Source organism: Oncorhynchus gorbuscha, unplaced genomic scaffold (genome assembly GCF_021184085.1).
Source record: "Oncorhynchus gorbuscha isolate QuinsamMale2020 ecotype Even-year unplaced genomic scaffold, OgorEven_v1.0 Un_scaffold_536, whole genome shotgun sequence".
NCBI lineage: Eukaryota > Metazoa > Chordata > Actinopteri > Salmoniformes > Salmonidae > Oncorhynchus > Oncorhynchus gorbuscha.
This window is the reverse complement of record NW_025745360.1, coordinates 418-72506: the sequence shown is the minus strand read 5'-3', so window position 1 is coordinate 72506 and position 72089 is coordinate 418. Positions and strand designations below refer to the sequence as shown.

General features: G+C 44.6%; 3 protein-coding genes across 3 annotated transcripts; 2 read left to right on the top strand and 1 right to left on the bottom strand.

Annotated features, from left to right (window-relative positions):
• Positions 1-6333: 6333 nt before the first annotated feature.
• On the bottom strand, positions 6334-9844 carry LOC124018509 (large neutral amino acids transporter small subunit 1-like). Its single transcript, XM_046333839.1, has 3 exons — positions 9717-9844; positions 9345-9450; positions 6334-6475 (listed from the first exon to the last, which is right to left on the bottom strand). Exons 1-3 carry the CDS (start codon positions 9781-9783, stop codon positions 6334-6336), a joined length of 315 nt encoding a protein of 104 aa, XP_046189795.1. The 5' UTR covers positions 9784-9844.
• A 6724-nt stretch (positions 9845-16568) lies between these two features.
• Positions 16569-23972, top strand: LOC124018493 (zinc finger protein 319-like). The gene is made up of 2 exons (XM_046333820.1): positions 16569-16861; positions 19246-23972. Exon 2 carries the CDS (start codon positions 19432-19434, stop codon positions 21229-21231), a length of 1800 nt encoding a protein of 599 aa, XP_046189776.1. The 5' UTR covers positions 16569-16861; positions 19246-19431; the 3' UTR covers positions 21232-23972.
• Positions 23973-26684: 2712 nt separating this feature from the next.
• On the top strand, positions 26685-67677 carry LOC124018494 (casein kinase II subunit alpha'-like). Its single transcript, XM_046333822.1, has 12 exons — positions 26685-27767; positions 28207-28318; positions 29386-29487; positions 31045-31095; positions 32884-32943; positions 33101-33184; positions 39963-40073; positions 57027-57128; positions 62865-62965; positions 64022-64170; positions 66800-66884; positions 67196-67677. Exons 1-11 carry the CDS (start codon positions 27664-27666, stop codon positions 66868-66870), a joined length of 1047 nt encoding a protein of 348 aa, XP_046189778.1. The 5' UTR covers positions 26685-27663; the 3' UTR covers positions 66871-66884; positions 67196-67677.
• The last annotated feature ends 4412 nt before the right edge of the window (positions 67678-72089 follow it).

Sequence of the window (72089 nt, the reverse complement as noted above, 5' to 3'; positions counted from 1 at the left end):
TGAGAGAGAGACAACATACAGCACCGTCACTATGTACTGAGAGAGAGAGAGAGAGAGAGACAACATACAGCACCATCACTATGTACTGAGAGAGAGAGAGACAACATACAGCACCATCACTATGTACTGAGAGAGACAACATACAGCACCATCACTATGTACTGAGAGAGAGACAACATACAGCACCGTCACTATGTACTGAGAGAGAGACAACATACAGCACCGTCACTATGTACTGAGAGAGAGAGACAACATACAGCACCGTCACTATGTACTGAGAGAGAGACAACATACAGCACCATCACTATGTACTGAGAGACAACATACAGAGACTATGTACTGAGAGAGACAACATACAGCACCGTCACTATGTACTGAGAGAGAGAGAACAACATACAGCACCGTCACTATGTACTGAGAGAGAGACAACATACAGCACCGTCACTATGTACTGAGAGAGAGACAACATACAGCACCGTCACTATGTACTGAGAGAGACAACATACAGCACCATCACTATGCACTGAGAGAGAGACAACATACAGCACCATCACTATGTACTGAGAGAGACAACATACAGCACCATCACTATGTACTGAGAGAGAGACAACATACAGCACCGTCACTATGTACTGAGAGAGAGACAACATACAGCACCGTCACTATGTACTGAGAGAGAGATCACTATGACACAACATACAGCACCGTCACTATGTACTGAGAGAGAGAGAGAGACAACATACAGCACCGTCACTATGTACTGAGAGAGAGACAACATACAGCACCGTCACTATGTACTGAGAGAGAGAGAGACAACATACAGCACCATCACTATGCACTGAGAGAGACAACATACAGCACCATCACTATGTACTGAGAGAGACAACATACAGCACCGTCACTATGTACTGAGAGAGAGACAACATACAGCACCGTCACTATGTACTGAGAGAGAGACAACATACAGCACCGTCACTATGCACTGAGAGAGACAACATACAGCACCATCACTATGTACTGAGAGAGACAACATACAGCACCATCACTATGTACTGAGAGAGAGACAACATACAGCACCATCACTATGTACTGAGAGAGAGAGACAACATACAGCACCGTCACTATGTACTGAGAGAGAGAGACAACATACAGCACCGTCACTATGTACTGAGAGAGAGAGCACCGTCACTATGTACTGAGAGAGAGACAACATACAGCACCATCACTATGTACTGAGAGAGACAACATACAGCACCATCACTATGTACTGAGAGAGAGAGACAACATACAGCACCATCACTATGTACTGAGAGAGAGACAACATACAGCACCATCACTATGTACTGAGAGAGACAACATACAGCACCGTCACTATGTACTGAGAGAGAGACAACATACAGCACCGTCACTATGTACTGAGAGAGACAACATACAGCACCATCACTATGTACTGAGAGAGAGACAACATACAGCACCATCACTATGTACTGAGAGAGAGACAACATACAGCACCATCACTATGTACTGAGAGAGAGACAACATACAGCACCATCACTATGCACTGAGAGAGACAACATACAGCACCATCACTATGTACTGAGAGAGAGACAACATACAGCACCATCACTATGTACTGAGAGAGACAACATACAGCACCATCACTATGTACTGAGAGAGACAACATACAGCACCGTCACTATGTACTGAGAGAGACAACATACAGCACCATCACTATGTACTGAGAGAGAGACAACATACAGCACCGTCACTATGTACTGAGAGAGAGAGACAACATACATCACAGCACAGCACCGTCACTATGTACTGAGAGAGAGAGACAACATACAGCACCATCACTATGTACTGAGAGAGAGAGACAACATACAGCACCATCACTATGTACTGAGAGAGAGACAACATACAGCACCGTCACTATGTACTGAGAGAGAGAGACAACATACAGCACCATCACTATGCACTGAGAGAGAGAACATACAGCACCATCACTATGTACTGAGAGAGAGAGACAACATACAGCACCATCACTATGTACTGAGAGAGAGAGACAACATGTACTGACAGCACCATCACACCATCACTATGTACTGAGAGAGAGAGACAACATACAGCACCATCACTATGTACTGAGAGAGAGAGACAACATACAGCACCGTCACTATGTACTGAGAGAGAGAGACAACATACAGCACCATCACTATGTACTGAGAGAGAGAGACAACATACAGCACCGTCACTATGTACTGAGAGAGAGAGACAACATACAGCACCGTCACTATGTACTGAGAGAGAGAGACAACATACAGCACCGTCACTATGTACTGAGAGAGAGACAACATACAGCACCATCACTATGCACTGAGAGAGAGAGACAACATACAGCACCGTCACTATGCACTGAGAGAGAGAACATACAGCACCATCACTATGTACTGAGAGAGAGAGACAACATACAGCACCATCACTATGTACTGAGAGAGAGAGACAACATACAGCACCGTCACTATGTACTGAGAGAGAGACAACATACAGCACCGTCACTATGTACTGAGAGAGACAACATACAGCACCATCACTATGTACTGAGAGAGAGACAACATACAGCACCATCACTATGTACTGAGAGAGAGACAACATACAGCACCGTCACTATGTACTGAGAGAGACAACATACAGCACCATCACTATGTACTGAGAGAGAGAGACAACATACAGCACCGTCACTATGTACTGAGAGAGAGACAACATACAGCACCATCACTATGTACTGAGAGAGAGAGACAACATACAGCACCGTCACTATGTACTGAGAGAGAGACAACATACAGCACCATCACTATGTACTGAGAGAGAGACTATGTACTGAGAGAGACAACATACAGCACCATCACTATGTACTGATAGAGACAACATACAGCACCGTCACTATGTACTGAGAGAGACGATATACAGCACCGTCACTATGTACTGAGAGAGAGACAACATACAGCACCATCACTATGCACTGAGAGAGAGAGACAACATACAGCACCATCACTATGCACTGAGAGAGAGAGACAAGGTGGGAGACAAAGCAGGATCAGGTGGGTCATGGACAACAGAATGGGCAGGTGACCTTCTCGTGAACCGACCAAAAACAACCTGACAGATAGAAAGATGGAGAGAAGTCTATTACAAACAGGTGCCCAGTAACTGCATGTAAGTTGACCTGTGTGTATTGACTCGAGAAGATTACATTGTGAGGTGAGTGGGCTGCGAGGTGTGTGTGTGCATATACAGTGTCTTGCGAAAGTATTCACCCCCCCCCTTGTGATTTTTCCTATTTTGTTGCCTCACAACCTGGAATTAAAATAGTTTTTTTTTGGGGGGGGGGGTTTGTATCATTTGATTTACACTGAGATTTTTGCCCATCCTTCAAGGCAAAACTGCTCCAGTTCCTTCAAGTCTGATGGGTTCCGCTGGTGTACAGCAATCTTTAAGTCATACCACAGATTATCAATTGGATTGAGGTCTGGGCTTTGACGAGCCCATTCCAATGCATTTAAATGTTTCCCCTTAAACCACTCGAGTGTTGCTTTAGCAGTACGCTTAGGGTCATTGTGCTGCTGGAAGGTGAACCTCCGTCCCAGTCTCAAATTTCTGGAAGACTGAAACAGGTTTCCCTCAAGAATTTCCCTGTATTTAGCTCCATCCATCATTCCTTCAATTCTGACCAGTTTCCCAGTCCCTGCCGATGAAAAACATTGTATTCTTGTATTGTATTGTATTATTGGGGTGATGAGAGGTGTTGGGTTTGTGCCAGACATAGAGTTTTCCTTGATGGCCAAAAAGCTCAATTTTAATCTCATCTGACGAGAGTAGCTTCTTCTATATGTTTGGGGAGTCTCCCACATGCCTTTTGGTGAACACCAAACGTGTTCGCTTATTGTTTCTTGAAGCAATGGCATTTTTCTGGACACTCTTCTGTAAAGCCCAGCTCTGTGGAGTGTACGGCTTAAAGTGGTCCTACGGACAGATACTCCCATCTCCGTTGTGGCGCTGTACAGCTCCTTCAGGGTTATCTTTGGTCTCTTTGTTGCCTGTCTGATTAATGCCCTCCTTGCCTGGTCCGTGAGTTTTGGTGGGCGGCCCTCTCTTGGTAGGTTTGTTGTGGTGCCATATTCTTTCTATTTTTTAATAATGGATTTAATGGTGCTCCGTAGGATGTTCAAAGTTTCAGATATTTTTTTTATAACTCAACCCTGATCTGTACTTCTCCACAACTTTGTCTCTGACCTGTTTGGAGAGATCCTTGGTCTTCATGGTGCCACTTGCTTGGTGGTGTCCCTTGCTTGGTGGTGTCCCTTGCTTGGTGGTGTCCCTTGCTTGGTGGTGTCCCTTGCTTGGTGGTGTCCCTTGCTTGGTGGTGCCCCTTGCTTAGTGGTGGTGCCCCTTGCTTAGTGGTGTTGCCCCTTGCTTGGTGGTGTCCCTTGCTTTGTGGTGCCCCTCTTAGTGGTGTTGCCCCTTGCTTAGTGGTGTTGCCCCTTGCTTAGTGGTGTTGCCCCTTGCTTGGTGGTGCCCCTTGCTTAGTGGTGGTGCCCCTTGCTTGGTGGTGCCCCTTGCTTAGTGGTGTTGCCCCTTGCTTGGTGGTGCCCCTTGCTTGGTGTTGCCCCTTGCTTGGTGGTGCCCCTTGCTTGGTGTTGCCCCTTGCTTGGTGGTGCCCCTTGCTTTGTGGTGCCCCTTGCTTGGTGGTGCATCTTGCTTGGTGGTGCCCCTTGCTTGGTGTTGTCCCTTGCTTGGTGGTGTTGCCCCTTGCTTGGTGGTGCCCCTTGCTTGGTGGTGTTGCCCCTTGCTTGGTGGTGTTGCCCCTTGCTTGGTGGTGCCCCTTGCTTGGTGGTGTTGCCCCTTGCTTGGTGGTGTCCCTTGCTTGGTGGTGTCCCTTGCTTGGTGGTGTCCCTTGCTTGGTGGTGCCCCTTGCTTAGTGGTGGTGCCCCTTGCTTAGTGGTGTTGCCCCTTGCTTGGTGGTGTCCCTTGCTTTGTGGTGCCCCTCTTAGTGGTGTTGCCCCTTGCTTAGTGGTGTTGCCCCTTGCTTAGTGGTGTTGCCCCTTGCTTGGTGGTGCCCCTTGCTTAGTGGTGGTGCCCCTTGCTTGGTGGTGCCCCTTGCTTAGTGGTGTTGCCCCTTGCTTGGTGGTGCCCCTTGCTTGGTGTTGCCCCTTGCTTGGTGGTGCCCCTTGCTTGGTGTTGCCCCTTGCTTGGTGGTGCCCCTTGCTTTGTGGTGCCCCTTGCTTGGTGGTGCATCTTGCTTGGTGGTGCCCCTTGCTTGGTGTTGTCCCTTGCTTGGTGGTGTTGCCCCTTGCTTGGTGGTGCCCCTTGCTTGGTGGTGTTGCCCCTTGCTTGGTGGTGTTGCCCCTTGCTTGGTGGTGCCCCTTGCTTGGTGGTGTTGCCCCTTGCTTGGTGGTGTTGCCCCTTGCTTGGTGGTGCCCCTTGCTTGGTGGTGTTGCCCCTTGCTTGGTGGTGTCCCTTGCTTGGTGGTGCCCCTTGATTGGTGGTGTTGCAGACTCTGGGGCCTTTCAGAACACGTGCAGATATACTGAGATCATGTGACAGATCATGTGACACTTAGATTGCAGACAGGTGGACTTTATTCAACTAATTATGTGACTTCTGAAGGTAATTGGTTAAACTAGATATTATGTAGGAGCTTCACAGCAGAGGGGGTGAAAACATACGCACCACTTTCCCATTTACATTTTTGTTTACATTTTTGTTTACATTTTTGAAAAAAAAAAAAATAAATCAATTCACCAATTTTGACTATTTTGTGTCGGTCCATTATATGAAATCCCAATAGAAATACATTTAAATTACAGGTTGTAATGAAACAAAATGGGAAAAACACCAAGGGGGTGAATACTTATGCAAGGCACTGTACCTGTCTGTGTCTGTGTCTGTGTCTGTGTCTGTGTCTGTGTCTGTGTCTGTGTCTGTGTCTGTGTCTGTGTCTGTGTCTGTGTCTGTGTCTGTGTCTGTGTCTGTGTCTGTGTCTGTGTGCTAGCGTGTGTGTGTGTGTGTGTGTGTGTGTGTGTGTGTGTGTGTGTGTGTGTGTGTGTGTGTGTGTGTGTGTGTGTGTGTGTGTGTGTGTGTGTGTGTGTGTGTGTGTGTGTGTGTGTGTGTGTGTGTGTGTGTGTGTGTGTGTGTGTGTGTGTGTGTGTGTGTGTGTGTGTGTGTGTGTGTGTGTGTGTGTGTGTGTGTGTGTGTGTGTGTGTGTGTGTGTGTGTGTGTGTGTGTGTGTGTGTGTGTGTGTGTGTGTGTGTGTGTGTGTGTGTGTGTGTAACGTCATGCTCGTAGTCTCACCACTGCCACGGCCTCTGAAGCCACCATCTCCTCAGGGCTGATGGTGGTGAAGTAGACCAGGTTAGTAAGGACATACGCCACCGTCACCATGGGCAGGGAGATCACGATGGCACGCGGCAGGTTCCTACACACACACACACACACACACACACACACACACACACACACACACACACACACACACACACACACACACACACACACACACACACACACACACACGCACACACACACACACACACACACACACACACACACACACACACACACACAGACACATACATATATACACACACACACACACACACACACGAAACAAGGGTCAAGGAAAGGTCAAATGTAAACTTCCTCCTTCCCCGTCGCCATGGTAACATGTGACGGGGAGGAGAAAATCTAAAATTGCACCCTAGTCTACCGTATAGAGGCGATGGCTGCCGTTTTATGGCCTGACTAACCAACCATTATGAACCACTGTAGTAGAGATGCCAGACAGACAGTAGGACCTATACCATTATGAACCACTGTAGTAGAGATGCCAGACAGACAGTAGGCCCTATACCATTATGAACCACTGTAGTAGAGATGCCAGACAGACAGTAGGACCTATACCATTATGAACCACTGTAGTAGAGATGCCAGACAGACAGTAGGACCTATACCATTATGAACCACTGTAGTAGAGATGCCAGACAGACAGTAGGACCTGTACCATTATGAACCACTGTAGTAGAGATGCCAGACAGACAGTAGGACCTATACCATTATGAACCACTGTAGTAGAGATGCCAGACAGACAGTAGGACCTATACCATTATGAACCACTGTAGTAGAGATGCCAGGCAGACAGTAGGACCTATATTATGAACCACTGTAGTAGAGATGCCAGACAGACAGTAAGACCTATACCATTATGAACCACTGTAGTAGAGATGCCAGACAGACAGTAGGACCTATACCATTATGAACCACTGTAGTAGAGATGCCAGACAGACAGTAGGACCTATACCATTATGAACCACTGTAGTAGAGATGCCAGACAGACAGTAGGACCTATACCATTATGAACCACTGTAGTAGAGATGCCAGACAGACAGTAGGACCTATACCATTATGAACCACTGTAGTAGAGATGCCAGACAGACAGTAGGACCTATACCATTATGAACCACTGTAGTAGAGATGCCAGACAGACAGTAGGATATACCATTATGAACCACTGTAGAGAGATGCCAGACAGTAGACCTATACCATTATGAACCACTGTAGTAGAGATGCCAGACAGACAGTAGGACCTATACCATTATGAACCACTGTAGTAGAGATGCCAGACAGACAGTAGGACCTATACCATTATGAACCACTGTAGTAGAGATGCCAGACAGACAGTAGGACCTATACCATTATGAACCACTGTAGTAGAGATGCCAGACAGACAGTAGGACCTATACCATTATGAACCACTGTAGTAGAGATGCCAGACAGACAGTAGGACCTATACCATTATGAACCACTGTAGTAGAGATGCCAGACAGACAGTAGGACCTATACATTATGAACCACTGTAGGAGATGCCCAGACAGTAGGACCTATACCATTATGAACCACTGTAGTAGAGATGCCAGACAGACAGTAGGACCTATACCATTATGAACCACTGTAGTAGAGATGCCAGACAGACAGTAGGACCTATACCATTATGAACCACTGTAGTAGAGATGCCAGACAGACAGTAGGACCTATACCATTATGAACCACTGAACCACTGTAGTAGAGATGCCAGACAGACAGTAGGACCTATACCATTATGAACCACTGTAGTAGAGATGCCAGACAGACAGTAGGACCTATACCATTATGAACCACTGTAGTAGAGATGCCAGACAGACAGTAGGCATACCATTATGAACCACTAGTAGAGATGCCAGACAGACAGTAGGACAGCTAGACCCTACCATTATGAACCACTGTAGTAGAGATGCCAGACAGTAGACAGAACCACTGTAGTAGAGATGCCAGACAGACAGTATACCATTATGAACCACTGTAGTAGAGATGCCAGACAGACAGTAGACCTATACCATTATGAACCACTGTAGTAGAGATGCCAGACAGACAGTAGAACCACTGTACCTATACCATTATGAACCACTGTAGTAGAGATGCCAGACAGACAGTAGGCCCTATACCATTATGAACCACTGTAGTAGAGATGCCAGACAGACAGTAGGACCTATACCATTATGAACCACTGTAGTAGAGATGCCAGACAGACAGTAGGACCTATACCATTATGAACCACTGTAGTAGAGATGCCAGACAGACAGTAGGACCTATACCATTATGAACCACTGTAGTAGAGATGCCAGACAGACAGTAGGACCTATACCATTATGAACCACTGTAGTAGAGATGCCAGACAGACAGTAGGACCTATACCATTATGAACAGTGCTGTATTCATCATGTCTACAGGTGACCTCTTCATCCACCTAGCTTACTTTGAAATGTTTGTTATTTATTCAAACTAGACAGATATTTTAGTGGTTTAAAATGCCAATGAATACATAGACACTGGACCAGACTAAGAGAAGTGTTCTGTAGTCCAGGACTAGGTTTAATCTGGGTCTGGGAGCCGGACACACAGATTTATCCCAAACACTAGTTATGTCCCCTCCTCCCTACTTACCAGCCTCCTCCCTCCCTCCCTCCCTCCTTCCCTCCCTCCCTCCCTCCCTCCCTCCCTCCCTCCCTCCCTCCCTCCCTCCCCCTCCCTCCCTCCCTACCTACCTACCAGCCTCCTCCTCCCTACTTACCAGCCTCCTCCTCCCTACTTACCAGCCTCCTCCCTCCCTCCCTCCCTCCCTCCCTCCCTCCCTCCCTCCCTCCCTCCTTCCTCCCTCCCTCCCTCCCTCCCTCCCTCCCTCCCTCCCTCCCTCCCTCCCTACCTACCTACCAGCCTCCTCCCTACTTACCAGCCTCCTCCTCCCTACTTACCAGCCTCCGTATGCAAACATGCCACTGTACAGGGCCAACCCAAAGCTGCCAACGTCTGTCCTTGTCCCTTCGAATGCGTTCTCTGGGCAAAGACTCTCCGTCCCTCCTGGAAAGAGATGAACGTTTGTGACTGACAGTAGGAGAAGATGTCACAGACAGATCGAAACAAAAACTCTTATTCAACACTTCTATGTGTGTGTGTGTGTGTGTGTGTGTGTGTGTGTGTGTGTGTGTGTGTGTGTGTGTGTGTGTGTGTGTGTGTGTGTGTGTGTGTGTGTGTGTGTGTGTGTGTGTGTGTGTGTGTGTGTGTGTGTGTGTGTGTGTGTGTGTGTGTATCTAGCACTTCAGTCTGTCTGTGTGTCTACTTCTCACCTCTGCCAATCTGCACAAAGCCGAGGATGATGATGAGCACCAGAGCGAGGAGCTGCAGTGAAGACATTCTGGACCCGTGTGGCAGCCTTCACACTACAGCAGTTTACTGCTGTCAAGAGCACTGGAATAGACAGACAGACAGACAGAGAGACAGACAGACAGACAGACAGACAGACAGACAGACAGGACGGACGGACGGACGGACGGACGGACGGACGGACGGACGGACGGACGGACGGACGGACGGACGGACGGGCGGGCGGGCGGGCGGGCGGGCGGGCGGGCGGACGGACGGACGGACGGACGGACGGACGGACGGACGGACGGACGGACGGAGACGGACGGACGGACAGACAGACAGACAGACAGACAGACAGACAGACAGACAGACAGACAGACAGACAGACAGACAGACAGTCGGGCAGGCGGGCAGGCGGGCAGGCAGGCAGGCAGGCAGGCAGGCAGGCAGACAGACAGGGGGTGACCAGACAGACAGACAGACAGACAGACAGACAGACAGACAGACAGACAGACAGACAGACAGACAGACAGACAGACAGACAGACAGACAGACAGACAGACAGACAGACAGACAGACAGATCAAATCAATCTCAGAACAACATCAAAGGACCTTGTGAAGATGCTGGAGGAAACAGGTACAAAAGTATATATATCCACAGTAAAACGAGTCCTATATCGACATAAACTGAAAGGCTGCTCACCAGGGAAGAAACCACTGCTCCAAAACCGTCAAAAAGAAGCCAGACTTCGGTTTGCAACTGCACATGGGGACAAAGATCGTACTTTTTGGAGAAATGTCCTCTGGTCTGATGAAACAAAAATAGAACTGTTTGGCCATAATGATCATCGTTATGTTTGGAGGAAAAAGGGGGAGGTTTGACAGCCGAAGAACACCTTCCCAATCGTGAAGCACGGGGGTGGCAGCATCATGTTGTGGGGGTGCTTTGCTGCAGGAGGGACTGGTGCACTTCATAAAATAGATGGCATCACGAGGCAGGAAAATGAAGTGGATATATTGAAGCAACATCTCAAGACATCAATCAGGAAGTTAAAGCTTGGTCGCAAATGGGTCTTCCAAATGGACAATGACCCCAAGCATACTTCCAAAGTTGTGACAAAATGGCTTAAGGACAACAAAGTCAAGGTATTGGAGTGGCCATCACAAAGCCCTGACCTCAAATCCTATAGATTTGTGGGCAGAACTGAAAAAGCGTGTGCGAGCAAGGAGGCCTACAAACCTGACTCTGTTACACCAGCTCTGTCAGGAGGAATGGGTCAAAATTCACCCAATTTATTGTGGCAAGCTTGTGGAAGGCTACCCAAAACGTTTGACCTAAATTAAACAATTTAAAGGCAATGCTACCAAATACTAATTGAGTGTATGTAAACTTCTGACCTACTGGGAATGTGACGAAAGAAATAAAAGCTTAAATATATAATTCTCCACTATTATTCTGACATTTCACATTCTTAAAATAAAGTGGTGATCTTAACTGACCTAAGAAAGGGAATTTTTACTAGGATTAAATGTCAGGAATTGTGAAAAACTGGGTTTAAGTGTATTTGGCTAAGGTGTATGTAAACTTCAGATTTCAACTGTGCCTCGATTACCTCGTACCCCTGCACATCGTGGTATCCCGTGTATAGAGCAGAGTTATCGTTACTCATCGTGGTATCCCGTATATAAAGCAGAGTTATCATTACTCATCGTGGTATCCCGTGTATAAAGCAGAGTTATCATTACTCATCCCGTTTTATCTCTCATAGTGGTATCCCGTGTATAGAGCAAGAGTTATCATTACTCATCGTGGTAAGCAGAGTTATCATTACTCATCGTGGTATCCCGTATATAAAGCAGAGTTATCGTTACTCATCGTGGTATCCCGTGTATAAAGCAGAGTTATCATTACTCATCGTGGTATCCCGTGTATAAAGCAGAGTTATCTTTACTCATCGTGGTATCCCGTGTATAAAGCAGAGTTATCGTTACTCATAGTGGTATCCCGTGTATAAAGCAGAGTTATCGTTACTCATCGTGGTATCCCGTGTATAAAGCAGAGTTATCATTACTCATCGTGGTATCCCGTATATAAAGCAGAGTTATCGTTACTCATAGTGGTATCCCGTGTATAAAGCAGAGTTATCGTTACTCATAGTGGTATCCCGTGTATAAAGCAGACTTATCGTTACTCATCGTGGTATCCCGTGTATAAAGCAGACTTATCGTTACTCATCGTGGTATCCCGTGTATAAAGCAGAGTTTGATAGTCTCTTCTTCCTGTTAATAAGACGCTGGTTGGACATTTTGATAAATAGCCCAATGTCAAAACAGAGTTTTAACTGTCCAAAACAATAATGAATATACACAAACAGTTTGTGATATATTGAAAATCTAAACATGTACATACATGTGTAACAATAGCAATCATATTCATTGTATATATATTTTTAACGAGCACCTTATAAAACCGCACACCCAAAAACCGTGGCAATAATTCACTGATATCGATTAGGGGAGAATTCAGGATGCGCGCTGTTGAAACTAACAACTAAAAACACACATAGAGAACAACCTGCAGAAGACAGACCGTAACAACCTGCAGAAGACAGACCGTAACAACCTGTAGAAGACAGACCGTAACAACCTGCAGAAGACGGACCGTAACAACCTGTAGAAGACGGACCGTAACAACCTGCAGAAGACAGACCGTAACAACCTGCAGAAGACAGACCGTTACAACCTGTAGAAGACAGACCGTAACAACCTGCAGAAGACGGACCGTAACAACCTGTAGAAGACGGACCGTAACAACCTGTAGAAGACAGACCGTAACAACCTGCAGAAGACGGACCGTAACAACCTGTAGAAGACAGACCGTAACAACCTGCAGAAGACAGACCGTAACAACCTGCAGAAGACGGACCGTAACAACCTGCAGAAGACAGACCGTAACAACCTGCAGAAGACGGACCGTAACAACCTGCAGAAGACAGACCGTTACATTTGCGGTCGCTAAAACGGAAATAGAGACGCAATACGCACTTATTTGTCACGTTGAAATCAAATGGGCGAGAAAGGAGGAAATGAGGCTGCGCATCCTGGTTAAACTAACACAGCTAAAAAAACGGAATATGGGAATAATGTGTACGTCATTGGTTAGAAGACAATTTGTAGAAGACATCTAGCTACATTTTTTAAGTGTTGCGTTTTGATGAAAGTGTTTGGCCAACGCGGCAAAAGTGTAACGCATTAAAAATAACTGTTAATAACGTTATCGATATCACCCTGAAATCAATAGAACAGGGGGTAAACGTTTGGGGGTGTATCGCTGTTTAAACTAACACCATTCAGAGGCCAAATGGAAACATGGTTGGTTGGATGAGAACTTATAGAAGGATTCAATCTATATTTTGGCATTTCGGATGTTGAGTTGTAACTTCGGGAGGCTGCCATTATGGGAAAGGGAACAGACCACGTTTTCTGTTAGTTCATTTAAACAGCATAAGATATCAACAGTGACAAGGATGGGTTGCGATTTAAGTGATAGTTTGAATGTCAGCTACTTTTATAGCGGGACTGCCTCGAATTATCCGTGTCATTTCGTTAAGTCCCGCGCATCACAAAGTGAACAGTACAAAACAACATATATTGATTGGTTTGTTTTAAGTAACCTATTTTATGTCATCGTGATGAATATAAACGTTCGTAACCCAAAGGTCGCTGGATTGAATCCCTGAGCTGACAAGGTTAATATCTGTTGTTCTGCCCCCTGAACAAGGCAGTTAACCCACTGTTCCCCGGGCGCCGAAGACGTGGATGTCGATTAAGGGTTAAATGTGGAAGAGGCATTTCAGTTGAATGCAGTAAGTTTTACAACTGACGGTATCCCCCTTTCCCCTTCGCCAGTACGGGGTAAAAAAGGATGTGTAGTTACACAAAAATGTTATGGGTTGAAAATACAAGGTTTCCTTCAGAACAACAGATCGATACCTGCTTTATTTCAAAGGGATATTGTATCCATTCCTTATGTCAGTTACTGGAATACATTGGTCACTAATATCTGTTGTAAAAAAAAAGTCTGGTTATTACCACACAAATACCTGCTTGTTAACAAGGTCAAATAGGTCTCTTTTAGAATGATCTAGAAGTATTACCCTGCGAATCATTACCTGAAGAAACTCAAAAAATACATTAACATTGATTGTACTTTTTGTGTTGAGCATCCAGTAACAGTTTTGCATTTATTTTGTCATTGTCTACATGTAAAAACATAATGGAAAGATATTCATCGTTTTATAATTATTCATATTCTTGATGACTTTCGTTTTTTTTATGGGAGAATGTGCTGCTCGGTTTCCTTAACCTTAATAAGGATAAAGAAAAACAATTTTACCTCGTAAATCTAATTGTGCTAATGGCAAAATGTAATATTCATAAATGTAAATTCACTAATAAAAAACCACTCTTCCGTGTTTTCTAGAAGGAAGTGGAGCAGTACATTAAGAACACAATGTTCTGGGACACTGCAAAGTCCATGGAGAATAAGAGCACCTCCTCCCAGCTGCCCACTGCACTGAAGATAGGAAACACTGTCTCCACTGATAAATCCACCATAATTGAGAATTTCAATAAGCATTTTTCTATGGCTAGCCATGCTTTCCACCTGGCTACCCCTACCCTGGTCAACTGCCCTGCACCCCCCACAACAACTCGCCCAGCCTCCCCCATTTCTCCTTCACCCAAATCCACATCAAATCAAATCAAATCAAATTGTATTTGTCACATACACATGGTTAGCAGATGTTAATGCGAGTGTTGCGAAATGCTTGTGCTTCTAGTTCCGACAATGAAGTAATAACCAACAAGTAATCTAACTAACAATTCCAAAACTACTGTCTTATACACAGTGTAAGGGGATAAAGAATATGTACATGAGGATATATGAATGAGTGATGGTACAGAGCGGCATAGGCAAGATACAGTAGATGGTATCGAGTACAGTATATACATATGAGATGAGTATGTAAACAAAGTGGCATAGTTAAAGTGGCTAGTGATACATGTATTACATAAGGATGCAGTCGATGATATAGAGTACAGTATATACGTATGCATATGAGATGAATAATGTAGGGTAAGTAACATTATATAAGGTAGCATTGTTTAAAGTGGCTAGTGATATATTTACATCATTTCCCATCAATTCCCATTATTAAAGTGGCTGGAGTTGAGTCAGTGTCAATGTGTTGCCAGCAGCCACTCAATGTTAGTGGTGGCTGTTTAACAGTCTGATGGCCTTGAGATAGAAGCTGTTTTTCAGTCTCTCGGTCCCAGCTTTGATGCACCTGTACTGACCTCGCCTTCTGGATGATAGATGATGTTCTGAAAAAGCTGCAAAATCTGGATCCCTACAAATCAGCCGGGCTAGACAATCTGGACCCTCTCTTTCTAAAATGATCTGCCGAAATTGTTGCAACCCCTATTACTAGCCTGTTCAACCTCTCTTTCGTATCGTCTGAGATTCCCAAAGATTGGAAAGCTGCCGCGATCATCCCCCTCTTCAAAGGGGGAGACCCTCTAGACCCAAACTGCTACAGACCTAATTCTATCCTACCCTGCCGTTGTAAGGTCTTCGAAAGCCAAGTTAACAAACAGGTCATTTGTTGTACCCCCTAGCATATGTTATCATTGTCTGTTTGTATACTTCTTGTATGTATACGGGTTTATCTGCAATACATTTATATATATACAGTATACATTTGAGAAAAAACAAGCTTGTGTGAGGTAGTAACACAAACTGGCCACATCAGGGACATTAGCGCAATATACAATCATTTAAATATGGATAAATAATTCAACATGTCATTTTAACATGATAGTATATGTTTCCCACTCAAACTATTGAAACAACGACATCTATGTCTCACTCATTTAAACCATTAAAGAGTTTAAACATGCTCACACGACGCAACCAGGCGCTCTAGACACAAGCCTCCATAGTCATAGTGTCTGTGCATTAGGCTGAATGTTTGCCGTCCCTACGTATTGCGCACGCCCCAGACTACTTTGTGTCAAAGTTTAACAAAGACTCTCGCCTCCTCACCAGTGTCATGATCAAAGATATTATCATGAGCCTCACGTACAATATATTGTTTTGGTCATTGTGCTGCCACAGAATGAATTGTGAGCAAGGCCTCAAAAAAGCTTTATATAACAGAGCTGCGAGAAAACTTCTATATATTTTTGAAATACTGTTGCGATTGTTTGTGAGAATGCGAACAGGTGTGGTTCCGTGGAGGAAAGATTATATTGGGGAAAGGTTCCCATGGGGGTTGCCATGGAAGCCAAGAAGGGGAGTGAGGTGTGTGTGTGTGTGTGTGTGTGTGTGTGTGTGTGTGTGTGTGTGTGTGTGTGTGTGTGTGTGTGTGTGTGTGTGTGTGTGTGTGTGTGTGTGTGTGTGTGTGTGTGTGTGTGTGTGTGTGTGTGTGTGTGTGTGTGTGTGTGTGTGTGTTCAAACACTCATGCATGTGGGTTTCTGGGAGAGGAAGTGTGTCCATCTGATTGAATGGACATGTGCCTGAACTCAGTTTTATACACTAATTATAGTCTCACCCATTAATTTCTAATGAACGGTCATTTTTGACCGGGAACACCGCAGGTTAAATAAAACAACCCAAAACCTAATGAAAATCATCGAAATGTATTTTATGTGTTCAGATGCCCTGTGTGGACAAAGTCATGAAACCTTATGACAATCAGAATAAATGAACTACATTTATCCGGAAGAAAACTTCGGACAAATCGGTCCAATTCGACCGGAACACAGCAGGAGGGTTACAATTATACACCAAAGTTATACCAAATTGAAGGTGGAACGATTGAAGGGACTGAAAAAATAAGAACAACCTAACATTACGATACAGAAGGGAGGGGAAATGTAGCTATAACATTTGAATCTACACCCCGGGGAGTGATGCAGGCTGTGGAGATTTCCGGTGTACATTACTAGTGGATGGCGTTCCGCTCTCATCTCGCCACCGTCCTCCGCCAGCCGAAATATTTATCGGAAGGTCGACTCCTGTCCTGGTACCAGAGGAAGATGACTGAGAGCCATACCGAAATGTAAGCTGTCAACCGTGTTGACTTATATATATATATAAATGATGTTGTATTTCTGATTGCATGAAGATGTATGACGCCGCTTTGGGTTGGATAAAAGGTGGAGTGTAATAGCTCCGGTAGGGCGGCCTAGGTCGGCGGCTGGCACAATCCGAGACCATCGATGGGGCCTCGACGTTTCCATTTTTATTTCCCCCCTTCTGAAATAGCTCAATTAGCTCGGTAGCTATAGCCATCTGGTTAGTCCTTTTCGCAGACAAGACAGTAACTTTAGGCGAACACCAGCTGCGTGTTTTTGCCGGCGACGTTATAGACATATTACTAACTAGGTAATACAAATGATACATTCATATTTAGAGATTAGTCATCTTTTGTTTGCAAACCGACTAGCCATTGCTAACCCACGTAACTTGCTTAGCTAACCGAGGTTAGCCACCTAATGCTATGTAATCTAATAAATAACTATTATTATCGAGCTAGTTAACGTTAGTTTATTATAATCATACACCCCGGGTTATAATTTCGGCATCGTTTTTAATAGGTCACTTGTATATAGCCGCATGATGTACTGTAGGTTTAAATGGGAGAACATGTAGTTGTAGTTCAGTGTCATTTTAGTGCCTGGACCTCGTCTCAGCCTCTCTAGTTAGCGAAGCACATAACTGTTGTAGTGATGTTGTTACTAGTTGAAGAAGGATGCTGTCGTTCATATATAAAGACGACTCAAAACAAAACAACAAACACACAATCTGCTGCAATCTCCTCTCATCTCGCCTTTATGTAGCACCAAATCGTTTGATTTAACTCTACAAATATAGATATGTTTTACCATTATACTGGTAGTTACAAATGTGGCTATACAAAACAAGTCAGATCTATCAACTAACCTGGCGATACTATCAAATGAAATTGTATTTGTCAGATGCGCCGAATACAACAGGTGTAAGATCTTACCGTGAAATGCTTACTTTACAAGCCCTTAAATCAACAATGCTGTTCAATAAATAGAATTAAGAAAATATTTACTAAATAAACGAAAGTAAAAAATAAAATAAAAAGTAACACTATAAGATTAGGTTTCAATAACGTGGCTATCTATATGCAGGGGGTACTGGTACCGAATCAATGTGGTACCGAGTCAATGTGCGGGGGCTGCTACTCGCTGTTTATTATCTATGCATAGTCACTTTACCCCTACCTACCTACATGTACAAATGATGGTTACAGGTTAGTCGAGGTCATTTGTACATGTAGGTAGGTAGGGGTAAAGTGACTATGCATAGATAATAAACAGCGAGTAGCAGCAGTATTACAACAATGTAAATAAACTATGTAAATAGTCCGGGGGACCGTTTGATGAATTGTTCAGCAGTCTTATGGCTCGGGGGTGAGAAGCGGCTAAGGAGCCTTTTGGAGCTGGTCTTAGCGCTGCGGTACCGCTTTCCGTGCGGCAGCAGAGAGAACGGTCTATGACTTGGGTGACTGTCGTCGTCGATTCGTGGAAACGGGAAGGACCATGTCCGTTTGAATCTAGAAAATGCTCCATTGTTAAAATATTATTTTTTTTGGCTCCATGAATTCATCCAACAATGACGGAGAATTATCTCAATTTAAACAGCTGGACACAAACATTTTACTATTAATCGAGGACGAAGATCGTATCGCCAATACCAGTTCAGTTAAAATCTCTGGTGACGTTTTGTATAGACACCTGTAATACCCGTGTAATGAAACCATTCTTTGGGTGTTGAATCACATGATCTGGTTTTAAAATCTGTAGCTAAACATTTAAGCTGTAGTCTATGTCCATCTGGAAATGTATACAATCCTAAAAAATAAAATCCAGTCGTTTTGAGACTATTAATACCATAGATTTGGTAATATCATTGCATTGCAGTTAAAAACAATGCACATGGGCTCCCGAGTGGCACGGCGGTCTGAGGCACTGCATCTCAGCGCTAGAGGTGTCACTACTGACACCCTGGTTCGATTCCAGGCTGTATCACAGTGGTCTAAGGCACTGCATCTCAGCGCTAGAGGCGTCACTACAGACACCCTGGTTCGATTCCAGGCTGTATCACAGCGGTCTAAGGCACTGCATCTGAGCGCTAGAGGCGTCACTACAGACACCCTGGTTCGATTCCAGGCTCTATCACAACCAGCCGTGATTGAGAGTCCCATAGGGCGGCGACCAATTGGCCCAGCGTCGTACGGGATTGGCCGGTGTAGGACGTCATTGTAAAATAAGGATTTGTTCTTAAACTGACTTTCCGTAGTTAAATAAAATGTTAAATAAATTAAAAAACATACATGGATCCATTGCATAAAATGTGTATCGGCTCCATTTACATCATGTTCATATACCCCCTCTGTCTTTCCCTCTGTAGGGTTTCTGCCCTTTTACTAGTGGACGACCAGAGGTGTATCACCTATTGATAAGAGCCGGTAGAAAACACACCTGTTGAACCTCACCAGCCCGACCAAAACCTGCCCCCATAGCCGGGCCTTATTGGATCCTCCTGGGCCTCCCCTTCACACAGTCCAAACTGAATCAATACGTGCGAAGCAGCAGGATGACTGAGGCGTGGCAGCAGCACGCAGTGGCCCCTCCACCCACCGTGGTGCACAACCTCCCCCCGGGCTCCGACAGCGCCCTGGGCTGTGCCGTGTACGGGATCGTCCTCCAGCCGGATGTGGCATCCCTCCAGCAGCAGGCCCAGCACGGCCAGCAGCATGCCGTACCCGCCCAGCAGCCTTCCCTACAGGTAGGAGGCGAGGGAGGGCACAAGTGCGGAGCATGCGGCCACGACATATCCCACCTAGCTAATCCACATGAGCACCAGTGTATGGGCACCGGGGATCGGTCGTTCCAGTGTACCCAATGTATGAAGATCTTCTGCCAGGCCACTGATCTGTTGGAGCATCAGTGTGTACAGGTGGAGCAGAAGCCGTTTGTGTGCGGTGTGTGTAAGATGGGTTTCTCTTTGCTCACCTCGCTGGCACAGCACCACAACGCCCACAACAACGGCAACAACCCCATGAAGTGTTCCATCTGTGAGAAGACCTACCGCCCAGGTTCTGGCAACAACACCCCCACCTCCTCCGCCGCCAACCCGTCCACCGGCGAGGCCTCCAGTGGCGGGGCGGCGTGCGGAGCGTCAGCCGCTACGGCGTTTGAGGCTTCGGGACCGGACAGGCCCTACAAGTGCTCGGTGTGCCACAAGGGCTTTCGGCATCTGTCTGAGCTGTCACGACACGAGCGGGTGCACACGGGAGAAAAGCCTTACAAGTGTGACACCTGTGACAAGAGCTTCAGCCAGTCCTCTCACCTGGCCCACCACCAGCGCACCCACAGCTCAGAGCGGCCCTACAAGTGTGCCGTGTGTGAAAAGTGCTTCAAGCACCGCTCACACCTGGTGCGCCACATGTACGCCCACTCCGGCGAGCACCTGTTCAAGTGCAATCTGTGCGAGATGCACTTCAAGGAGTCGTCGGAGCTGCTGCACCACCAGTGCCAGCCCACAGTGACGTTGGACAGGCCGTTCCGCTGCGGCTCGTGCGGGAAGGGCTTCAAGCGGCCTTCAGATCTGCGGCAGCACGAACGCACGCACTCCGAGGAACGCCCGTTCCAGTGCGAGGAGTGCCAGATGAGCTTCAAGCAGCAGTACGCCCTCGTTCGTCACCGCCGCACTCACAAGAACCCGGCCGACCGGCCTTTTAAGTGTAACCTATGCGACAAGGGTTTCCTGCAGCCCTCCCACCTGCTGTACCACCAGCACGTCCATGGCATGGAGAGCCTGTTCAAGTGTGCTTCCTGCCAGAAAGGCTTCAGCCAATCCGGTGAACTGCTCCGGCACAAATGCACCGGCTCAGGGTCGGCGTCTGGCTCCGTGACCGCGGCCACGCCGGCGGTGGAGAAGCCCTACAAGTGCGACGTGTGTGGCAAAGGCTACAAGAAGAAGTCGACGCTCCAGCGCCACCAGAACTCCAGCTGTCAGGAGAAGCCGCTGAAGTGCTCCCTGTGCAACCGGCGCTTCCTGTCGCCGTCTGAGTTCGTGACGCACCGCTGCGACCCGTCACGGGAGAAGCCCCTGAAGTGCCCCGACTGCGAGAAGCGCTTCAAGTATTCCTCGGAGCTGCAACGGCACCGTCGCGTCCACACCGGAGAGAAGCCTTACAAGTGCTCCAGCTGCGACAAGAGCTTCAAACAGAGGGAGCACCTGGTGAAGCACCAGGCGGTGCACTCGCGGGAAGCCCAGTTTAAGTGCGTGTGGTGCGGGGAGCGTTTTGTGAACCTGGGAGCCCTCCAGGAGCACACGGTCCAGCACACTGCGGAAGGAGGCGGTTATCCCACAGCCCCGTGTATACAGTGAGCAGGTCTGCTGCTGTTGAGCGCCTGTACAGTGGGAACACACGCGGTGACATGGAACGTTGCCCGCCAGGCACGCAGCAACACTCTTTCTGACACCTTATTTGTATATAACCACACATTCATTATTTACATTTAGTTACACACACACCCCCCTCCCCCACTCCTTTTGCATAAACATAATAATGGTATATACATAAACAATGGTAAAACTCTGCTTAATCCTAATCATGAAGTTATTATGGACACCTTCTTCCTCACACCAAGGTAATCGTGCCCATGTTCTGCCCTTCATTAGTGACTTCCAACTACCCATGATCCCAGATCAACTGAAAACAGTACATCAACTACCCATGATCCCAGATCAACTGAAAACAGTACATCAACTACCCATGGTCCCAGATCAACTGAAAACAGTACATCAACTACCCATGATCCCAGATCAACTACCCATGATCCCAGATCAACTGAAAACAGTACATTAACTAGCCATGACCCAGTTCAACTACCCATGACCCAGATTAACTGAAAACAGTACATCAACTACCCATGATCCCAGATCAACTGAAAACAGTACATCAACTACCCATGATCCCAGATCAACTGAAAACAGTACATCAACTACCCATGACCCAGATCAACTGAAAACAGTACATCAACTACCCATGATCCCAGATCAACTGAAAACAGTACATCAACTACCCATGACCCAGATCAACTACCCATGATCCCAGATCAACTGAAAACAGTACATCAACTACCCATGATCCCAGATCAACTGAAAACAGTACATCAACTACCCATGACCCAGATCAACTACCCATGACCCAGATCAACTGTGGTCACCTTGTTGGATGCAGGAAAAATGCAACTTGAAAAGGAATCTTTCAATCTGAAAACGGCATTTTGAAATGTATTCATGTGTTGTAACATCAAATACTTAGGAGTTGCTTTTTAAAACATTTATGGAAATGAACTGTTTAAGGAAATTGGGGGGGGTGTCTTATTCTCTGACTCCTTTATGGTCATATAATTTCTTTGCTGTGGTTTGGGTTCAAGTTTTGGCCACACTACGTGTTGAACTCCCCCTTAACCCTCTGGTTGGCTGTTAGTAATGCCCAATAAACCCCACCCCTCATAGACTTAAATATACGTTTCTGCATGAGTATATTTAAGCAATATGGCCCGAGGGGTTGTGATATATGGCCAATATACCACGGCTAAGGGCTGTTCTTGTGCACGATGCAATGCAGAGCCCTTAGCTGTGGTATATTGGCCATATACCACAACCCCCTTGAGGTGCCTTTATAAAATGGTTATCAATGTAATTAGAGCAGTTAAAATACATGTTTTGTTAGACCCGTAGTATACCACGGCTGTCAGCCAATCAGCATTCAGGGCTCGAACCACCCAATTTATAATTGTGAAATATGTTTATATTTAGCATCACTGTTGTACTGTAGTAGCTTAGGTTTGCTTAAAAAAAATAAGAAAAAAAATGTGACAAGTTATATCTTGTGTCCTCTTTGGAAATCTGTGGTAGATAAACTGTCTCATCTCTGTACTATAATGAATAGCAACTACTGTAGTATGTGTCAATGGGAATATTTCCCCGCATTCTGGATTACTTTGGCTCCCTATGTCATAGAAATAAACACATACCATATCTCTCCGTCAACGTGGGGCTCCCGAGTGGAACTGCATCTCAGTGCTAGGAGGTGTCCCTACAGACCCTGGTCCGATTCCAGGCTGTATCACAACCGGCCGTGATTGAGAGTCCCTTAGGGGGTGGTGCACAATTGATCCAGTGTCGTCCGCGTTTGGCCCGGGGGGTCCGCGTTTGGCCCGGGGGGTCCGCGTTTGGCCCGGGGGGTCCGCGTTTGGCCCGTGGGGTCTGCGTTTGGCCCGTGGGGTCTGCGTTTGGCCCGCGGGGTCCGCGATTGGCCCGGGGGGTTAGGCCCGTCATTGTAAATAAGAATTTGTTCTTAACTGACTTGCCCAGTTACATCAAATAAAATGTGCACAGGGAATGGGCCGACGATGCTCACAACCTCTGAATCCTATACGTACTGTTTGTACATACATATTACACGTTAACATATTAACAAACTTAGTGGTAGAAGTTGTCAAAATGTGTTGAAGAAATGCTTCTGCTACCTGCTTTTCTACCCAGTTGAGTTGAGATTGTTTTGTGTTTTTGTATTTAAGCAAAAAGGGGTGTGGAGGACATCCTCCGGTCCAGTGGCATTGTCCTCCGACAGGTGCGATCACTCCTACGCTACGCTACGCTCGTCCCTCAACCCACAGAGCAGACAGTTGGTCGTAAGACAACGGCCCACTGGTTTTTGTTTAAACCAGTAATGTCTACATCTGGATTTCAACCTAGCAGTTATCGTGTGATTTAAAAATAATAATAATAATAATAAATAAAAAAAACACCAATCTCTTTATCATGATTTTCAGTTGGACATGTTGGCCTTGATTTGTTCCTAGGAGGTCTTCATGTAAACCCTGCCAAGTTAGGGTCCCAATTGCACAAATTGTTCCCTCAGTTGCCCCTGAAATAGCTGTGAGAGGATTTTTATGTCAGTATGTCTATATGTTGAGGTGGAGAAGAAGGAAATATGCGATTATGTATGCAAGTTTATACATATGTTGTTGTTTTTTTTATATTGTTTTATGATAGTGTATTTGGAAGGAGAGAAAAAAAGAAACCGTATGCTCACAATGTGTATTTGGAATGAGGATATGAAACTGAAAGGTTAGCAGTGAGAATGTCATGTGGTGGATTCGTCCTTAATGACACCCTATTCCCTATGTAGTATACCAGGGTCTCTGGTCAAAAGTAGTGCAAGCTATAGGGAGTAGGGTGCAACTTGGAAAGAAGTTTTATGTTTGACCTGGGTAGGATGATGAGGTAGTCAAGCACTTGTGTCTGCAGCTAGGCTATGAGTGTGTTTGACCCTTGTGTCTGCAGCTAGGCTATGAGCGTGTTTGACCTGGGTAGGATGATGAGGTAGTCAAGCACTTGTGTCTGCAGCTAGGCTATGAGCGTGTTTGACCCTTGTGTCTGCAGCTAGGCTATGAGTGTGTTTAACCCTTGTGTCTGCAGCTAGGCTATGAGCGTGTTTGACCTGGGTAGGATGATGAGGTAGTCAAGCACTTGTGTCTGCAGCTAGGCTATGAGCGTGTTTGACCCTTGTGTCTGCAGCTAGGCTATGAGCGTGTTTAACCCTTGTGTCTGCAGCTAGGCTATGAGCGTGTTTGACCCTTGTGTCTGCAGCTAGGCTATGAGCGTGTTTAACCCTTGTGTCTGCAGCTAGGCTATGAGCGTGTTTAACCCTTGTGTCTGCAGCTAGGCTGATTGAGCGTGTTTAACCCTTGTGTCTGCAGCTAGGCTATGAGCGTGTTTAACCCTTGTGTCTGCAGCTAGGTGATTGAGCGTGTTTAACCCTTGTGTCTGCAGCTAGGCTATGAGCGTGTTTAACCCTTGTGTCTGCAGCTAGGCTATTGAGCGTGTTTGACCCTTGTGTCTGCAGCTAGGTGATTGAGCGTGTTTAACCCTTGTGTCTGCAGCTAGGCTATGAGCGTGTTTAACCCTTGTGTCTGCAGCTAGGCTGATTGAGCGTGTTTAACCCTTGTGTCTGCAGCTAGGCTGTTTAACCCTTGTGTCTGCAGCTAGGCTATGAGCGTGTTTAACCCTTGTGTCTGCAGCTAGGCTATGAGCGTGTTTAACCCTTGTGTCTGCAGCTAGGCTATGAGCGTGTTTAACCCTTGTGTCTGCAGCTAGGCTATGAGCGTGTTTAACCCTTGTGTCTGCAGCTAGGCTATGAGCGTGTTTAACCCTTGTGTCTGCAGCTGCAGCTAGGCTGCAGCTAGGCTATGAGTGTTTAACCCTTGTGTCTGCAGCTAGGCTATGAGCGTGTTTGACCCTTGTGTCTGCAGCTAGGCTATGAGCGTGTTTAACCCTTGTGTCTGCAGCTAGGCTATTGAGCGTGTTTAACCCTTGTGTCTGCAGCTAGGTGATTGAGCGTGTTTAACCCTTGTGTCTGCAGCTAGGCTATGAGCGTGTTTAACCCTTGTGTCTGCAGCTAGGCTATGAGCGTGTTTAACCCTTGTGTCTGCAGCTAGGCTATGAGCGTTTAACCCTTCTGCACCCTTGTGTCTGCAGCTAGGTGATTGAGCGTGTTTAACCCTTGTGTCTGCAGCTAGGCTATGAGCGTGTTTAACCCTTGTGTCTGCAGCTAGGCTATGAGAGTGTTTGACCCTTGTGTCTGCAGCTAGGCTATGAGCGTGTTTAACCCTTGTGTCTGCAGCTAGGCTATGAGCGTGTTTAACCCTTGTGTCTGCAGCTAGGCTATGAGTGTGTTTAACCCTTGTGTCTGCAGCTAGGCTATGAGCGTGTTTGACATCACAGCCAAAACATTTTTTAAAGGCGTGAACGACTAATCTACAAATCACCTTGAATCATAAGTAACTACTCAAATGTTAGTTGCAGATCGGTCAGTCGGTCACAATTTCCCCATGATGCATCACGGTTTTGATGCTCTCGACAGGCCTTCTGCATGCCAACGCTGGTCAAATATGTCCCAGTCTGTGTCTGCCTCTGCTGCCATCAATTTCTGTCAACTGGGAGATATAGACGATGACATCATTCTGTGGCTTAGTCTGTGTAGGCTACATTCAATCTTGAAAGATATGTACAGTATATCATGTTCATATACACACTGCACTAACAAAATAAACGAATCTTACAATATTATTGTTTTACAGTATTTGTGTTCGCTTAAATACACTGGACAGTAACTTACCACACATTCGAGAGGGGGCAAAGTACTACTAGTTCTTGACAGAAAAGGAAGTTCTTGACAGAAAACAGGAAACGGTCTCATACACAAACACAATACTTCAATGCACATGGAAATGTTGTCCACGAAGTGCACATTTTTTAATTATCAGGTACGGAGGTGGAATTACAACACACCACACCTGAAAGAAAACTGCATGTGAATATTGAGAGTGATCATGTGACTATTTTGGTACGTATTTCAGACTTTCACTAGATATTTGCCACTTGGTCTAAATACATTTACTTAGTCAAATAAGATATAGTTTATGTTTCAATAAAACAACTACTAGGTAAAAAATGTGTGGTATATCTTTAAACGAAACCCGCTACAAATGGAACCCCTGCTGGTTAGAATGCGGCCGGTAACAAGACAGAGTAGTGATCTTTGGGCCGCTACATCATTTTTTTTTTTTTTATAGAGCGGAAGTAATACTTTTTAAAATATTTTTATTTTATTTTGTAATTTTTTTTAAATTAACAAATCAATACATAAAGAACACAAGCATACATAGATTACAAACAATGGACAATCGAGCTAGGGGGTACAATATCACATTACAAGGCCGCTACATCAACGACTCCAATAGTGGCTTCAATGTTGCGTTTTGTGGAGGGGAGGTCACTGGCAACTACTTCCGGGTGAGGTTTTTTTTTTTGGTTGCAACGGAGTCCACAGCAGCAGCAGCAGTTACGACTTGAACGACGGAGTCTTCTTAGGAATTAATATTTAAGCTAAACCCATTAGCCAGACTCAAAAACAAATTCAAGCGGTTTCAAGTGTCATATTCTCAGGCATTTTTTTTCTCTAACTTTGCGCCCTGGACAGGGTGCCACCGCAAGCCCAAATACATGTCGCTGGACTTCCTACCCGAGTGCGCTGCTAGCTAGCTAACAGTAGCAGGCTAGCTAACGACAATCATTTCTACAGTAACGTACATGTAGCGAGACGGGATTTCACGTCTTTTCTAAACCAACTGACCGTTGTTAAGTAGCTTATTTATCGCCACTCAAGCTTGCTGTTTTGATATTGTACTTAAATGTTGGCTTATCGTATTCGTTTACGTTAGTATTGTGATGAACACTGGGGCCCAACTTAGCTGGTTAGCATCTAGGCTAACTAGCTAACTTATCTTGCTTATACCAGAGGGGTCTGTCAAATTCAATTAGCTTGCCCAGTTCTCGGCCTCGTGAATTGCTTTTTAAACCATTTCTCGATTTTGAGTTACTAGCTAGCTGTCCGATATTGAATCCTTATTGCCAATTGTGTTAGTCTACCTCGTCCTCTTTCCCCTTTCTCCTGTCGCCTCCCTGAAACTGGCGGTCCACCATAGCATCTTGCCAAACAGGCTGTTCAGGTGCATCAGGCACTCGCTCGTCGTAGCTTTGACAATCCGCACAGCAAGTACTGCCGACTGCGGTCAGCAACTACGGACGAAAGTAGCCCAAACCAATGTTAGGCCATCTTACACGGAGTTAACTAAATCTAGGGTCCCCGAAAGTCGGTGCCCTGCCTTCCAATTTCGCGCCAAGAAGAGTAGTATTGTTGTGGAAGGTGAGCCCCATCAGCACCGGGCGTCCAAGCTCGCGATGCCCCCTCCTACGGTCAGCAGTAAAGCTCGGGTCTACACCGATGTCAACACGCAGAAGACCAGGGACTACTGGGACTACGATGCACACGTGCCAAGCTGGAGGTAAAAGAAGGATGTAGCTATTCTACTAACTGTTAGTTACTAGGGTTCTCTAATTCTGGAGAGTTGGGTGTGCACGCTTTCATTCCAAGCCTACAGGGTTTGATCAAACGTCTGTTTATCACTCAGTTGCTCTTCAGGACAGGAGTTAGGAGAACCCTGTTGTAAATGTGTATTAATCCCTTCCAGATAATCTGGATAATAACCCTACTGAATGCATGTACTCCTACCAGTTCCCCCGCTGGTCTCTTCTCTTCTCAGGATTGTCTTGTTCTCTCTCCAGTAATCAGGACAACCTGGTCTCTTCTCAGGATTCTCTTGTTCTTCTCTCTCCAGTAATCAGGACAACCTGGTCTCTTCTCAGGATTGTCTTGTTCTTCTCTCTCCAGTAATCAGGACAACCTGGTCTCTTCTCAGGATTCTCTTGTTCTTCTCTCTCCAGTAATCAGGACAACTACCAGTTGGTGCGTAAGCTGGGCCGGGGTAAATACAGCGAGGTGTTTGAGGCTGTCAACGTCAGTAACAATGAGAAAGTGGTGGTTAAAATCCTCAAGGTGAGCTGCTGTCATTTTTTAAAATGTGTTTTGAATGGTTTTTTTTTCCCGTAGGTGTAGACAATGGAGTTAATAGGGCCCTCAAACTAGACATGTGCCCCCCTGACTTAAAACAGTTGGCCTTCTATTGAACGGTGCCGTATTCGTTAGTGCACACACCCAATTTTTATTTTATTTTTTATTTATTTAACTAGGCAAGTCAGTTAAGAACAAATTCTTATTTTCAATGGCGGCCTAGGAACAGTGGGTTAACTTCCTGTTCAGGGGCAGAACGACAGATTTGTACCTTGTCAGCTTGGGGATTTGAACTTGCAACCTTCCGGTCACTAGTCCAACGCTCTAACCACTAGACTACCCTGCCGCCCCTCCGCTCTAACCACTAGGCTACCCTGCTGCCCCTCCGCTCTAACCACTAGGCTACCCTGCCGCACCTCCGCTCTCTCCACTAGGCTACCCTGCCGCACCTCCGCTCTCTCCACTAGGCAACCCTGCCGCCCCTCAGCTCTAACCACTAGGCTACCATGCCGCCCTTCCGCTCTAACCACTAGGCTACCCTGCCGCCCCTCCGCTCTAACCACTAGGCTACCCTGCCGCCCCTCCGCTCTAACCACTAGGCTACCCTACCGCCCCTCCGCTCTAACCACTAGGCTACCCTGCCGCCCCTCCGCTCTAACCACTAGGCTACCCTGCCGCACCTCCGCTCTAACCACAAAGGCAACCCTTCCGCCCCTCAGCTCTAACCACTAGGCTACCCTGCCGCCCCTCCGCTCTAACCACTAGGCTACCCTGCCGCCCCTCCGCTCTAACCACTAGGCTACCCTGCCGCCCCTCCGCTCTAACCACTAGGCTACCCTGCCGCACCTCCGCTCTAACCACTAGGCTACCCTGCCGCCCCTCCGCTCTAACCACTAGGCTACCCTGCCGCCCCAATGGACTGTGTAGAGTTAAGTTTCGGTCCAATTGTGTCCGTTTGGTTCTGGAGAATATGACCCTGCCTGTTTGAGGCTTTGAGGGTCTTTTTGTTGTTGTTGTGTTAAGTCTGGGAAATGATTGATCTCTTGTTTCAGCCTGTCAAGAAGAAGAAGATCAAGCGAGAGATTAAGATCCTGGAGAACTTGCGTGGTGGAACCAACATCATCCGCCTAGTGGACACAGTGAAAGATCCTGTGGTATGTCTCTCTCTCTCTCTCTCGTAGAAATATCATCTCTAGAAGTGGCTTAGGGCCTCAAACAATCATAAATTGACTGGTAAACTGGCAATGGCTGCCAGTCATCCCATAATGACATCAATGAATTGGCCTGTTCTATAGATTATATTTCTGTGGTCTCTCTGGTCAGCCCCAGTACTCCCTTCTATAGATTATATTTATGTTGTCTCTCTGGTCAGCCCCAGTACTCCCTTCTATAGATAATATTTCTGTGGTCTCTCTGGTCAGCCCCAGTACTCCCTTCTATAGATAATATTTCTGTGGTCTCTCTGGTCAGCCCCAGTACTCCCTTCTATAGATAATATTTCTGTGGTCTCTCTGGTCAGCCCCAGTACTCCCTTCTATAGATAATATTTCTGTGGTCTCTCTGGTCAGCCCCAGTACTCCCTTCTATAGATAATATTTCTGTGGTCTCTCTGGTCAGCCCCAGTACTCCCTTCTATAGATAATATTTCTGTGGTCTCTCTGGTCAGCCCTAGTACTCCCTTGTATAGATAATATTTCTGTGGTCTCTCTGGTCAGCCCCAGTACTCTATTCTATAGATTATATTTCTGTGGTCTCTCTGGTCAGCCCCAGTACTCCATTCTATGGATTATATTTCTGTGGTCTCTCTGGTCAGCCCCAGTACTCCATTCTATGGATTATATTTCTGTGGTCTCTCTGGTCAGCCCCAGTACTCCATTCTATGGATTATATTTCTGTGGTCTCTCTGGTCAGCCCCAGTACTCCATTCTATGGATTATATTTCTGTGGTCTCTCTGGTCAGCCCCAGTACTCCATTCTATGGATTATATTTCTGTGGTCTCTCTGGTCAGCCCCAGTACTCCATTCTATAGATAATATTTCTGTGGTCTCTCTGGTCAGCCCCAGTACTCCCTTCTATAGATAATATTTCTGTGGTCTCTCTGGTCAGCCCCAGTACTCCCTTCTATAGATAATATTTCTGTGGTCTCTCTGGTCAGCCCCAGTACTCCCTTCTATAGATAATATTTCTGTGGTCTCTCTGGTCAGCCCCAGCTCCATTGGGTGCATGTTTATTTGTATTTAGGGGTGTGACCTCCCCTCCACGAAAAGGGAATTAATGAGCCCACACCGTCACAGTGAGGTTCTGACTAACAGATTTACTTTTCAGTTATTTAGCAGACTCTTATCCAGAGCCTCTCACAGTTAGTGCATTCATTTTAGCTAAGTAAGACAACCACCTATCACAGTCATAGTAAGTAAAACTTTTTCTCAAAGCCCGCTATCGGCAAAGTTAAACTTTAGAATGAGACCTCCCCCCCCTGATGAAGGCTATTTTGGAGATAATGTTGGTGATAAATCCCACAAGCGAGGAGAGAGATGAACGTGAGCCTGTTTTCACTGTAATGTCTCTCACCATCAGTTTAAGTGGTGTGCTGCTCTGCTTTTGTTTGCCATGTGTGCTGGTGATTGTGTCCTCAACAATAGAACTCTCTCTCTCACTGCCACGTTCTTTATTAATCGAGGATGAATTCTCCCGTCTTGTCTCTCTGCAGTCTAGAACGCCGGCACTTGTCTTTGAGTGCATCAATAACACAGATTTTAAGGTACTGCTGTTTGGTGAATATCATGCATTTGTGTGAAACTACTACACCACTGTTTTAAAGTTACTGATCTCTCTCTCTACGGTAATTGTCTGTTTGAAACGTTAAGACAGGAAAATATACTGATATCATCTAACAAATACTTTTTAAATCTGTAAATGTTTTGAAAGTACATTGCATTCCGAAAGGTTTCAGACCCCTGGACTTTTTCCACGTTCTGTTACAGCGTTATTCTAAAAATTGATTACATTTGAAGAAAAAAATACAATTTACACACAGTATCCCATAATGACAAAGCAAAAACAAATGTTTTGCATTTTTTTGCGAAACAAAACAAAATATCACATTTACATAAGTATTCAGACCATTTACTCAATACTTTGTTGAAGCACCTTTGGCAGCGATTACAGCCTGGAGTCTTGGGTTTGACGCTACAAGCTTGGCACACCTGTATTTGGGGAGTTTCTCCCATTCTTCTCTGCAGATCCTCTCCAGCTCTGTCAGGTGGGATGGGAAGCGTTGCTGCACAGCTATTTTCAGGTCTTAACAGAGACGTTCGATCAGGTTCAAGTCTTGGCTCTGGCTGGGCCACTCAAGGACATTGAGACTTGTCCCGAAGCCACTCCTGTGTTCTGTTGGCTGTGTGCTTTGGGTTGTTGGCCTGTTGGAATGTGAACCTTTCACCCCAGTCTGAGGTACCAGAGTGCTCTGGAGCAGGTTTTCATCAAGGATCTCTCTGTACTTTGCTCCGCTCATCTTTCCTCGATCCTGCCTAGTCTCCCAGTCCCTGCTGCTGAAAATCATCCCCAGAGCATGATGCTGCCACCACCATTCCTCACTGTAGGGATGGTGCCAGGTTTCCTCTATAGAGGTGACGCTTGGAATTCAGACCAATCAGTTACATTTTGGTTTCATCAGACCAGAGAAAATGATCAGTCTTTAGGCGCCTATTGGCAAACTCCAAGCAAGCTGTCATGTGCCTTTTACTGAGGAGTGGCTTCCGTCTGGCCACTCTACCGTAAAGGCCAGAGTGGTGGAGTGCTGCATAGATGGTTGTCCTTCTAGAAGGTTCTCCCATCTCCACAGAGGAACTCCAGAGCTCTGTCAGAGTGCCCATTGGGTTCTTGGTCACCTCCCTGACCAAGGCCCTTCTCCCTCGATTGCTCAGTTTGTCCGGGCGGCCAGCTCTAGGAAGGTTCTTGGTGGTTCCGAACTTTTTAATTTAAGAATTATGGAGGCCACTGTGTTCTTGGGGACCTTCAATGCTGCATACATTTTTTTTGGTACCCTTCCCCAGATCTGTGCCTCGACACCATCCTGTCTCGGACCTATACGGACATTTCCTTCAACCTCATGGCTTGGTTTTTGCTCTGACATGCACTGTCCACTGTCGGACATTTTTTATATAGCCATGTGTGTCCCTTTCCAAATCATGTCCGATCAATTGAATTCACCACAGGTGGGCTCCAATCAAGCTGTAGAAACATCTCAAGGATGATCAATGGAAACATGATGCACCTGAGCTCAATTTGGAGTCTGGTAGCAAAGGTTCTGAATACTTATGTAAAAAATAATTTCTTTTTTTCAATTTATTTTACATTTCCGAATTTAACAAAAACCAGTTTTTGGTTTGTCATTATGGGGTATTGTGTGTAGATTGAGGACATATTTTTATTTGATTTTTAAAATACATTTTTGAATAAGGCTGTAACAAAATGTGGAAAAATCAAGTGGTATGAATACTTTCCAAATGCACTGTAGTTAACCTTTTTGTTTTAATTTCATTCACAGGAACTTTACCAGAAGTTAACAGACTTTGATATTCGTTTCTATGTGTATGAGCTTCTCAAGGTAAGGGAAACTGGCAGGTCCCCTTGCTTGGCTCTGTTGTGTCCCACTTCTCAAATAATTTGGCTTCAATTTGTTGCCATTGACATGTTTTGGGGGGGTCAAGAGGGCCTGAGTCTTCAGATTAAGGCTGTGTTGTCCTCTGTGTTGTCTCCTACAGGCTCTGGACTACTGCCATAGCATGGGGATCATGCACAGGGACGTCAAACCACACAACGTCATGATCGACCACCAGACGAGAAAGGTCTGATCCCATCTTTATGTAAACCGGTTATTCTCATTGAGATACAATCTGCAGAGACCTGTGAGCAACATCACACACTCCCTCTGTCAGGGTTGGGGTTTCTACATTTCCTGATTTTTTTATGAGGATTTCTGGTTTCGCTGACATCATCCTCTATTCATACATGATGGAAGTTGGCCCCACCCCCAAAACAATATTCTCTTTTTGTCCTGGTTCTCTACAGGGTTAAAAAATATATATATATATCTTATATTTAACCTTTTATTTTTTTCAGGGAGTCATACTGAGACCAAGATTTATTTTACAGATGAGAAACATGACGTAAAAAAACAAACGCATTCATCAGTAATAATGTCCTCAATCAGCTTCTTGAATTGACCCAGACACCAACACATTCATCAGTAATAATGTCCTCAATCAGCTTCTTGAATTGACCCAGAGACACCAACACATTCATCAGTAATAATGTCCTCAATCAGCTTCTTGAATTGACCCAGAGACACCAACACATTCATCAGTAATAATGTCCTCCATCAGCTTCTTGAATTGACCCAGACACCAACACATTCATCAGTAATAATGTCCTCAATCAGCTTCTTGAATTAACCCAGACACCAACACATCACATTCATCAGTAATAATGTCCTCAATCAGCTTCTTGAATTGACCCAGAGACACCAACACAATCATCAGTAATAATGTCCTCCATCAGCTTCTTGAATTGACCCAGAGACACCAACACATCACATTCATCAGTAATAATGTCCTCAATCAGCTTCTTGAATTGACCCAGACACCAACACATCACATTCATCAGTAATAATGTCCTCAATCAGCTTCTTGACTTGACCCAGAGACACCAACACATCACATTCATCAGTAATAATGTCCTCAATCAGCTTCTTGAATTGACCCAGAGACACCAACACATTCATCAGTAATAATGTCCTCAATCAGCTTCTTGACTTGACCTAGAGACACCAACACATTCATCAGTAATAATGTCCTCAATCAGCTTCTTGAATTGACCCAGACACCAACACATTCATCAGTAATAATGTCCTCAATCAGCTTCTTGACTTGACCCAGAGACACCAACACATCACATTCATCAGTAATAATGTCCTCAATCAGCTTCTTGACTTGACCCAGAGACACCAACACATTCATCAGTAATAATGTCCTCAATCAGCTTCTTGAATTGACCCAGAGACACCAACACATTCATCAGTAATAATGTCCTCAATCAGCTTCTTGAATTGACCCAGAGACACATCACATTCATCAGTAATAATGTCCTCAATCAGCTTCTTGAATTGACCCAGAGACACCAACACATTCATCAGTAATAATGTCCTCAATCAGCTTCTTGAATTGACCCAGAGACACCAACACATTCATCAGTAATAATGTCCTCAATCAGCTTCTTGAATTGACCCAGAGACACCAACACATCACATTCATCAGTAATAATGTCCTCAATCAGCTTCTTGAATTGACCCAGAGACACCAACACATCACATTTTGAATATTGTTCCACATATACAGTGGAGGAAAAAACCCAGTAGCAGAGTGTGGCTACAGTCCAGTGAAAATGCTTTTTCCAGACTTGTCCACTCCTGTCTAGAGGTTAGTAATGATGTTAGGTACGGTGAGTTATTTTGTTGTAAAAGGGCTTTATGAATGAAAACACAGCGACGTGATCGTCCTAGGGGTAAAAGTGATATCAGAGACGGCCAGACCAACTTCACGGGAGAGAATAAGGTGATGAGCAGAAACTGTCGACCCGCAAAAAAATACATCAAATAACATTTTATGTTATGAATACAACAGGTGTAGACTTCACCGTGAAATGCTTCCTGACGAGCTCTTTCCCAGCAATGCAGAGGTAAAAAGTACATGAAAATAACAAGGCTGCATACAAGGAGTACCGGTTCCAATAGACTTATGTACGTTAGATATTTCTGATTCATTTTCAATACATTTTGCAAAAGTGTCATTTTTTCTCCCCTTTCACTTTGTTATTATTGGCTGTGATATGTAGAGGTGAGAACAAATCTTTGAATCCATTTAGAATTCATGCTGTAACACAACAAAATGTGGAATAAGTCAAGGGATATGAATACTTTCTGAAGGAAATGTACATGTGGGTAACTAGGGGTGGCTAGGGGTGGCTAGGTGTTAGCTAGGGGGTAACTAGGGGTGGCTAGGTGTTAACTAGGGGTAGCTAGGGGGTAACTAGGGGTGGCTAGGTGTTAACTAGGGGTAGCTAGGGGGGTAACTAGGGGTGGCTAGGTGTTAACTAGGGGGTAACTAGGGGTGGCTAGAGCTGGGGGTAGCTGGTGCTAACTAGGTGTTAGTAGGGGTAACTAGGGGATAGATATCTAGCAGGTGTAACTAGGGGTGTAAGCTAGGGGTAACTAGGGGGTAGGGGATAGCTAGGTGTAGCAGCTAGGGGGTAGCTAGGTGGTAGCTCTCTCGGGATAGATAATAGGGGTAGCTAGGTGTGGCTACAGTCCAGTAGTGTGCTAGGCTAGGTAACTAGGTGGTAAAAGGCAGGATAGATAATACAGTAGCAGAGTGTGGCTACAGTCCAGTGAGTGTGCATAGAGCTAGGTGGTAACTAGGGGGTAAAAGGCAGGATAGATAATACAGTAGCAGAGTGTGGCTACAGTCCAGTGAGTGTGCATAGAGCTAGGTGGTAACTAGGGGTAAAAGGCAGGATAGATAATACAGTAGCAGAGTGTGGCTACAGTCCAGTGAGTGTGCATAGAGCTAGGTGGTAACTAGGGGTAAAAGGCAGGATAGATAATACAGTAGCAGAGTGTGGCTACAGTCCAGTGAGTGTGCATAGAGCTAGGTGGTAACTAGGTGGTAAAAGGCACGATAGATAATACAGTAGCAGAGTGTGGCTACAGTCCAGTGAGTGTGCATAGAGCTAGGTGGTAACTAGGGGGTAACTAGGGGGTAAAAGGCAGGATAGATAATACAGTAGCAGAGTGTGGCTACAGTCCAGTGAGTGTGCATAGAGCATAACTAGGGGGTAAAAGGCAGGATAGGTGGTAACTAGGTGAGTGTGCATAGAGCTAGGTGGTAACTAGGGGTAAAAGGCAGGATAGATAATACAGTAGCAGAGTGTGGCTACAGTCCAGTGAGTGTGCATAGAGCTAGGTGGTAACTAGGGGTAAAAGGCAGGATAGATAATACAGTAGCAGAGTGTGGCTACAGTCCAGTGAGTGTGCATAGAGCTAGGTGGTAACCAGGATAGATAATACAGTAGCAGAGTGTGGCTACAGTCCAGTGAGTGTGCATAGAGCTAGGTGGTAACTAGGTGGTAAAAGGCAGGATAGATAATACAGTAGCAGAGTGTGGCTACAGTCCAGTGAGTGTGCATAGAGCTAGGTGGTAACTAGGGGGTAAAAGGCAGGATAGATAATACAGTAGCAGAGTGTGGCTACAGTCCAGTGAGTGTGCATAGAGCTAGGTGGTAACTAGGGGGTAAAAGGCAGGATAGATAATACAGTAGCAGAGTGTGGCTAGGGGTAAAAGGCAGTCCAGTGAGTTGCATAGAGCTAGGTGGTAACTAGGTGGTAACTAGGGGTAAAAGCATAGAGCTAGGTGGTAACTAGGTGGTAAAAGGCAGGATAGATAATACAGTAGCAGAGTGTGGCTACAGTCCAGTGAGTGTGCATAGAGCTAGGTGGTAACTAGGTGGTAAAAGGCAGGATAGATAATACAGTAGCAGAGTGTGGCTACAGTCCAGTGAGTGTGCATAGAGCTAGGTGGTAACTAGGGGGGTAAAAGGCAGGATAGATAATACAGTAGCAGAGTGTGGCTACAGTCCAGTGAGTGTGCATAGAGCTAGGTGGTAACTAGGTGGTAAAAGGCAGGATAGATAATACAGTAGCAGAGTGTGGCTACAGTCCAGTGAGTGTGCATAGAGCTAGGTGGTAACTAGGTGGTAAAAGGCAGGATAGATAATACAGTAGCAGAGTGTGGCTACAGTCCAGTGAGTGTGCATAGAGCTAGGTGGTAACTAGGTGGTAGCTAGGGGGTAAAAGGCAGGATAGATAATACAGTAGCAGAGTGTGGCTACAGTCCAGTGAGTGTGCATAGAGCTAGGTGGTAACTAGGGGGTAAAAGGCAGGATAGATAATACAGTAGCAGAGTGTGGCTACAGTCCAGTGAGTGTGCATAGAGCCAGTGGAAGAATGTAAGTGCAAACAAGGGAGTCGATGCAAATAGTCTGGTTAGCTGTTTGATTAACTGTTGAGCACAGGGTTTCCGTTAGCCGGCGTTTGGCCAATTTACATTTCTGATGTTGTTGAAAAACGGATATAAATTGTCACCGGCCAATTGTCCGGTAGAAGAAGATGCCATTTTAGAAATAATGCTTATTTTTAGCCTATTCATAGACGGTAATACCAGTCGATGGAAACGCATTTGACTAGTCATGCCTATCGGTCTAGTGGTTAATTTAGTGGAATTAAATGGGTGAGGTGTAGTACAGTATATTTGTTATGCGTCTTATCACACCGTACACATGCAGAGCCTCTGAGGGGAATGTCTGTCTGTCAGGACAGCATCTCCAACGGCCACGGCAGGCAGGCTTCATCACCTCACTCACCACTTTGCAGTGAGCTGGAGGCAGTATGCGTTTTAGGAAACATTAACTTAATTGTTTGAGACTTGAATGTTTAGTTTTTATTTTTTTACTACCAATGAGGCATGTCTTCACAACATATCCTTGGAGGCAATTTATTTTATATCAACTTTCTTTCGTTGTCCAGGAGCCAAAGGCACAATCCTGGTCATATCAGCGACCCGTGCTTGTTGTTGATATCCTGGTCATATTAGCGACCTGTGGAACAGGGTTGGAGTTAGAACCAACAGGAGGGTACCTCTCCAGGAACAGGGTTGGAGTTAAAACCTACAGGAGGGTCTCTCTCCAGGAACAGGGTTGGAGTTTAAACCTACAGGAGGGTCTCTCCAGGAACAGGGTTGGAGTTTAAACTTACAGGAGGGTCTCTCCAGGAACAGGGTTGGAGTTAAAACCTACACAGGGTTGGAGTTTAAACTTACAGGAGGGTCTGGAACAGGGTTGGAGTTAAAACCTACACGATGGGTCTCTCCAGGAACAGGGTTGGAGTCTAAAACCCTACAGGAGGGTAGCTCTCCAGGAACAGGGTTGGAGTTAAAACCTACAGGGGGGTAGCTCTCCAGGAACAGGGTTGTAAACCCCTGATATAGATGTCACCATAGTCTAGGACCGGTAGGAACATCTACTGAATATTCTACTTTCGACTATTTAGCGAGAGGCAGGACCTATTTCTATATAAGAAGCCCATTTTTTAATAATGTATGTTATAATAAACACCATTCCTGCCCCTGTTCCCTACTAATCTAGGCCAGTGTTTCCCAAATAGCTGTCCTCATAGCAGCCGAAGCTGCAGCTAATTTCTCCTGGGTCAGAAGCAGAGCATCAACTCTGTTGTTTTATCAGCAGGGTCACAGAATGTGCGTCCCAAATATCACCTGAAGTGTACACTCGATTTTTACCTCTTACAACTGTCCGCAAGTCTCACAAAGCTTACATTGTTGTGCTACACGAACTCAGCAGTAATCAGTCATCTTCTCACTGTAATGTAATGGCATTGGATTGGTGGATGCAGAGGGTAGTGGGAGTTCCTACCATATTTGTTACGCCTGTCGTTTCCTTTTAGAATCAGTCAAGGGAAGTAAACAAGGTCACACTTTGGGAGGAAGAAGAGATAATTGGGTCTCATCCAGAGAGGGAACTTCAGAAGGTGTTAAATGGGTCAGGGTATGGCACCAAAACGCTGTGAAGATGGAGGGTGGGGCGGGCTGTCATTGTTATGTTTTGCCACCAGGTGGCAGTAATGGAGCTGCAGCAAGCAGAACACAAAGCTGAAGGCCAAGATTTTAAAAAATGGTTTTAACCTTTTTATTTAACTAGGCAAGTCAGTTAAGAACCAATTCTTATTTTAGAAATGACGGCCTACACCGGCCAAACCCGGACGGCGCTGGGCCAATTGTGCGCAGCCCTATGGGACTCCCAATCACGGCCGGTTGTGATACAGCCTGCATTCGAACCAGGGTGTCTGTAGTGACTCCTCTAGAGCTGAGATGTAGTGCCTTAGACCTGCTGTGCCACTCGGGATCCCTTCAAATTAAAGATGAGTGTAGAGAATCATTGTAGCATCTAAACCGCAGTGAACTATTTTTCATGACCTAAAATATTGTATTTTCAGCTGTTTTTGAAGCAAAACTGGACGTTAAAGACTATAAAACACAAAACGTAAGAACTAGAAGCATAGAAATAGCACCCATAGAATAGATCTTAGACTTGCGTTCAATTAAGAATGGCAGATCTGTAACACACGTTTCTATGTGAATTTGGTCTGGTCGTCCTAGAAGTGACATTTTGCGGCTTTATGAATCAATTCCTTTTTCTTTCTTTTTTTCAATAACCAACTGAATGTTATATTGTATAAATTTTAAATTATCCATTTAATATTCAGACTATTTTCAACTGAATTCCTTTACCTCCTTTTACTGTTTTTCAAGATGTAAATTGATCCCAAACATAACTGTAGATCCGTAGTTCCCAGATGGTCCACTATTTGGTGGGTCAGAAGGACATTTTGGAAAGGCTTAAGTCAGGTTAACATAATGCAAAACAGGAAGCTCTGCTTCTGTAGATGTCACACTGCCCTAAAAACCCCTCTAATTCCTCTTGTCTCTCTCTGTCTCTCAGCTGCGTCTCATAGACTGGGGTCTGGCTGAGTTCTACCACCCAGCTCAGGAATACAACGTCAGAGTGGCCTCCCGTTATTTTAAAGGACCGGAGCTGCTAGTGGACTATCAGGTAGACACTAGTTATTAACACACCTCCCACTACTAGTGGACTATCAGGTAGACACTAGTTATTAACACACCTCCCACTACTAGTGGACTATCAGGTAGACACTAGTTATTAACACCTCCCACTACTAGTGGACTATCAGGTAGACACTAGTTATTAACACCTCCCACTACTAGTGGACTATCAGGTAGACACTAGTTATTAACACCTCCCACTACTAGTGGACTATCAGGTAGACACTAGTTATTAACACCTCCCACTACTAGTGGACTATCAGGTAGACACTAGTTATTAACACACCTCCCACTACTAGTGGACTATCAGGTAGACACTAGTTATTAACACACCTCCCACTACTAGTGGACTATCAGGTAGACACTAGTTATTAACACCTCCCACTACTAGTGGACTATCAGGTAGACACTAGTTATTAACACCTCCCACTACTAGTGGACTATCAGGTAGACACTAGTTATTAACACCTCCCACTACTAGTGGACTATCAGGTAGACACTAGTTATTAACACCTCCCACTACTAGTGGACTATCAGGTAGACACTAGTTATTAACACCTCCCACTACTAGTGGACTATCAGGTAGACACTAGTTATTAACACACCTCCCACTACTAGTGGACTATCAGGTAGACACTAGTTATTAACACACCTCCCACTACTAGTGGACTATCAGGTAGACACTAGTTATTAACACCTCCCACTACTAGTGGACTATCAGGTAGACACTAGTTATTAACACCTCCCACTACTAGTGGACTATCAGGTAGACACTAGTTATTAACACCTCCCACTACTAGTGGACTATCAGGTAGACACTAGTTATTAACACCTCCCACTACTAGTGGACTATCAGGTAGACACTAGTTATTAACACACCTCCCACTACTAGTGGACTATCAGGTAGACACTAGTTATTAACACACCTCCCACTACTAGTGGACTATCAGGTAGACACTAGTTATTAACACTACTAGTGGACTCCCACTACTAGTGGACTATCAGGTAGACACTAGTTATTAACACCTCCCACTACTAGTGGACTATCAGGTAGACACTAGTTATTAACACACCTCCCACTACTAGTGGACTATCAGGTAGACACTAGTTATTAACACCTCCCACTACTAGTGGACTATCAGGTAGACACTAGTTATTAACACCTCCCACTACTAGTGGACTATCAGGTAGACACTAGTTATTAACACACCTCCCACTACTAGTGGACATCTATCAGGTAGACACTAGTTATTAACACCTCCCACTACTAGTGGACTATCAGGTAGACACTAGTTATTAACACCTCCCACTACTAGTGGACTATCAGGTAGACACTAGTTATTAACACCTCCCACTACTAGTGGACTATCAGGTAGACACTAGTTATTAACACACCTCCCACTACTAGTGGACTATCAGGTAGACACTAGTTATTAACACACCTCCCACTACTAGTGGACTATCAGGTAGACACTAGTTATTAACACCTCCCACTACTAGTGGACTATCAGGTAGACACTAGTTATTAACACACCTCCCACTACTAGTGGACTATCAGGTAGACACTAGTTATTAACACCTCCCACTACTAGTGGACTATCAGGTAGACACTAGTTAATAACACCTCCCACTACTAGTGGACTATCAGGTAGACACTAGTTATTAACACCTCCCACTACTAGTGGACTATCAGGTAGACACTAGTTATTAACACCTCCCACTACTAGTGGACTATCAGGTAGACACTAGTTATTAACACACCTCCCACTACTAGTGGACTATCAGGTAGACACTAGTTATTAACACACCTCCCACTACTAGTGGACTATCAGGTAGACACTAGTTATTAACACCTCCCACTACTAGTGGACTATCAGGTAGACACTAGTTATTAACACACCTCCCACTACTAGTGGACTATCAGGTAGACACTAGTTATTAACACACCTCCCACTACTAGTGGACTATCAGGTAGACACTAGTTATTAACACACCTCCCACTACTAGTGGACTATCAGGTAGACACTAGTTATTAACACACCTCCCACTACTAGTGGACTATCAGGTAGACACTAGTTATTAACACCTCCCACTACTAGTGGACTATCAGGTAGACACTAGTTATTAACACCTCCCACTACTAGTGGACTATCAGGTAGACACTAGTTATTAACACCTCCCACTACTAGTGACTATCAGGTAGACACTAGTTATTAACACTCCCACTACTAGTGGACTATCAGGTAGACACTAGTTATTAACACACCTCCCACTACTAGTGGACTATCAGGTAGACACTACCTCCCACTACTAGTGGACTATCAGGTAGACACTAGTTATTAACACACCTCCCACTACTAGTGGACTATCAGGTAGACACTAGTTATTAACACCTCCCACTACTAGTGGACTATCAGGTAGACACTAGTTATTAACACACCTCCCACTACTAGTGGACTATCAGGTAGACACTAGTTATTAACACCTCCCACTACTAGTGGACTATCAGGTAGACACTAGTTATTAACACACCTCCCACTACTAGTGGACTATCAGGTAGACACTAGTTATTAACACACCTCCCACTACTAGTGGACTATCAGGTAGACACTAGTTATTAACACATTAACCTCCCACTACTAGTGGACTATCAGGTAGACACTAGTTATTAACACACCTCCCACTACTAGTGGACTATCAGGTAGACACTAGTTATTAACACCTCCCACTACTAGTGGACTATCAGGTAGACACTAGTTATTAACACACCTCCCACTACTAGTGGACTATCAGGTAGACACTAGTTATTAACACACTCCCACTACTAGTGGACTATCAGGTAGACACTAGTTATTAACACACCTCCCACTACTAGTGGACTATCAGGTAGACACTAGTTATTAACACACCTCCCACTACTAGTGGACTATCAGGTAGACACTAGTTATTAACACACCTCCACTACTAGTGGACTATCAGGTAGACACTAGTTATTAACACACCTCCCACTACTAGTGGACTATCAGGTAGACACTAGTTATTAACACACCTCCCACTACTAGTGGACTATCAGGTAGACACTAGTTATTAACACCTCCCACTACTAGTGGACTATCAGGTAGACACTAGTTATTAACACACCTCCCACTACTAGTGGACTATCAGGTAGACACTAGTTATTAACACACCTCCCACTACTAGTGGACTATCAGGTAGACACTAGTTATTAACACACCTCCCACTACTAGTGGACTATCAGGTAGACACTAGTTATTAACACACCTCCCACTACTAGTGGACTATCAGGTAGACACTAGTTATTAACACACCTCCCACTACTAGTGGACTATCAGGTAGACACTAGTTATTAACACACCTCCCACTACTAGTGGACTATCAGGTAGACACTAGTTATTAACACACCTCCCACTACTAGTGGACTATCAGGTAGACACTAGTTATTAACACACCTCCCACTACTAGTGGACTATCAGGTAGACACTAGTTATTAACACACCTCCACTACTAGTGGACTATCAGGTAGACACTAGTTATTAACACACCTCCCACTACTAGTGGACTATCAGGTAGACACTAGTTATTAACACACCTCCCACTACTAGTGGACTATCAGGTAGACACTAGTTATTAACACACTCCCACTACTAGTGGACTATCAGGTAGACACTAGTTATTAACACACCTCCCACTACTAGTGGACTATCAGGTAGACACTAGTTATTAACACACCTCCCACTACTAGTGGACTATCAGGTAGACACTAGTTATTAACACACCTCCCACTACTAGTGGACTATCAGGTAGACACTAGTTATTAACACACCTCCACTACTAGTGGACTATCAGGTAGACACTAGTTATTAACACCTCCCACTACTAGTGGACTATCAGGTAGACACTAGTTATTAACACACCTCCCACTACTAGTGGACTATCAGGTAGACACTAGTTATTAACACACCTCCCACTACTAGTGGACTATCAGGTAGACACTAGTTATTAACACACCTCCCACTACTAGTGGACTATCAGGTAGACACTAGTTATTAACACACCTCCCACTACTAGTGGACTATCAGGTAGACACTAGTTATTAACACACCTCCCACTACTAGTGGACTATCAGGTAGACACTAGTTATTAACACCTCCCACTACTAGTGGACTATCAGGTAGACACTAGTTATTAACACACCTCCCACTACTAGTGGACTATCAGGTAGACACTAGTTATTAACACACCTCCCACTACTAGTGGACTATCAGGTAGACACTAGTTATTAACACACCTCCCACTACTAGTGGACTATCAGGTAGACACTAGTTATTAACACCTCCCACTACTAGTGGACTATCAGGTAGACACTAGTTATTAACACACCTCCCACTACTAGTGGACTATCAGGTAGACACTAGTTATTAACACACCTCCCACTACTAGTGGACTATCAGGTAGACACTAGTTATTAACACACCTCCCACTACTAGTGGACTATCAGGTAGACACTAGTTATTAACACACCTCCCACTACTAGTGGACTATCAGGTAGACACTAGTTATTAACACACCTCCCACTACTAGTGGACTATCAGGTAGACACTAGTTATTAACACACCTCCCACTACTAGTGGACTATCAGGTAGACACTAGTTATTAACACCTCCCACTACTAGTGGACTATCAGGTAGACACTAGTTATTAACACACCTCCCACTACTAGTGGACTATCAGGTAGACACTAGTTATTAACACACCTCCCACTACTAGTGGACTATCAGGTAGACACTAGTTATTAACACACTCCACTACTAGTGGACTATCAGGTAGACACTAGTTATTAACACCTCCCACTACTAGTGGACTATCAGGTAGACACTAGTTATTAACACACCTCCCACTACTAGTGGACTATCAGGTAGACACTAGTTATTAACACCTCCACTACTAGTGGACTATCAGGTAGACACTAGTTATTAACACACCTCCCACTACTAGTGGACTATCAGGTAGACACTAGTTATTAACACACCTCCCACTACTAGTGGACTATCAGGTAGACACTAGTTATTAACACCTCCACTACTAGTGGACTATCAGGTGACACTAGTTATTAACACCTCCCACTACTAGTGGACTATCAGGTAGACACTAGTTAATTAACACCCTCCCACTACTAGTGGACTATCAGGTAGACACTAGTTATTAACACCTCCCACTACTAGTGGACTATCAGGTAGACACTAGTTATTAACACCTCCACTACTAGTGGACTATCAGGTAGACACTAGTTATTAACACACCTCCACTACTAGTGGACTATCAGGTAGACACTAGTTATTAACACCTCCACTACTAGTGGACTATCAGGTAGACACTAGTTATAACTAGTGGACACCTCCACTACTAGTGGACTATCAGGTAGACACTAGTTATTAACACACTCCCACTACTAGTGGACTATCAGGTAGACACTAGTTATTAACACCTCCCACTACTAGTGGACTATCAGGTAGACACTAGTTATTAACACCCCCACTACTAGTGGACTATCAGGTAGACACTAGTTATTAACACCTCCCACTACTCCACTACTACTACTAGTGGACTATCAGGTAGACACTAGTTATTAACACACCTCCACTACTAGTGGACTATCAAGGTAGACACTAGTTATTAACATCCACTACTAGTGGACTATCAGGTAGACACTAGTTATTAACACCTCCCACTACTAGTGGACTATCAGGTAGACACTAGTTATTAACACCTCCCACTACTAGTGGACTATCAGGTAGACACTAGTTATTAACACCTCCACTACTAGTGGACTATCAGGTAGACACTAGTTATTAACACCTCCACTACTAGTGGACTATCAGGTAGACACTAGTTATTAACACCCTCCACTACTAGTGGACTATCAGGTAGACACTAGTTATTAACACACCTCCCACTACTAGTGGACTATCAGGTAGACACTAGTTATTAACACCTCCCACTACTAGTGGACTATCAGGTAGACACTAGTTATTAACACCTCCCACTACTAGTGGACTATCAGGTAGACACTAGTTATTAACACCTCCACTACTAGTGGACTATCAGGTAGACACTAGTTAATAACACCTCCCACTACTAGTGGACTATCAGGTAGACACTAGTTATTAACACACTCCACACTACTAGTGGACTATCAGGTAGACACTAGTTATTAACACCCTCCCACTACTAGTGGACTATCAGGTAGACACTAGTTATTAACACCTCCACTACTAGTGGACTATCAGGTAGACACTAGTTATTAACACCTCCCACTACTAGTGGACTATCAGGTAGACACTAGTTATTAACACCTCCACTACTAGTGGACTATCAGGTAGACACTAGTTACTAGTGGAACAGGTAGACACTCCCTCCCACTACTAGTGGACTGTCAGGTAGACACTAGTTATTAACACCTCCACTACTAGTGGACTATCAGGTAGACACTAGTTATTAACACCTCCACTACTAGTGGACTATCAGGTAGACACTAGTTATTAACACCTCCACTACTAGTGGACTATCAGGTAGACACTAGTTATTAACACCTCCCACTACTAGTGGACTATCAGGTAGACACTAGTTATTAACACACCTCCCACTACTAGTGGACTATCAGGTAGACACTAGTTATTAACACCTCCACTACTAGTGGACTATCAGGTAGACACTAGTTATTAACACTCCTCCCACTACTAGTGGACTATCAGGTAGACACTAGTTATTAACACCTCCCACTACTAGTGGACTATCAGGTAGACACTAGTTATTAACACCTCCCACTACTAGTGGACTATCAGGTAGACACTAGTTATTAACACACCTCCCACTACTAGTGGACTATCAGGTAGACACTAGTTATTAACACCTCCCACTACTAGTGGACTATCAGGTAGACACTAGTTATTAACACACCTCCACTACTAGTGGACTATCAGGTAGACACTAGTTATTAACACCTCCCACTACTAGTGGACTATCAGGTAGACACTAGTTATTAACACCTCCCACTACTAGTGGACTATCAGGTAGACACTAGTTATTAACACACCTCCCACTACTAGTGGACTATCAGGTAGACACTAGTTATTAACACCTCCACTACTAGTGGACTATCAGGTAGACACTAGTTATTAACACCCTCCCACTACTAGTGGACTATCAGGTAGACACTAGTTATTAACACCTCCACTACTAGTGGACTATCAGGTAGACACTAGTTATTAACACACTCCCACTACTAGTGGACTATCAGGTAGACACTAGTTATTAACACCTCCACTACTAGTGGACTATCAGGTAGACACTAGTTATTAACACACTCCACTACTAGTGGACTATCAGGTAGACACTAGTTATTAACACCTCCACTACTAGTGGACTATCAGGTAGACACTAGTTATTAACACCTCCCACTACTAGTGGACTATCAGGTAGACACTAGTTATTAACACACCTCCACTACTAGTGGACTATCAGGTAGACACTAGTTATTAACACCTCCACTACTAGTGGACTATCAGGTAGACACTAGTTATTAACACACCTCCACTACTAGTGGACTATCAGGTAGACACTAGTTATTAACACCTCCACTACTAGTTGACTATCAGGTAGACACTAGTTATTAACACACTCCACTACTAGTGGACTATCAGGTAGACACTAGTTATTAACACCTCCCACTACTAGTGGACTATCAGGTAGACACTAGTTATTAACACCTCCCACTACTAGTGGACTATCAGGTAGACACTAGTTATTAACACCTCCCACTACTAGTGGACTATCAGGTAGACACTAGTTATTAACACCTCCACTACTAGTGGACTATCAGGTAGACACTAGTTATTAACACCTCCCACTACTAGTGGACTATCAGGTAGACACTAGTTATTAACACCTCCACTACTAGTGGACTATCAGGTAGACACTAGTTATTAACACCTCCCACTACTAGTGGACTATCAGGTAGACACTAGTTATTAACACCTCCCACTACTAGTGGACTATCAGGTAGACACTAGTTATTAACACCTCCCACTACTAGTGGACTATCAGGTAGACACTAGTTATTAACACCTCCCACTACTAGTGGACTATCAGGTAGACACTAGTTATTAACACCTCCCACTACTAGTGGACTATCAGGTAGACACTAGTTATTAACACCTCCCACTACTAGTGGACTATCAGGTAGACACTAGTTATTAACACCTCCCACTACTAGTGGACTATCAGGTAGACACTAGTTATTAACACCTCCCACTACTAGTGGACTATCAGGTAGACACTAGTTATTAACACCTCCACTACTAGTGGACTCCACTAACTCCCACTACTAGTGGACTATCAGGTAGACACTAGTTATTAACACACCTCCCACTACTAGTGGACTATCAGGTAGACACTAGTTATTAACACACCTCCACTACTAGTGGACTATCAGGTAGACACTAGTTATTAACACCTCCACTACTAGTGGACTATCAGGTAGACACTAGTTATTAACACCTCCCACTACTAGTGGACTATCAGGTAGACACTAGTTATTAACACCTCCCACTACTAGTGGACTATCAGGTAGACACTAGTTATTAACACCTCCACTACTAGTGGACTATCAGGTAGACACTAGTTATTAACACCTCCACTACTAGTGGACTATCAGGTAGACACTAGTTATTAACACCTCCACTACTAGTGGACTATCAGGTAGACACTAGTTATTAACACCTCCCACTACTAGTGGACTATCAGGTAGACACTAGTTATTAACACCTCCCACTACTAGTGGACTATCAGGTAGACACTAGTTATTAACACCTCCCACTACTAGTGGACTATCAGGTAGACACTAGTTATTAACACCCTCCCACTACTAGTGGACTATCAGGTAGACACTAGTTATTAACACACCTCCACTACTAGTGGACTATCAGGTAGACACTAGTTATTAACACCTCCAGGTAGACACTAGTTATTAACACTACTAGTGGACTATCAGGTAGACACTAGTTATTAACACCCTCCACTACTAGTGGACTATCAGGTAGACACTAGTTATTAACACACTCCCACTACTAGTGGACTATCAGGTAGACACTAGTTATTAACACACCTCCACTACTAGTGGACTATCAGGTAGACACTAGTTATTAACACCTCCACTACTAGTGGACTATCAGGTAGACACTAGTTATTAACACACCTCCACTACTAGTGGACTATCAGGTAGACACTAGTTATTAACACACCTCCACTACTAGTGGACTATCAGGTAGACACTAGTTATTAACACCTCCACTACTAGTGGACTATCAGGTAGACACTAGTTATTAACACCTCCACTACTAGTGGACTATCAGGTAGACACTAGTTATTAACACCTCCCACTACTAGTGGACTATCAGGTAGACACTAGTTATTAACACCCTCCACTACTAGTGGACTATCAGGTAGACACTAGTTATTAACACCTCCACTACTAGTGGACTATCAGGTAGACACTAGTTATTAACACACCTCCACTACTAGTGGACTATCAGGTAGACACTAGTTATTAACACCCTCCCACTACTAGTGGACTATCAGGTAGACACTAGTTATTAACACCCTCCACTACTAGTGGACTATCAGGTAGACACTAGTTATTAACACCTCCACTACTAGTGGACTATCAGGTAGACACTAGTTATTAACACTATCCTCCACTACTAGTGGACTATCAGGACACTAGACACTAGTTATTAACACCCACTACTAGTGGACTATCAGGTAGACACTAGTTATTAACACCCTCCCACTACTAGTGGACTATCAGGTAGACACTAGTTATTAACACACTCCACTACTAGTGGACTATCAGAGTAGACACTAGTTATTAACACCCCCACTACTAGTGGACTATCAGGTAGACACTAGTTATTAACACCTCCCACTACTAGTGGACTATCAGGTAGACACTAGTTATTAACACCTCCCACTACTAGTGGACTATCAGGTAGACACTAGTTATTAACACACCTCCCACTACTAGTGGACTATCAGGTAGACACTAGTTATTAACACCTCCCACTACTAGTGGACTATCAGGTAGACACTAGTTATTAACACCTCCCACTACTAGTGGACTATCAGGTAGACACTAGTTATTAACACCTCCCACTACTAGTGGACTATCAGGTAGACACTAGTTATTAACACACCTCCACTACTAGTGGACTATCAGGTAGACACTAGTTATTAACACACCTCCACTACTAGTGGACTATCAGGTAGACACTAGTTATTAACACCTCCACTACTAGTGGACTATCAGGTAGACACTAGTTATTAACACCTCCACTACTAGTGGACTATCAGGTAGACACTAGTTATTAACACACCTCCACTACTAGTGGACTATCAGGTAGACACTAGTTATTAACACCTCCCACTACTAGTGGACTATCAGGTAGACACTAGTTATTAACACACCTCCACTACTAGTGGACTATCAGGTAGACACTAGTTATTAACACACCTCCCACTACTAGTGGACTATCAGGTAGACACTAGTTATTAACACCTCCCACTACTAGTGGACTATCAGGTAGACACTAGTTATTAACAACACCTCCCACTACTAGTGGACTATCAGGTAGACACTAGTTATTAACACACCTCCCACTACTAGTGGACTATCAGGTAGACACTAGTTATTAACACACTCCCACTACTAGTGGACTATCAGGTAGACACTAGTTATTAACACCTCCCACTACTAGTGGACTATCAGGTAGACACTAGTTATTAACACCCTCCCACTACTAGTGGACTATCAGGTAGACACTAGTTATTAACACCCTCCACTACTAGTGGACTATCAGGTAGACACTAGTTATTAACACCTCCCACTACTAGTGGACTATCAGGTAGACACTAGTTATTAACACACCTCCCACTACTAGTGGACTATCAGGTAGACACTAGTTATTAACACACTCCCACTACTAGTGGACTATCAGGTAGACACTAGTTATTAACACCTCCCACTACTAGTGGACTATCAGGTAGACACTAGTTATTAACACCTCCACTACTAGTGGACTATCAGGTAGACACTAGTTATTAACACCTCCACTACTAGTGGACTATCAGGTAGACACTAGTTATTAACACACCTCCCACTACTAGTGGACTATCAGGTAGACACTAGTTATTAACACCTCCCACTACTAGTGGACTATCAGGTAGACACTAGTTATTAACACCTCCCACTACTAGTGGACTATCAGGTAGACACTAGTTATTAACACCTCCCACTACTAGTGGACTATCAGGTAGACACTAGTTATTAACACCTCCCACTACTAGTGGACTATCAGGTAGACACTAGTTATTAACACCTCCCACTACTAGTGGACTATCAGGTAGACACTAGTTATTAACACACCTCCCACTACTAGTGGACTATCAGGTAGACACTAGTTATTAACACCTCCACTACTAGTGGACTATCAGGTAGACACTAGTTATTAACACCTCCCACTACTAGTGGACTATCAGGTAGACACTAGTTATTAACACCTCCACTACTAGTGGACTATCAGGTAGACACTAGTTATTAACACCTCCCACTACTAGTGGACTATCAGGTAGACACTAGTTATTAACACACCTCCACTACTAGTGGACTATCAGGTAGACACTAGTTATTAACACCTCCCACTACTAGTGGACTATCAGGTAGACACTAGTTATTAACACCTCCACTACTAGTGGACTATCAGGTAGACACTAGTTATTAACACCTCCCACTACTAGTGGACTATCAGGTAGACACTAGTTATTAACACCTCCCACTACTAGTGGACTATCAGGTAGACACTAGTTATTAACACACCTCCCACTACTAGTGGACTATCAGGTAGACACTAGTTATTAACACCTCCACTACTAGTGGACTATCAGGTAGACACTAGTTATTAACACCTCCCACTACTAGTGGACTATCAGGTAGACACTAGTTATTAACACCTCCCACTACTAGTGGACTATCAGGTAGACACTAGTTATTAACACCTCCCACTACTAGTGGACTATCAGGTAGACACTAGTTATTAACACCCTCCACTACTAGTGGACTATCAGGTAGACACTAGTTATTAACACCTCCCACTACTAGTGGACTATCAGGTAGACACTAGTTATTAACACCTCCCACTACTAGTGGACTATCAGGTAGACACTAGTTATTAACACCTCCCACTACTAGTGGACTATCAGGTAGACACTAGTTATTAACACCTCCCACTACTAGTGGACTATCAGGTAGACACTAGTTATTAACACCTCCCACTACTAGTGGACTATCAGGTAGACACTAGTTATTAACACACCTCCACTACTAGTGGACTATCAGGTAGACACTAGTTATTAACACACTCCCACTACTAGTGGACTATCAGGTAGACACTAGTTATTAACACCTCCACTACTAGTGGACTATCAGGTAGACACTAGTTATTAACACCTCCCACTACTAGTGGACTATCAGGTAGACACTAGTTATTAACACACCTCCCACTACTAGTGGACTATCAGGTAGACACTAGTTATTAACACACCTCCACTACTAGTGGACTATCAGGTAGACACTAGTTATTAACACCTCCCACTACTAGTGGACTATCAGGTAGACACTAGTTATTAACACACTCCCACTACTAGTGGACTATCAGGTAGACACTAGTTATTAACACACTCCCACTACTAGTGGACTATCAGGTAGACACTAGTTATTAACACACCTCCACTACTAGTGGACTATCAGGTAGACACTAGTTATTAACACCTCCCACTACTAGTGGACTATCAGGTAGACACTAGTTATTAACACACCTCCCACTACTAGTGGACTATCAGGTAGACACTAGTTATTAACACCTCCACTACTAGTGGACTATCAGGTAGACACTAGTTATTAACACCTCCCACTACTAGTGGACTATCAGGTAGACACTAGTTATTAACACACCTCCCACTACTAGTGGACTATCAGGTAGACACTAGTTATTAACACACCTCCACTACTAGTGGACTATCAGGTAGACACTAGTTATTAACACACTCCCACTACTAGTGGACTATCAGGTAGACACTAGTTATTAACACCTCCCACTACTAGTGGACTATCAGGTAGACACTAGTTATTAACACCTCCCACTACTAGTGGACTATCAGGTAGACACTAGTTATTAACACACCTCCCACTACTAGTGGACTATCAGGTAGACACTAGTTATTAACACCTCCACTACTAGTGGACTATCAGGTAGACACTAGTTATTAACACCTCCCACTACTAGTGGACTATCAGGTAGACACTAGTTATTAACACACCTCCCACTACTAGTGGACTATCAGGTAGACACTAGTTATTAACACACCTCCCACTACTAGTGGACTATCAGGTAGACACTAGTTATTAACACACCTCCCACTACTAGTGGACTATCAGGTAGACACTAGTTATTAACACACCTCCCACTACTAGTGGACTATCAGGTAGACACTAGTTATTAACACCTCCACTACTAGTGGACTATCAGGTAGACACTAGTTATTAACACACCTCCCACTACTAGTGGACTATCAGGTAGACACTAGTTATTAACACACTCCCACTACTAGTGGACTATCAGGTAGACACTAGTTATTAACACACCTCCCACTACTAGTGGACTATCAGGTAGACACTAGTTATTAACACACCTCCACTACTAGTGGACTATCAGGTAGACACTAGTTATTAACACACCTCCACTACTAGTGGACTATCAGGTAGACACTAGTTATTAACACACTCCACTACTAGTGGACTATCAGGTAGACACTAGTTATTAACACACTCCCACTACTAGTGGACTATCAGGTAGACACTAGTTATTAACACACCTCCACTACTAGTGGACTATCAGGTAGACACTAGTTATTAACACACCTCCACTACTAGTGGACTATCAGGTAGACACTAGTTATTAACACCTCCCACTACTAGTGGACTATCAGGTAGACACTAGTTATTAACACACCTCCCACTACTAGTGGACTATCAGGTAGACACTAGTTATTAACACACCTCCACTACTAGTGGACTATCAGGTAGACACTAGTTATTAACACACCTCCACTACTAGTGGACTATCAGGTAGACACTAGTTATTAACACACTCCCACTACTAGTGGACTATCAGGTAGACACTAGTTATTAACACCTCCCACTACTAGTGGACTATCAGGTAGACACTAGTTATTAACACACCTCCACTACTAGTGGACTATCAGGTAGACACTAGTTATTAACACACCTCCCACTACTAGTGGACTATCAGGTAGACACTAGTTATTAACACACCTCCACTACTAGTGGACTATCAGGTAGACACTAGTTATTAACACACCTCCCACTACTAGTGGACTATCAGGTAGACACTAGTTATTAACACACCTCCCACTACTAGTGGACTATCAGGTAGACACTAGTTATTAACACACCTCCCACTACTAGTGGACTATCAGGTAGACACTAGTTATTAACACACTCCCACTACTAGTGGACTATCAGGTAGACACTAGTTATTAACACACCTCCCACTACTAGTGGACTATCAGGTAGACACTAGTTATTAACACACCTCCCACTACTAGTGGACTATCAGGTAGACACTAGTTATTAACACACCTCCCACTACTAGTGGACTATCAGGTAGACACTAGTTATTAACACACCTCCCACTACTAGTGGACTATCAGGTAGACACTAGTTATTAACACCTCCCACTACTAGTGGACTATCAGGTAGACACTAGTTATTAACACACCTCCCACTACTAGTGGACTATCAGGTAGACACTAGTTATTAACACACTCCCACTACTAGTGGACTATCAGGTAGACACTAGTTATTAACACACCTCCCACTACTAGTGGACTATCAGGTAGACACTAGTTATTAACACCTCCCACTACTAGTGGACTATCAGGTAGACACTAGTTATTAACACACCTCCCACTACTAGTGGACTATCAGGTAGACACTAGTTATTAACACACCTCCCACTACTAGTGGACTATCAGGTAGACACTAGTTATTAACACACTCCCACTACTAGTGGACTATCAGGTAGACACTAGTTATTAACACACCTCCCACTACTAGTGGACTATCAGGTAGACACTAGTTATTAACACCTCCCACTACTAGTGGACTATCAGGTAGACACTAGTTATTAACACACCTCCCACTACTAGTGGACTATCAGGTAGACACTAGTTATTAACACACCTCCCACTACTAGTGGACTATCAGGTAGACACTAGTTATTAACACACCTCCCACTACTAGTGGACTATCAGGTAGACACTAGTTATTAACACCTCCCACTACTAGTGGACTATCAGGTAGACACTAGTTATTAACACACCTCCCACTACTAGTGGACTATCAGGTAGACACTAGTTATTAACACACCTCCCACTACTAGTGGACTATCAGGTAGACACTAGTTATTAACACACCTCCCACTACTAGTGGACTATCAGGTAGACACTAGTTATTAACACCTCCCACTACTAGTGGACTATCAGGTAGACACTAGTTATTAACACACCTCCCACTACTAGTGGACTATCAGGTAGACACTAGTTATTAACACACCTCCACTACTAGTTAGTTATTACACACCTCCCACTACTAGTGGACTATCAGGTAGACACTAGTTATTAACACTACTACTAGTGGACTATCAGGTAGACACTAGTTATTAACACACCTCCCACTACTAGTGGACTATCAGGTAGACACTAGTTATTAACACACTCCCACTACTAGTGGACTATCAGGTAGACACTAGTTATTAACACACCTCCCACTACTAGTGGACTATCAGGTAGACACTAGTTATTAACACCTCCCACTACTAGTGGACTATCAGGTAGACACTAGTTATTAACACACCTCCCACTACTAGTGGACTATCAGGTAGACACTAGTTATTAACACACCTCCCACTACTAGTGGACTATCAGGTAGACACTAGTTATTAACACCCTCCCACTACTAGTGGACTATCAGGTAGACACTAGTTATTAACACCTCCCACTACTAGTGGACTATCAGGTAGACACTAGTTATTAACACCTCCCACTACTAGTGGACTATCAGGTAGACACTAGTTATTAACACCTCCCACTACTAGTGGACTATCAGGTAGACACTAGTTATTAACACACCCCACTACTAGTGGACTATCAGGTAGACACTAGTTATTAACACACCTCCCACTACTAGTGGACTATCAGGTAGACACTAGTTATTAACACCTCCCACTACTAGTGGACTATCAGGTAGACACTAGTTATTAACACACCTCCCACTACTAGTGGACTATCAGGTAGACACTAGTTATTAACACACCTCCCACTACTAGTGGACTATCAGGTAGACACTAGTTATTAACACACCTCCCACTACTAGTGGACTATCAGGTAGACACTAGTTATTAACACCTCCCACTACTAGTGGACTATCAGGTAGACACTAGTTATTAACACACTCCCACTACTAGTGGACTATCAGGTAGACACTAGTTATTAACACACCTCCCACTACTTACACAATGTGGCCATCCACATACCCTGCAGTACATCACGATGCACGTTTTGCTTTAATACTGGTTACATCAACACATGTATCCGTCTGCTAAGTATGTTCAATAGTAGTATGTTTACAGAAGTATCAATACATGGATATTGTTCAATGAACTACAATGTGATTTTACAAATAATTAGTTGTGGAGTATTTTTCCAGTGTTCTGTGTTGTTGTGTTTGTAGCTATATGACTACAGTCTGGACATGTGGAGTCTAGGCTGCATGTTGGCCAGCATGATCTTCCTGAAAGAGCCTTTCTTCCATGGCCAGGACAACTACGATCAGGTACACACACACACAGGACAACTACGATCAGGTACACACACACACACACAGGACAACTACGATCAGGTACACACACACACACAGGACAACTACGATCAGGTACACACACACACAGGACAACTACGATCAGGTACACACACACACACAGGACAACTACGATCAGGTACACACACACACACACACACAGGACAACTACGATCAGGTACACACACACACACACAGGACAACTACGATCAGGTACACACACACAGGACAACTACGATCAGGTACACACACACACACAGGACAACTACGATCAGGTACACACACACACACAGGACAACTACGATCAGGTACACACACACACAGGACAACTACGATCAGGTACACACACACACAGGACAACTACGATCAGGTACACACACACACAGGACAACTACGATCAGGTACACACACACACACAGGACAACTACGATCAGGTACACACACACACACAGGACAACTACGATCAGGTACACACACACACACAGGACAACTACGATCAGGTACACACACACACACAGGACAACTACGATCAGGTACACACACACACACAGGACAACTCAGGTACACACACACACACAGGATCAGGTACACACACACACACAGGACAACTACGATCAGGTACACACACACACACAGGACAACTACGATCAGGTACACACACACACACAGGACAACTACGATCAGGTACACACACACACACAGGACAACTACGATCAGGTACACACACACACACAGGACAACTACGATCAGGTACACACACACACACAGGACAACTACGATCAGGTACACAGGACAACTACGATCAGGTACACACACACACAGGACAACTACGATCAGGTACACACACGATCAGGTACACACACACACACAGGACAACTACGATCAGGTACACACACACACACAGGACAACTACGATCAGGTACACACACACACACACACAGGACAACTACGATCAGGTACACACACACACACACACACACACAGGACAACTACGATCAGGTACACACACACACAGGACAACTACGATCAGGTACACACACACACACACACACACACACAGGACAACTACGATCAGGTACACACACACACACAGGACAACTACGATCAGGTACACACACACACACAGGACAACTACGATCAGGTACACACACACACACACACAGGACAACTACGATCAGGTACACACACACACACAGGACAACTACGATCAGGTACACACACACACACACACACACAGGACAACTACGATCAGGTACACACACACACACAACACACACACACAGGACAACTACGATCAGGTACACACACACACACAGGACAACTACGATCAGGTACACACACACACACACACACAGGACAACTACGATCAGGTACACACACACACAACACACACACACACACACACAGGACAACTACGATCAGGTACACACACACACACACACAACTACGATCAGGACAACTACGATCAGGACAACTACACACACACACACACACACACACACACAGGACAACTACGATCAGGTACACACACACACACACAGGACAACTACGATCAGGTACACACACACACACACACACAGGACAACTACGATCAGGTACACACACACACACACACACACAGGACAACTACGATCAGGTACACACACACACAGGACAACTACGATCAGGTACACACACACACACAGGACAACTACGATCAGGTACACACACACACACAGGACAACTACGATCAGGTACACACACACACACAGGACAACTACGATCAGGTACACACACACACAGGACAACTACGATCAGGTACACACACACAGGACAACTACGATCAGGTACACACACACACACAGGACAACTACGATCAGGTACACACACACACACACACACACACACAGGACAACTACGATCAGGTACACACACACACACACACACACACACACACACAGGACAACTACGATCAGGTACACACACACACACAGGACAACTACGATCAGGTACACACACACACACACACAGGACAACTACGATCAGGTACACACACACACACACACACAGGACAACTACGATCAGGTACACACACACACACACACACACAGGACAACTACGATCAGGTACACACACACACAGGACAACTACGATCAGGACAACACACGGATCAGGTACACACACACACACACACACACGATCAGGTACACACACACACACAGGACAACTACGATCAGGTACACACACACACACAGGACAACTACGATCAGGTACACACACACACACACGATCAGGTACACACGATCAGGTACACACACACACACAGGACAACTACGATCAGGTACACACACAGGTACACACACACACACACACACACAGGACAACTACGATCAGGTACACACACACACACAGGACAACTACGATCAGGTACACACACACACACAGACAGGACAACTACATCAGGTACACACACACACAGGACAACTACATCAGGTACACACACACACACAGGACAACTACGATCAGGTACACACACACACACAGGACAACTACGATCAGGTACACACAGGACAACACACACACACACACACACAGGACAACTACGATCAGGTACACACACACACACACACACACACAGGACAACTACGATCAGGTACAGGTACACACACACACACACACACACACAGGACAACTACGATCAGGTACACACACACACACACAGGACAACAACTACGATCAGGTACACACACACACACACAACAGGACAACACACGATCAGGTACACACACACACACACACACAGGACAACTACGATCAGGTACACACACACACACACAGGACAACTACGATCAGGTCAGGTACGATCAGGTACACACACACACACACAACACACATCAGGTACACACACACACACAGGTACACACACACACACACACACACACACAGGACAACTACGATCAGGTACACACACACACACACAGGACAACTACGATCAGGTACACACACACACACACAGGACAACTACGATCAGGTACACACACACACACACAGGACAACTACGATCAGGTACACACACACACACACACACACACAACTACGACAGGTACACACACACACACACAGGACAACTACGATCAGGTACACACACACACACACACACAGGACAACTACGATCAGGTACACACACACACACACACACAGGACAACTACGATCAGGTACACACACACACACACACAGACAGGACAACTACGATCAGGTACACACACACACACACACACACAGGACAACTACGATCAGGTACACACACACACACACACACAGGACAACTACGATCAGGTACACACACACACACACACACACACAGGACAACTACGATCAGGTACACACACACACACACACAGGTACACACACACACACACACAGGACAACTACGATCAGGTACACACACACACAGGACAACTACGATCAGGTACACACACACACACACACACACATCAGGACAACTACGATCAGGTACACACACACACACACACACACAGGACAACTACGATCAGGTACACACACACACACAGGACACACACACAGGACACACATCACACACACACACATCACACACACACACACACACAGGACAACTACATCAGGTACACACACACACACACACAGGACAACTACGATCAGGTACACACACACACACAGGACAACTACGATCAGGTACACACACACACACACACACACACAGGACAACTACGATCAGGTACACACACACACACACACAACTACGATCAGGACACACACACACACACACAGTACACACACACACAGGTACACACACACACACACACGGGTACACACACACAGGTACACACACACACACAGGACAACACACAGGTACACACACACACACACACACAGACACAACTACGATCAGGTACACACACACACACACACAACACATCAGGTACACACACACACACACAGGACAACTACGATCAGGTACACACACACACACACACACACACAGGACAACTACGATCAGGTACACACACACACACACACATACACACACACACACACACACACACACACACACACACACACACACAGGACAACTACGATCAGGTACACACACACACACACACACACACACACACACACACACACAGGACAACTACGATCAGGTACACACACACACACACACACACACACACACACACACAGGACAACTACGATCAGGTACACACACACACACACACACTACGATCAGGTACACACACACACACACACACACACACACACAGGACAACTACGATCAGGTACACACACACACACACACACACACACAGACACAGGACAACTACGATCAGGTACACACACACACACACACACACACACACACACAGGACAACTACGATCAGGTACACACACACACACACACACACACACACACACAACACACAGGACACACTACGATCAGGTACACACACACACACACACACAGGACACTACGATCAGGTACACACACACACACACACACAACTACATCAGGGGCACTACACAGGTACACACACACACACACAGGGCAACTACGATCAGGTACACACACACAGGGGCAACTACGATCAGGTACACACACACACACACAGGACAACTACGATCAGGTACACACACACACACAGGGCACACACACACACACACACAGGACACTACACACACACACACACACAGGACAGGTACGATCAGGTACACACACACACACAGGGCACTACGATCAGGTACACACACACACAGGGCAACTACGATCAGGTACACACACACACACACACAGACAACTACGATCAGATCAGTACACACACACACACAGGACAACTACGATCAGGTACACACACACACACACACACACACACACACACACACACACACACACACACACACAGGGCAACTACGATCAGGTACACACACACACACACACACACACACACACACACACACACACACACACACACACACACACACACACACACACACACACACACACACACACACACACACACACACACACACACACACACACACACACACACACACACACACAGACACAGATACACACACACACACACACAGGGCAACTACGATCAGGTACACACACACACACACACAGACACAGACACAGACACACACACACACACACACACAGGCAACTACGATCAGGTACACACACACACACACAGGGCAACTACGATCAGGTACACACACACACACACAGGGCAACTACGATCAGGTACACACACACACACACAGGGCAACTACGATCAGGTACACACACACACACAGGGCAACTACGATCAGGTACACACACACACACACAGGGCAACTACGATCAGGTACACACACACACACACACAAACAGGGCAACTACGATCAGGTGTACACACACACCGCTCCACACTACACTAGTCCATGATACTATGCTTGTATGTAATACTACAGTGTGAAATGGCATCATTGGGACCAGCAACTAGTGAGGTCATCACTTCTTCTATTGTCAAACATCCCTGTTTTTTTATTTATATATATTTCATTTAGTTATATATATATATATATATATAATTACAACTAAATGACCACATGAATACACACTATGAACACGGTTCATCTTTGCCGTAGAAGGTGTGGCTGTATGCTAGATGTGTGTCTCAACGTTCCTCTGACTGTCCCCATGTTGTGTCCAGCTGGTCCGCATCGCTAAGGTTCTTGGGACAGATGAGCTGTTCGGCTACCTACACAAGTACCACATTGAGCTGGACACGCGTTTCAAAGACCTCCTGGGACAGTAAGTACCACTAGGGGGCGTAGCACAGGGCTAGCCTGGCCCCTTCATCTGTTCGTCCTCTCGTCAAGTCTATTGCTTATTTGAAAAGCCAAACAATTTGACAGAGCACTGACATGCCAGAAACAGACTGTCACTCGGGTGGGGAGACGGGCTGCTGTTGAGGACTGCTGGGGTGGTATTCAGTGGCTCTATTGGGATTTGTTTTAGTGCAGTGGGTGGGCACTGTTTGTTTACACAAAGCACATACCACTGTGCTAGCCTACCATGTGGAATGTTTCAGATATAAATATTTTGTGTAGAAATCCACATCCCAGTGTTCTGTTGTTTCCGTGTTACCCTGAAGGACATGGAATACAAAGTATAGATCCAATCACCTTCACATGTTAGCCTCCCAGTCTCTCCTATTATTGGATGTTTGTTCCCTTGGGGACGGCGATACTTGTGAAGCGATGTGTCAACATACCCCCCTCGGACCACAACCGTAGCGTTACGTTTTCAAATGTTAAACTAAATAGTGTTTCTTATTGGACCAGATTAAGGCGTATCTCCCTGTTTCTTATTGGACCAGATTAAGCAGTACCTCCCTGTTTCTTATTGGACCAGATTAAGCAGTACCTCCCTGTTTCTTATTGGACCAGATTAAGCAGTACCTCCCTGTTTCTTATTGGACCAGATTAAGCAGTACCTCCCTGTTTCTTATTGGACCAGATTAAGCAGTACCTCCCTGTTTCTTATTGGACCAGATTAAGCAGTACCTCCCTGTTTCTTATTGGACCAGATTAAGCAGTACCTCCCTGTTTCTTATTGGACCAGATTAAGCAGTACCTCCCTGTTTCTTATTGGACCAGATTAAGCAGTACCTCCCTGTTTCTTATTGGACCAGATTAAGCAGTACCTCCCTGTTTCTTATTGGACCAGATTAAGCAGTACCTCCCTGTTTCTTATTGGACCAGATTAAGCAGTACCTCCCTGTTTCTTATTGGACCAGATTAAGCAGTACCTCCCTGTTTCTTATCGGACCAGATTAAGCAGTACCTCCCCCTCTCCTCCCCGCAGGCAGACGAGGAAGCGCTGGGAACAGTTTGTTCAGACAGAGAACCAGCACCTGGTGACCCCTGAGGCCCTGGACCTTCTGGACAAGCTGCTACGTTACGACCACCAGCAGAGACTGACCGCTGCTGAGGCCATGCAGCATCCATACTTCTGTAAGATACACACCTGTCTGTCTGTCTACCTGAGGCCATGCAGCATCCATACTTCTGTAAGATACACACCTGTCTGTCTGTCTACCTGAGGCCATGCAGCATCCATACTTCTGTAAGATACACACCTGTCTGTCTGTCTACCTGAGGCCATGCAGCATCCATACTTCTGTAAAATACACACCTGTCTGTCTACCTGAGGCCATGCAGCATCTATACTTCTGTAAGATACACACCTGTCTGTCTGTCTACCTGAGGCCACGCAGCATCCATACTTCTGTAAGATACACACCTGTCTGTCTACCTGAGGCCATGCAGCATCTATACTTCTGTAAGATACACACCTGTCTGTCTACCTGAGGCCATGCAGCATCCATACTTCTGTAGGATACACACCTGTCTGTCTGTCTACCTGAGGCCATGCAGCATCCATACTTCTGTAAGATACACACCTGTCTGTCTGTCTGTCTGCCTGAGGCCATGCAGCATCCGTACTTCTGTAAGATACACACCTGTCTGTCTACCTGAGGCCGTGCAGCATCCATACTTCTGTAAGATGACACCTGTCTGTCTACCTGAGGCCGTGCAGCATCCATACTTCTGTAAGATACACACCTGTCTACCTGAGGCCATGCAGCATCCATACTTCTGTAAGATGACTCCTGTCTGTCTACCTGAGGCCGTGCAGCATCCATACTTCTGTAAGATACACACCTGTCTACCTGAGGCCGTGCAGCATCCATACTTCTGTAAGATACACACCTGTCTGTCTACCTGAGGCCATGCAGCATCCATACTTCTGTAAGATACACACCTGTCTACCTGAGGCCATGCAGCATCCATACTTCTGTAAGATACACACCTGTCTGTCTACCTGAGGCCATGCAGCATCCATACTTCTGTAAGATACACACCTGTCTGTCTACCTGAGGCCATGCAGCATCCATACTTCTGTAGGATACACACCTGTCTGTCTGTCCTCTCTGTCTGTCTAAGTCCAGCAGCATCCATACTTCTGTAAAGGGGTCTACACAGTCTACTCTAACAGAGCCTACAGAGGTCTGTTTCCATCTCTCTGTACGTTGTTCTACCAACATTTGTGAGGCATAATTTTTGGAACTCGACACAAACAGACCTCTGTCGGCTCGGTTTGAGTAGACTGTGTAGAACCCTTAAGATCAACACACACAGCAGAAGATATGAGCGAGGAGCGGAAGCATGGAGAGGATCTTATTTTTTTTTAAAACATTGGCCTTGTCTCTTCCTCATATTTAACTGTGGTACTGCATTTTAAAAGTCCCTTCATCACCGTTCTCTTAATACGGCCTGTTCTGTGGTCTTCATTTAGCCTCCACGCCTCTAATAAACAGAGACATAGATATCAGTCCACCAGGTAATAGGACACTGTCATTGATGATTTATATAAAGGCTTTTATTAAATAATAAGAGTGAGTTTGTAACAGTGCTAAAGTTGTGTGTCAACTGTAAAATGTGAGCGCAACAGTGACAGTTACGACTGAAGTATCTGGGATTCAATAGATTGAAGAAAAGGCTAATAGTTGAACATATCAGCCACATATCATCAGCTAAAAGCGAAGTCTTTCGCTGTCTCTCTCCATCCCTGTCCATGGACTCAATGTTAGGCAGTGAAGTTCCAGATTTTGGCAATTAAAGGGATATTTTGGGATTTTGTCAGAGGCCATTTATCAAATCAAATCAAATTTATTTATATAGCCCTTCGTACATCAGCTGATATCTCAAAGTGCTGTACAGAAACCCAGCCTAAAACCCCAAACAGCAAACAATGCAGGTGTAAAAGCACGGTGGCTAGGAAAAACTCCCTAGAAAGGCCAAAACCTAGGAAGAAACCTAGAGAGGAACCGGGCTATGTGGGGTGGCCAGTCCTCTTCTGGCTGTGCCGGGTAGAGATTATAACAGAACATGACCAAGATGTTCAAATGTTCATAAATGACCAGCATGGTCAAATAATAATTTATGTACTTCCCCATAGTCAGTTGAACTTGTAGATAATATTTTGATGTTTCTGTGTCCAGTATGAAGGAAGTTAGAGGCAGTTTTGTGAGCCAATGTTAATTAGCATTAGCACAATGGCTGGAAGTCTATGGGTATCTGCTAGCATGCCTGCAGTAGTTAAACGACATAATTGCAAAAATCCCGAAGTATCCCTTTAAGCCCTTATTCATCTGACTGTAACAGAACTTTATTGTAGAAATCTCTCACTGTCCCTTTACACTTTGATCTGTACTGATGAAGAGTGAATCTCTCACCATCACTTTAAACTTTGACCTGTACTGATGAAGAGTGAATCTCTCACTGTCCCTTTAAACTGTGGTCCTTCTGTAGCTCAGTTGGTAGAGCATGGCGCTTGTAACGCCAGGGTAGTGGGTTTGATTCCCGGGACCACCCATACGTAGAATGTATGCACACATGACTGTAAGTCGCATTGGATAAAAGCGTCTTCTAAATGGCATATATTATTATTATATATTAAACTTTGACCTGTACTGATGAAGAGTGAATCTCTCCCTGTCACTTTAAACTTTGATCTGTACTGATGAAGAGTGAATTGGAAAGAGATGGTCTCCTGACTACCATGTTCTGTGTCCCTCAGATCCAGTGCTGAATGAACAGACCATCTCCAACACAGACACCAAGGCAATAAGTGGATCCAATGCAACATGATGGACAGAGAGGAGGTAACATACAGACACACAGTTCTCCCCAAAGAATGTTGGATCGCAGCCACCTGGTGGACTGGCAGCGCCATTATGTAAAATAAAATACTTCAATATTTATGCGTAGATTGCAGGAAATGTCAGTTACAGGTGTTGAAAACACCTGCTCAGCTGCACCACCTTGATAAATAATCCTGGGGAGAACCCTGACATGTACACATTCTCACACCTGTCCACACACACATACCTGCACTCGCACAGAAACACCCAGATTGTAACAAGCCCAGACTTCCATTCTTTTGATCGTGTCTCTATTCCTTCTTGCCGTCCAGGAAAACCTTTGTTACCTCAACTTGTGACCCTTTCGTGGCAGAAACGATCTGCCTCCAAGTCTACAGCCATACTGGAGCAAGAAGTCAACTTGCAACACACACAACACTCGTGGATTAAACCTAAATCTTTCACAACGTGGGTTCTAGCGTTGCTTGGCCCCAGTCACACACAACGTATCGGATCCAAGCTATGAGGTGTGATATTGCCTCCTAGAACTGCCCCCCAGAAATCCCTGCCCGCTCCCCACCCCACCCAGCTCAACTCCCTGTTTTCAAATAAGCTGATGTCAGATGTGATACAGAGACTGACTCCAGGTCAGTTTGGCACTGGTGTTGTGCTGTGAGATGTGTGTTGGTCAGTATGGAGCTGCACTGGCCTGGGGTCAGATCTATAATAGCACTGAGTGGCATGGAGGCTCTTTTCTGCTATGGATAGAACAAATACTATATTAAAGAGAATAAACCATTTTTATTTAAATGTTTTTGTGCCTGTTTTTATTATTTTTTATTATATCGATTTCTGATTGATCAGTAGAAACCTAAATACTTACAGAGCATTCGGAGACTTTTCCCACATTTTGTTACGTTAAAGCCTTATTCTAAAATTGATTTCCCCTCAATCAACAATCAACCCAAAAGCAAAGACTTAAAGACTGAAGATTTTTTTTAAATTTATTACAAAAGAAAAACTGACATATTACATTTACGTAAGTTTTCAGACCTTTTTACTCTACCTTGTTGAACCACCTTTGGCAGCGATTACAGCCTTGAGTCTTGGGTATGACGCTACAAGCTTGGCACACCTGTATCTCTGCAGATCCTCTCGAGCTCTGTCAGGTTGGATATGGTGAGTATCACTGCACAGCTACTTTCAGGTCTCTCCAGAGATGTTCGACCGGGTTCAAGTCCAGGCTCTGGCAGGGCCACTCGAGGACATTCAGAGACTTGTCCCGAAGCCACTCTTGTGTTGTCTTGGCTGTGTACCTAGGGTTGTTGTCCTGTTGGATGGTGAACCTTTACCCCAGTCTGAGGTCCTGAGCGCTCTGCTGCAGGTTTTCATCAAGGATCTCTGTACATTGCTCTGTTTATCTTTGCCCCGATCCTGACTAGTCTCCCAGGCCCTGCCGCTGAAAAACATCCCACAGCATGATGCTGCCACCACCATGCTTCACCGTATGTATGGTGCCTGGTTTTTCCCCAATGTGACGCTTGGCATTCTGGCAAAAGAGTTCAATATTGGTTTCATCAGACCAGAGAAGCTTGTATCTCGTGGTCAGTCTTTAGGTTCCTTTTGGCAAACTCCAAGCGCACTGTCGTGTGCCTTTTACTGAAGTCTGGCCACTCTATCATAAAGGCCTGATTGGTGGAGTGCTGTAGAGATGGGAGAACCTTCCAGAAGGACAACCATCTCCACAGATGAAATCTAGAGCTCTGTCAGAGTGACCATCGGGTTCTTGGTCACCTCCCTGACCAAGGCCCTTCTCCCCTGATTGGTCAGTTTGGCAGGGCTGCCATCTCTAGAAAGAGTCTTGATGGTTCCAAACTTCCCCAGATTGTTGCCTCGACACCATCCTGTCTCGGAGCTCTATGGACAATTGCTTTGACCTCATGGCTTGGTTTTTGCTCTGACATGCACTGTCAACTGTGGGACCTTATATAGACAGGTGTGTGCTTTTCATGTCCAATCAAATGAATTTACCTCAGGTGGACTCCAAGTTGTAGAAACATCTCAAGGATGATCATGAGCTCAATTTTGAGTCTCATTGCAAAGCATCTAAATACTTAAGTAAATAAGGTAATTCTGTTTTTTTATTTTTAATATAAATTAGCGAAAATGTCACTTTTGCTTTGTCATTATGGGTTATTGTCTGTAGTTTGAGGATTTAATTTTTTTTTGTATTTGATCCATTTTAGAATAAGGCTAACGTAATATAATGTGGGGGGGAAATCAAGGGGTCTGTATTCGGAACGAATGCTCCAAGTCAAAATATGAACACTTCTCAAATCAGTGTCTAATACATTTCAAAATGTAAATTATAGAAAGTTATAGACGTCAGTTTCAATGTGTTGTTTTTAATAAATAATCTGTGAATGCCAGATTATTTCCAGAACATAAATTGTTCAACATTCATGCAATACAAATGATAAGAGTAATGATTAAAATGCAGTCTACAGAAGCCTAACTTCAGCAGGGCTGCGTTCAGCAGGTTGTAATACACTGAACACTGCAGAGAGAAATGCTATGAATAGAGCTGACACAATTCCACAACGTCGTGCCCTGCTGAACGCAGCCCAGGTAAGTTCTATTCGAAACCCATCTAAGGCACGCCCACAACACCACCTTTTCTCCTCTACAGCCAATCACACACATTCCTTGTCAAACATAGGAAAGGAGGAAGCTGCTGTGATTAGTCAGCTTTGGCTGCCTGACAGTATGAATTAAGGTTGCCATGGTAGCGTATCTCAGAGGCCTGTCGTTTTATATATATGGGTGTGTTCATCTGGCCAGATGTTGCTGATGCATTCCAGATCTCACAACGCCTGGAGAGGTGTTTAACCGATCAGATAACCACATGTTATATCGGTCTGGTGCCCGACAGCACAGTCAATGAAGTGGCACTCAACCATTGGTTGAGTCCAGCAATGTCTGAGCAGGGAAAGGCGGCCGATAACGTCCATGGACCTGGCATAGAAGACAAAGGATCCCACGTGAGGCGGAGGCAAGGGAAGCTCAGGCCTTCAGCTCAGTCACATCACATGAATACAGTAGCGCTGATACCAAGGGAGCTTGAAGCCCACCAAGGGAGCTCTCGCTCAACACAACAAAATAACAATCAGAACTGGGTCTGATTTAACCACACAATAAGATATGTGTTGTTAAATAGTGGTGGAAACTAATACCAGGGAAGATTTATTTTAAGTGAACATTCAGACCAGTCAGAATAGTTTGTCTTTAGCTGGTTTCTGGAAAATAATTCCTTGCTGTTCTTTACCTGTGTTCTGGAATAGAACTGAGTGCTCCTTGATGTTCTTTACGTGTGTTCTGGAATAGAACTGAGTGCTCCTTGGTGTTCTTTACCTGTGTTCTGGAATAGAACTGAGTGCTCCTTGGTGTTCTTTACCTGTGTTCTGGAATAGAACTGAGTGCTCCTTGCTGTTCTTTACGTGTGTTCTGGAATAGAACTGAGTGCTCCTTGGTGTTCTTTACCTGTGTTCTGGAATAGAACTGAGTGCTCCTTGCTGTTCTTTACGTGTGTTCTGGAATAGAACTGAGTGCTCCTTGGTGTTCTTTACCTGTGTTCTGGAATAGAACTGAGTGCTCCTTGATGTTCTTTACCTGGGTTCTGGAATAGAACTGAGTGCTCCTTGGTGTTCTTTACCTGTGTTCTGGAATAGAACTGAGTGCTCCTTGATGTTCTTTACGTGTGTTCTGGAATAGAACTGAGTGCTCCTTGGTGTTCTTTACCTGTGTTCTGGAATAGAACTGAGTGCTCCTTGATGTTCTTTACGTGTGTTCTGGAATAGAACTGAGTGCTCCTTGGTGTTCTTTACCTGTGTTCTGGAATAGAACTGAGTGCTCCTTGGTGTTCTTTACGTGTGTTCTGGAATAGAACTGAGTGCTCCTTGGTGTTCTTTACCTGTGTTCTGGAATAGAACAGTGCTCCTTGCTGTTATTTTTATCAAAGCTAAACGCTTAAAACAATCAGCTCCATGAAAAGGAGATAGAAAACTAATACCATAGACATTCATTGTTTTTTGTCCTGAAAATAAAAACTGACAAATTAAATGAGTTACAAATTCCATGACATGACCCTGTGGTTGTTTCCAGAAGTATAAGAAGCAGAAGCACAGTTTTACAGACATGGGCTGCAGTGGTATAATGTAGGCTATGTTCCCACTGGGCACAGACGTCAGTTCAACATTAGTTTTCATTTATATTTGGTTGAGTTGTCAACATTAAATTAACTAAAAATGTCACGATGACATTGGATTTAGGTTAAAAGATGGGTGTATAAAATAGACTAAATTCCCATTGGTTGATAACGTTCTCATCCAATCAGTTTTCCACATTGATTTAATTTCATCACATGTCATTTTTTTGGGTTGAAATGCTGTAATAACGTTGATTCAACCAGTTTTCGCCCAGTGGGTATTTTATATGATACAGCCAGACAAGGTTGGGCTCAATTCCATTTAAATTCCAGTCAATAGAGAAAGTAAACGTAATTCCAAATGTTCTTTATGGAAGAGAATTGGAATTTCAGTGTACTTCCTGAACTGAGCTCAACCTTGTAGCCAGGTTAGCTGGTGGTTACAGCAGGGGAACATCCACTACATTCAGCCTCAGGAACATTTTTACATTCTTCAGCAGATGTTCAGAGGTTTGGAAAACATCATTAGAAATTATTTATAGACTGAAAATTGACCACAAGAAGCCACAACACATATATTTGACAAAAAACAAAACCTTTTACATTTGTATACGATCACATGTGTCTCTGTTATGTGTTGGGGAATACTATGGAACACGTTTCCAAAATTTAAAATCTCTTGCAGCTGATTTGCTGGTGTTTTTTACAGTATTTTTAAATTGGGGGTGTGGCCAAATAAAATGACTGCGGGCCCCTGGGTTAAAATATTGAGGTAACTTGAATGTGAGTAAAGGCAACGGGATGGGAAATGCAGCAGCAGTAACCTAATGGGCAGGTGAACATGCCTCAAAGACACGCATTGGATATATGTGTCGTTCACTGGAGATGTAGTTATGTGACGTACAGTATCTGGTCCATACAGACGGACATATGATCCAGAGGGTTGAATATGAACCCCAAGGGAGACATCATCCAGGGGGTGGAAGACATCATCCAGGGGGTTGAATATGAACCCCAAGGGA

Coding starts and splice junctions, on each gene's coding strand:
- LOC124018509 (XM_046333839.1), bottom strand. CDS start 9,783: ATGTCTTCACTGCAGCTCCTCGCTCTGGTGCTCATCATCATCCTCGGC. Junction 9,451..9,716: donor CTTTGTGCAGATTGGCAGAG/GTGAGAAGTAGA, acceptor ATCTCTTTCCAG/GAGGGACGGAGAGTCTTTGC. Junction 6,476..9,344: donor ATGTTTGCATACGGAGGCTG/GTAAGTAGGGAG, acceptor GTGTGTGTGTAG/GAACCTGCCGCGTGCCATCG.
- LOC124018493 (XM_046333820.1), top strand. CDS start 19,432: ATGACTGAGGCGTGGCAGCAGCACGCAGTGGCCCCTCCACCCACCGTG.
- LOC124018494 (XM_046333822.1), top strand. CDS start 27,664: ATGCCCCCTCCTACGGTCAGCAGTAAAGCTCGGGTCTACACCGATGTC. Junction 31,096..32,883: donor TCAATAACACAGATTTTAAG/GTACTGCTGTTT, acceptor TTTCATTCACAG/GAACTTTACCAGAAGTTAAC. Junction 62,966..64,021: donor TTCAAAGACCTCCTGGGACA/GTAAGTACCACT, acceptor TCCTCCCCGCAG/GCAGACGAGGAAGCGCTGGG.